The 71,804-nt window shown below is 41.5% G+C and overlaps 3 protein-coding genes across 7 annotated transcripts in view; 2 read left to right on the top strand and 1 right to left on the bottom strand.

The window, feature by feature from the left end:
• INPP5A (inositol polyphosphate-5-phosphatase A) overlaps nt 1-12,765 on the top strand; it is a 246,936-nt gene extending 234,171 nt beyond the window's left edge. The window contains exons 12-15 of the mRNA XM_070752446.1: nt 727-838; nt 8,081-8,149; nt 10,218-10,305; nt 10,529-12,765. Coding sequence (XP_070608547.1) covers nt 727-838; nt 8,081-8,149; nt 10,218-10,298 — 262 coding nt within the window. The 3' untranslated portion in view covers nt 10,299-10,305; nt 10,529-12,765. The remainder of the gene's footprint in view (nt 1-726; nt 839-8,080; nt 8,150-10,217; nt 10,306-10,528) is intronic.
• A 13,643-nt stretch (nt 12,766-26,408) lies between these two features.
• NKX6-2 (NK6 homeobox 2) lies at nt 26,409-33,470 on the bottom strand. The gene is given in 5 exon segments (XM_070753981.1): nt 26,409-26,880; nt 30,965-31,137; nt 32,399-32,678; nt 32,680-32,805; nt 32,807-33,470. Coding segments are annotated over 5 exon segments (882 nt in total). The 5' UTR covers nt 32,840-33,470; the 3' UTR covers nt 26,409-26,610.
• A 4,979-nt stretch (nt 33,471-38,449) lies between these two features.
• On the top strand, nt 38,450-64,799 carry LOC139167691 (vertebrate ancient opsin-like). 5 transcript variants are annotated; one of them, XM_070752441.1, is made up of 7 exons: nt 38,450-38,605; nt 40,530-40,698; nt 55,484-55,694; nt 55,781-55,898; nt 60,038-60,277; nt 61,134-61,184; nt 63,133-64,799. In XM_070752441.1, exons 2-7 carry the CDS (start codon nt 40,545-40,547, stop codon nt 63,310-63,312), a joined length of 954 nt encoding a protein of 317 aa, XP_070608542.1. In that variant the 5' UTR covers nt 38,450-38,605; nt 40,530-40,544; the 3' UTR covers nt 63,313-64,799. The 5 variants fall into 5 exon arrangements, with proteins under 5 accessions (XP_070608542.1, XP_070608544.1, XP_070608541.1 ...); XM_070752443.1 differs by having other exon boundaries at nt 38,450-38,618; nt 40,534-40,698; XM_070752440.1 differs by having other exon boundaries at nt 38,450-38,618.
• Nucleotides 64,800-71,804: the final 7,005 nt, after the last annotated feature.

The following is a 71,804-nucleotide window of genomic DNA, read 5'->3' as shown; positions in this document are numbered from 1 at the left end:
ACATCCTGCTTTGTGTGCATCCACCCCATCCACACACATATAATCTTTGTGACCCAACAGCTAAAACTCAGCAGTATTGTTTATTGATGATGGAAGTACATGAAATGGTAACATTAGAATTAATGCTTAAAAACTGGCTTAACATTAAAAAAAAAAAAACCTACCTGACTACCCCTAATAAAGAAAATTAGCACTTCTGCAGATAATGAATGAAGGAACTTGTGGAAGGCCCTCTTTGGCAAGCTTTGAGGGATTGAAAGTTGCTATAATTCAGCAAATGTTCACACTGTTAAAATTAACTTTCTGATGTTAAGCACTAGTTTCAAGTCCCTAGTCTCAAATCCATGATAAGAACCTCCCTCTAGTAACATGCTTGAGTGCACTTTTCTATAGAGGGGTAAGCAATACCGCCAGAAAGAAAGGAAAATGCATGGTATCCAATGGCCCAGATTCAGCAAGTACATCCTGTCTGGCATGTTAAGATACCCCTTTCTCTCTTGTATGGATTATATTGGTATGTTATATTTCCATAGCAACAGACCCTTTGTTTATATAAATAAGCCCAAATAGCAGTGAACATTAAAAGAGTTTAAGATTGGAAACTGAATAGTAAATACACTTGGAAACATTTGCATATTGGCTTGGTTTGGAAGGCTTATAAAGATGTCTTGCAATTAAAAGGATGTAAATTGCTAACAGATCATTTGTTTTCTCCCTCTTTCCCAGCTATCCATATAGTGAAGATTATAGCCAGGGAATGCAATATATGAACACTAGATGTCCAGCTTGGTGTGACAGAATCCTTATGTCACATTCTGCCAAAGAACTCGTTTTGAAGGTAAAAATTTCCTTGAAACTGTATATATATATGTGTGTTCTTATACAATTAGTTGTATTAGTTGTATAAACAATGGAAACGGAGAATTAAAAAAAAGAATATGTACCAAGGCAGCATAGCTCCATCATACACATCAAAAGCACGTCAACACAATACTTTTTACAGCCTTCCAAAAACAAGAACAAGATTTTCATATAATGAGTGCTGTGACCAAGAAAAGACAGTTCTGGGCTCCTTTTGAAATTAATCCCCTTTGCATCCTACTTTTTTTTACCAACTGAGTGCTCAAAATAACTAACAAATAAAAAGGTTTGACTCATTCCCTTAGCACAATATGTATAAACTAAGCCTATGAGGATGAAGTAGAAGTTCCTACTGATGAGAAAATAATGGCCTGCATGCTGATTAGTGGAAGCTGCTACAACTATATTTCTGTTGCAGATTGTGCAGTAGCTTTCAGTAAGCTTCTGAGTGAAATTCAAAGTGTTGGTTTTAACCTTTAAGGCATCATATGGCTGGACACCTAAATATCTTCTTGATCCCTTTCTTCAAGAGAATATGTTCATCCGTGGTGTGGAAATTTAGGATATTCAAATAGTTGTTAGGCAGTGCTTTTCTGTGGTGGCCCCCAACCTCTGCAACAGCTTGCTTTCAGAGGTTTGGATACACTGCCTTTACAGAAGCCTTAAAAACAGCTCTTCCACAAGGCATTAGGAAGCTCATAATGCAGTACAATAGCTTTTACATTGTGTTTTCTGCTGTTTGGCTGCCAATTTTAATATAATTGTCAACTACATCTTGGATGGAGAGAAGCAGATAGTCAAGTGAAAAATCTGGTTTAAAAAGTTATGGAACATCAAATTGTACTCTAAAGGTCTGATTGAAGAAAGCATTAACTCCAATCCTAGAAGTGAACATAGCACCATTTGATTTCAAATGCATATCTCAAATCCTAAGCATTTGGAAATAATAACGGAGGATCTTAATAACTAGAGAACAAATGAATGAAGTAATTGTGTGTTCAGGCCTGAACATCGTAAGCACCATATAGTGCAGGACACATTTGAGTGCAGCTCTGTGACAAAGAATCTAGTACACTGAAGATCAAGAAGTGGCAAGTATGACTTCTTGTCAAAATGAGTCATTAAGACACCAATTGCTATTTATTAAGTATGATTCATCCAAGACTTTTATAAGAAATGTACAGGCATCTGACGGGGGTAGCTGTATTTCTTTCCTTTTCCAACTTCACTTGTTACAGTCCCTATGATAACAAACACTTCATTTGATTAGGGGATTGTTCTTTTTTCAGTCTTAAACAAAACCAGGAATTCAAGCTTCTGTGTGTACCTGAAAACAGAGTTGATTTAAAGCACCTACTTTCAGAACTCCATTGTTTAGAAATGATCTTGAGTTATACTGTATATCATTTCTTGTATATAAATTCTGTTGAACTCTACATCAGCAGTTTCATGTAAATAATGTATCTATATTTTTCCAGATAGTCCTAACATTTATTCAAGTAATTAAAAACTGAACTGAACTTTCCCTTCCTGTTCTCCTTCACCTAATACTGTATATCTGTTACACTTACACATATACACATAGATATTTTTTTCTTTGCTGTAACCACATGGACATGCAATTATAGAATTCTGATGACCAACTCTTGCCTTTATCATGACAAATATGTTTTCTTATTCTATTTAAAATATTCCTATACAACCTTTAAATAAAAATATCAAGTAGATCTACAGATCTCCAAAATTAAATATTAATAAATCAATAATAAACAAGTCAAAAAAGTAAAGAGCACCATCCCAAAATGTTAAAGTAACTCTAGGCTCAGTTGGACCATAGAATTTACTGAAAGGAATATTGTTTAAATAAATAAATGTTTTCTGTATTTTTTATTTTAAAAGTTAGCAGTGACAAACATTGCTGAACAACTTTAGATGGCAAAGTGTTTTAAAACCAGGTAACATTTGGGGGGAAAGGTCACCATTTTTGGTCTTGCAGTGTTGGAACATTTGATACAGGTGAAGGCAGTTTGACCCATACAGGTAACCACTGCAACCGGTGTCTCAAAGCTGCTTTTTCAAAAGGCAACTGGATTTTCTTCGTTTTTCCTTGAAGACATTTCACTTTTCATCCAAGAAGTTGCTTGGGTGAGAAGCAAAACATCCTCAAGGAAAAACAAAAGAAAATCCAGTTGCCTTTTGAATAAGCAGTTTGGGGACTACCATGACTTGGAGATACTGCAGGTGATAGCGTTATAAGGAGTGCCACCTTACTTCACCAATATGCAGCTATATTCTGCACCAGCTGAATTTCTAATTCATTCATATTTGCATTGTATTTCTATCCTTCATTCTGAAAATTTAACAGCTCTCTTTTTACTGAAATATCTTTCTGTTTTTAATTTCTTCTTGCAGTAGTATTTAATATAGCACCAATATATGATTCAGATGCTGGAATGGTTCAGGATGTATCTGGAGCTGGCAATTTGGTCCAGGGCAGATCTGTTTCTATTGAGATAGCTGAAGTTTTTCTTTTCTGGGGAACTAAGGCACAGAATGGATTTTTTTTTTCTAGAACCATTGGGGCCAGATAAAAAATTATCTTAGATAATTTTCTCAGACCTCTACAGATAATCCTCAATTTATGACTGCAGTTTAACCCAGATTTCTGTTACTAAGAAAGACAGTTGAGTATTTTTCCCCATTTTACCACCTTTCTTTCACAGTTGCTAAGTGAATATCTATTGTTGTTAGTAGCAATGTTTGTTAAGTTAACCTGGCTCTCCCATTGACTCTGATTGTCAGAAGATCACAAAAGATGATTACTTGATCCCTGCAACCTTCCTAAATAAAAGTCAATTGCTTAGCATATGAATTTTGGTCACATGGACCATGGGGATGCTGCAATGGTTATAAGTAGGAAAACAGTCACAAGTCACTTTTTTCAGTGATGGTGTAACTTTACCATGAATTGCTGTAAGTTGAGGACTACTGTATTTGTACTGGTCAAAAGTTTCACTTGCTAAATTTCTCATATGTAGAGACTTCTACTATTAAAACCATACCATATGAATGCTGACTCTAAAATGTAATAGGGAAAGTCACTGTTCTCAATCTGAATTTCCCATTTTTAAATTGAGAAAAATTGGGGTCTGGTATTTATGAATAAAGAAGCTTTAAAGGAACCTCTGCTCACAGTCACCCATGCCCTTATCACCTCACGTCCCGACTATTACAATGCGCTCTACATGGGGCTATCCTTGAAAAGTGTTCAGAGACTACAGTTGGTCCAAAACACAGCTACACAAGCTGCTGTGGGTATATCTAGATACACCCACATTACATCAATGCTTTGCACGCTGCATTGGCTCCCAATTGGTCTCCGGACACAATTCAAGGTGTTGGTTATCACTTTTAAAGCCCTATATGACTTAGGACCAGATAATGTATGGGACTGCATTCTGCCACATACCTCCCAGTGGCCAGTCAGATCCACAGAGTTGGTCTTCTCACGGTTCCTTCGAAGAAAGAAAAAAAGAAAGATAGAAAGAAGGAAGGAAGGAAGGATGAAAGAAAGAAAGAAAGAAAGAAAGAAAGAAAGAAAGAAAGAAAGAACTTTGCTAGCTTTGAGAGGCTCCCTGGGAAGTAGTGAAAATAAGATTTCACAATAGCAACGTGAGCCCTGAAGTTTTGTTTGATATTTGTTTTCTGGGGAAGAGAGTTTTTATCTGAGCCCAAATTAGCAAGCAGCCATAACCATCAACTCCACACAGTGGGCTTTACAGATTGTATAGACATGGGCTGTAAACAGCTTTAGCACAGCCTCATTTATCATGCCATGGTCCGTTACCTCCCTAGCATGTTATTTTATGCTTGCTGAGCCCTAACACACCAAAGGTTGCCCGCTGTTTGGGAGTCACAGAACTGCCTGAGAGCATAGCGTAATGAATGCTCAGCTGAGTGGAATGTGTTTCTGTTCATGCGCTAGTGTAATTTGTTTATCTGTCTAAAGATTATGCACTTGAAAATCTACAATTTGATGCTGCCTTTGTAAATTATCAAGTCGTTTTTGATGAATGTATCTCCACTTCCGATAGCAGTGGCATTATGAGCTTGAAATATTAGAAAGTGTTCATGCATGCAATGCAGAAGGTTAAGGTTGTGTATTTGTGCGCGCACGCGCGGGTAGGTAGATAAAGATACAGATTTCTAGGCAAGCACGCTAGGAAACAAATGTGACCTTAAGCTTCCCTAATGCATTAAAAATAATTCAGTTTTAACTTTATAGTCTAAAATGTGGCTGTTTATATATAAAGTTCTTACCCAGTCAAACTTGACTTGATTATAGATGAGGGAAAGCTTGACCATTTTTCATTTGAAATAAATTAGGATAGTAAACCAATTGCAAGCACAGCTGTGCATGTATGTATGTATGAAAGAGCTGGGAAGAGACTATGGGTTTCAGATTTAATTATCTTCCAGTTTAACCAGCCTGAGAAATTGCGAGGCGGTCTCCCTCTTAAGCCATTGCTTTAGCAAGGTCATTATGCTGGATAAACAAAGCAGACGTTGGAGTGGTCGATGCAGTAGCAAAAGCTGTCTCAATGTAATTATTTGTTTGAAGGGAAGAAGGGAATAAAATGCCAATGCCGGACAGAAATAAAACTGGATAGTTTTAATAATGTTCGGCTGCTGTTCATTTTAAGATAAATACATGTATATAAACATTTAAAAATCTACTAAAGTCAATGGCACAATTGTCCTTGATGTTACTGTTTTCACTCTTTGAAGCTTGGAGTTGTGTTAACATCTAATTGAAAGTCAGACCCACAGAAATCAAAACTGAATTCCAAATAACTTTATTTAGAAATAGGTCTCGATGAGAAAAGTCTGACTCTACACACACACACACATATATACATCACTCCTTTTCCCCTGCTTCTATGTTATTTCCATTTTGTTTATCAATAGAGATTTAACTAAGGTTACATTTAAATTTAACCAAGATTCATATCTATTCTGGCAAAAAGTTTAGACTGGAAGCATAAATCAATTTTATGAATGTCCTAATAAATTAAGACCATTTGTTAGTTTGTTTATTTGTTTGTTTGTTTGTTTGTTCATTTATTTATTTCTTTATTGACATTTCTACACCATCCATATCACCTAACTTGCTGCATTCGTGTCAGAAGCTTCCTGGTTAAAAGCATTAGCTGGTGACATGTCTCTTGCCCTGGGGGACCCCCAGTTGGGGGCTCCTCTCATGTCCTCGGCCTGAGCTGGGACCCATGAAAGGATCTCGCTGCATGGCAGCTCTCAGGTTTTGAACACTGCTCCTATCTCCTCTATCTAAGTGACTATTTTACTAATGAATGGATAATTGGGAGCTTAAAAATCTAAAATTGACAAGTGTTTCAGATAAAGACAACAGGCTTGAAAACACTTTAAATGAGTGGTTCTGCAGACTGGCAGTGGTGGCAGTGACGGGAAAGGGGGAGGGTTTCATGCATGCGCCACTTGCACACATGCAGCTTCAAGCACACACTTGTCACTTGCTTGGCCCAATTCCTGGGCATGTGCAAAAAAACATGCCGAAACTCGGGCGCATCTGCATCTCCATGCGCGATTCTGCTACCTGCCCTGGTGCTGTAGCAAAATTGCACTGGACTCCACTAGCACTCAGAGCCATGGGGTGAGCGCACGCCACCATTCCACCTTAGCAGGCAAAACTCTGGATCCAGCCGTAGATGACCGTATCAATTTAAATATTATGTTAAAATTTATCTATTCAGTAGGATTTTCTACTACACCAACAAGATGAGAATGGAAGAGAATTCAGTTTATTGTGTATGAAGTTTCATCCTTCATTCACATACTGAACAGAGTCATTTGGATTAAGATTCAGGCTTATTTATTTTAATCAATTGGCCAGTAAAGATCTCATAAGATAATTGACTAATAGCTTTGATCTTTTGACAGTGTTTTACAGAGTATATGTATTAATGAGTGCATCCTCAGAGACCTGAGCATTTCCAATTAAGCTTTCAGTGTTGTTAATTTTAACAGTTTTAAGTCCTGCGATTTTTAAAACTCACAATGAAATAACATAGAAATGGGCTGTGAGCCGCTCCAGGTCCTTGGAGAGGGGTGGCATACAAGTCTAATAAATTGAATTGAATTAAATTCTGACTGGATGCTCCAATAATGTTTGCTTACCTTTGAGAAAGCATGCAATGCAGGAAGAGTTGCTGAAATCCCCAGTTCTATGCCTTCTCATTGTCTGTATTTGCTGACTTAAGTCAAATACAGATAAGTAGAAATTGTTTGCAGTGCAGTAACAGAATTGAAGGTACTGTATTTAAGTCTGTGCTTTGTAGACTTTGGAAAAAATGAGTGCATTGAGAAACTTCTTTGAATGTAGCAAGCTGCTTGGTTTCGTTTTGGAATGTGGGAGTCTATCATTTTTAACATTAGCAATCAAAAGTTATGTGTACCTCTTTAGAAGTAAATATCATTCAGTTCTATAGTCAAATTTCCAGAATTCTAGTTAAAATATGACCCACCCTCTTAAGTTGTTATATGGTTGTAAATTACGGTAATATGCAGACCCAGATCTTGAAAGCAAACTGTTTTTGATATCTATATCAGTTGTTCTCAACCTGGGGGGTCAGGACTCCTTTGGGGGATCAAATGACTGTTTCACAGTGGTCGCCTAAGACCATGGAAAAAGACAAATTTCCCATGGTGTTAGGAACTAAAGCTTCTATTCTGGCACCTTGGAACATATCTTTACAATCTGACCAATCAGGCGTTTGCATTGGGGGTGTCCATCTGACCTTCCTGACAATCATCTTAAAGCTCTGTTGGGAGAATTGACACCAGACTTATGGTTGGGGGTCACCACAACGTGAGGAACTGTACTAAGGGGTCACGGCATTAGAAAGGTTGAGAACCCCTGATCTATAGCTAAAGTAATATTTAAGTCCAATAATAGTATCAGAGTATTGCATTCTAATGATGCTATTAATTTTAATTACCCTTATTTGCAAACATATATGTATGGTAAATAATTTAAAAAAGTATTTTTCAGTTAATTTAGTTTACTGATTTATGTAACTATGTTTCGGAATCCTGGGCAAATGCTTTCCACGATAGAATTCTTTATATTATAGATCAGGAAATATCAATACTGACTAGAAGCTTCTTTTATGTTTTCACTCAGTCTGAAAATGATGAGCGGCAAGTGGTTTATGACCATATAGGACCAAATGTCTGCATGGGGGACCACAAGGTAATCTTATCTATTTCTATTATGGACATCTTGGTGCATGTATGGCAGTTCGGGTAGGGTGGGCAGCTGCAGATAAATTGGATCTGGAAAGACGCTTGCAGTAACTGGAATACTGGTTATTCTGGCAGAACATGGACCTAATGCAACAAGGAGGAGTGAGCATTAGCATTTAGTATTTAGATTTATATACTGCTGCACGGTGATTTATAGCCCTCTCTAAGTGGTTTATAGAGAGTAAGCATATTGCCCTCAACAATCTGGGTCCTCATTTTATCCACCTTGGAAGGTTAGAAGGCTGAGTCAACCTACTAAGGTTCGATCTGCAAACTGCTGTCTGCCAGTGATCAGCAGAAGTAGCTTGCAGTACTGCACTTTAACCAGTGCACTACCGAGCAAGATTCTCAGAAGGCCTTGGTGCAGTTGCCCATCCTTACTCATAAGTTACCTGCAGACACATTTATTTTTATAAGAATTCATCTGCATTAACTATTCACATAGCTTTTATGAAAAAATACAGGTAATATTGTCCTAACTATGCAAACAACTTTTTTATTTTATTTTTTTGAAAATAGGAGGGGGATGACGACACATTATAGCTACGCTATGGCTTTTTTATTGTTGTTGTTAATACAGTATTAGAAACTAATTCATGGAATTTTACAGACAGTGAAAATTTTGTAGAAGACCCAAGGATCTCTTCCTCCCTTTTTTCTTCTATTAAACATTCATTCATGTGAAATACAAGTTCTAGACTGCCATTTGATCAGAACTGTCACTGTGGAAGCAGTCTAGGGCTGTCGTAAAGAGCGTACCCTCATATAAAACCCAGGGAACAAATTAGGACTTATTTGAGGATATATTTCAGTACGATCTTGAAGGAATCCATAGGATGAAAGAAGAGTACTGAGATAAAAAGACTGTTTTATGGAACAGACTAGAGAGATAAAGTTGGAAAGGGTGAAAGAAGAGGGTGAAGGAACATGATTAAAAACAGCGGACTGGAAACTATTCAACCAGATCTGAAAAGCATCTACATGTATTTGAAAGAGAATCCTAGGTAGGTAAGGCTAGACTAGGAAGGCAGAGAACAGAATCCCCAAAGAAGGCAGCGGTAAACCACGAGGTCACCAATAAGTGGTCCTTAATTCAAAGGAAGACTTCCATTATTTTAAAATCCTGGTTTAAACTAATAACAGAATGAGGTCTCCTCTGGAGAAGTTAATCAGTCTGGGAATTTCTTTCCTTCACCTCCAAGGTTGAAGGCAAACCAGAACTGGATGCAGACTCAGTAATGTCTAGAGCAGTGATGGCAACCTATGGCACAGATGCCACAGGTGGCACGTGTAGCCATATCTGCTGGCACGCGAGCTGCTCCCCTAGCTCAGCTCCAAAGTGCATGTGTGTGCCGGCCAACTGATTTTTAGCTTGCACAAAGCCTCCGATTTTGGCTTCTAGAGAGTCTCCAGGAGGAAGGGGGAGGGCATTTTTACCCTCCCCTGGCTCTAGGGAAGCCCTTGGAGTCTGGGAAGGGCAAAACACGAGCCTACTGGGCCCACCAGAAGTTGGAGAACAGGCCATTTTCACCCTCCAGAGGGTCTTGGGGGGGGCCTGTTTCGCCAACCCCAGGCATTGAATTATGGATGTGGGCACTCGCACAAGTGCGATGGTGCGCACACACGCTCTTTCAGCACACAAGGCAAAAAAGGTTTGCCATCACTGGTCTAGAGCAGTGTTTCCCAACCTTGGCAACTTGAAGATATCTGGACTTCAACTCCCAGAATTCCCCAGCCAGCATTTGCTGGCTGGGGAATTCTGTGAGTTGAAGTCCAAATACCTTCAAGTTGCTAAGGTTGGGAAACACTGCTCTAGAGTGAACCCACTGTAATCCTTGATTTCAGAGGGTCTGAGCTGCAGCCCCTTCCCCTGAATCCTGACCCCACTAAGCATGGCTGCAGACCCCAACTCCCTCCCGTGGTCCAGCTTGGGGGGAGAGCCATCTCTTTGGAAGCATTCAAGTGTGCAGCCGATGGCAGTGTTACCTTTTAACTTCCTTCCTTTTCCTCCACAGCCTGTGTTCCTGTCCTTTCGAATAGCCGCTGGGGCAGGTAAACCTATTGCCAATATGCACAAGTGTTGTGTCGTGCAGTGACGTGGTGGTAAATATCACGTTAGATTTTTTCTTATCTGCTCTTTCCTCTCTCCCTTCCCTCCCTTTTTGACGGTCTGGTTTTCCATTCAGTGCTGCCTCTTCCCTCTTTCTCAGCCACCCCTCTTTGTGTGGGGCTTGTTTGCTTTCCTTCTTGGCTTTCGTTTTTTTTTTCTTTGAAATCTTTTTGGTTTTGAAAAGAAAGCAATAGCTCTTCATCAATTCTACAACAGGAAAAAGATGCCTCCGACATGAGAAGATATTTCGGGAAAGTTCATTATAGCGAGGAGGAAGAGGAGGAGGAGGAAGCTTCAAACTCCCGCCCATCGCTTAAATCGTGACAGCTCTAGCCATCCATCCGAGTCCTGCGTGCCCTGTTCTTCTTTTATTATTACTGTTCTTGTTATTTTAGGCTGTTTATGCTCCACTCGCTTATTTCTGGCGTGGACACAAGTCCCCCCCCCAAAAAAAACCTCTTATACCTCACTGTCTTGTATATTCTCGTGTCATCAAAAGTGGACTTTTTATTTTTATATGGCAATGCCTCTAAGATGCTACAGTCTGGTTGCCAAAACATACCTTAAAAAAATTCCTCTTATTAGAAAAATCCTCATTTTGGCATCTTGGATTTCACTGTGAGGTTTGTGTTTTTAGTTGGTCAATGTGGAATGAGTGTGTGTCTACGTGTGTGTGTGTGTATATATATATATATGTAGACACATTTCCACATTAAGACCATTTTTATCACCCTTGCCTAGCTTAAAGCCAGGTTGGGATTTTATATATTGCCTTGTATAGAAGTCCTGCTGTGTTATTGTTGTTGTTTGATCCTGTGATGTTTGGGGGTGGGAAAGAGGATCCAAGTTCGTTTTGTGTTTTTTTTGTTTTGTTTTGTTTCCTTGTCCCTTTTATAACTTGTTTTCTCATGTTATTTACTATACTGCCATGTTCCATGGTTTCCGAATCACACAACAGCAGCTGCTTTCTATACGTGTATATATTTATATATATATTGTATGTGAGTGTGTATAGAAACATATATATATACACAGATAGAGAAATAATTTATAATTACAAAGGGTCTGTCTTTCCTGATACAAATCAGACTTGGCCAACAAGCCCCAAACAACACCCAGGAAATTCTGCCACCTGGTTATTCAACTGGGAGGATTCAACTTGCTCAACCGAGTAAAAGGGAGGCAGAGTGGGAAGGAGGCCACTGGGATGCTTTCACACACACCCTTCTGAAACACTTTCTTGTGCGTGGGAAGCTTTCCAAGGAGACACAGAGATGTCAGCCCCATCCCCATGGCTCTGAGTGCTAGTGGAGTCCAGGGCAATTTTGCTACTGCATCTGGGCAGGGAGCAAAATCACGCATTTCTCTTTCTCTTTCTCCTTTCATCTTTTCCTTTCTCCCAATCTATCTTCCTTCTTCCTTTCTCTATATTTCTCTCTCTCTCTCCATCTCTCCCTCTCTGTCTTTTTCTCTTCCCCCTCTCTGTCTCCCTTTCATTCTCTCTCTCCTTCCATCTCTCCCTCTCCCAATCTATCTCTCCTTTCTTTCTTTCTTTCTCTTTCTCTCTCTCCCTCCATCTCTCCTTCCCTCCTCTGTCTATCCCCCTCTGTCTCCTTTCCTCCCATTCGATCTTTCTCCCTGTCTCCCAATCTATCTTTCTCTCCCTTTCTCTCTCTTTCACTCTCTCTGTCTCCCTTCCATTCTTTCTCTCTGTCTCCCTCCATCTCTTCGTCTCTGTCTCACCTGCGTCTCCGCGGGGCCATTTCACTGCCCAGGTGCAGTAGCAGAACTACGCTGGACTCCGCCAGCACTCAGAGCCACGGGGGCGAGCACACGTCACCTTAGCAGCCCACCTCTGCGTGGGTGGGGGCTTCTCCCGTGGGAGGTGCGTCGAGGGCGTTCCGAAGTCCAGGGCTGCAATCGCCCAGCTCAGCCAGAGCAGCTCAGGTGCCGAACGAAGCGCAGGCGTGAAGAGCAGATCGGGGGGGTGGCGGAAGGGGGGGGAGACACCAGTCTCTCGTCGGGGATCGCTTGTTGATTCGGATTAGAGGAGGATCGGGCAAGCCGGAGCTTCGTGGAGAGCCCCCCCCCTTCCGTGACACAGCATTAAAAGGCGATTAGCGAGCCTGTCGAAGTCCAACACACTATTGGAGAGCACGATCGATTTCATCGAGAGAACACTACCGAGCTCAGGGAAACGGGCGGGGGGGAGTCGGAAGATGCCTTTGGGGAGGAACAACTCCAGCTTTGCGGTGGGTGGGAAAGGGGGAGGAGAAGGAGGGAGAACGAGAGGGGAGGGGAAGAAGGCTCCCAAGGGGAGGGGGAGCCATCGGACGCTGGGGGGAAGGACGCACGGAGCCGTCCAAGACTCGGAGGGTGGGTGCGTGTGGCGGGTTCGCTGTGAAACGAGCGTTCTGGTTCTCAAGCAATAAAAAAAAGTGATCATGATTCAATAGGCGTCTGGCTTTTTTTCTGCGCGTCCCTTGCCTTTTTTCTCGGTTTGAACGGAAAAAAAATAGCGATTGGGGAAAAGGACGTAGAAGCCTTCGTTTGAAACTAGTGGTTCCCAACGCCCCACGAGGGGGGGGGGATTTGATTTTTTAATGGGGGCAATTGGAGCCTTCCTTAAACCAAGTTCGTGGCCTTTTAAAGGCTCCCCCTGCATGTGTAGATGTCACTTTTGGAATAGTAAAGATTGTATGTCATGGGGGGGCATCGGGATTTTAGAGATGCTTGGGTGGGGCATGGCTCAAAAAAAAAGGTTTGGGGGGACCACTTTTAAACCCTTCTCTCCCCACCTTTCCCTATGCACCGATAAGAGAAATGTTGCAAGAGTTCAAGACCCAAATTCAACTGGGTGGCCAGTGGCAATAGCGCAGAGGTCTTCAAACTTGGCAACTCTTAAGACTTGTGGACTTCAATTCCCAAAATTCTCCAGCCAGCTATGATGGCTGGAGAATTCTGCGAGTTGAAGTCCACAAGTCTTAAAGTTGCCAAGTTTGAAGACCTCTGCACTAATCCAAGGAAACCAGCTTCCTATAAGATCGCGTGGGTGGTTTTTAAAGGCGATGCGTGCCCCCCCCTTTTTTTTTTACACAATCCACAAACTGATCAGCGTTACCCGGTAGTCTGGCTGGGATGAAAAAATATCCAGCTGTTTTATTCCCAAAGCTGAAGTTGACGATTGCCCCCATGTTCTTCCTGCCAGGCAGCCTCAACAGAACCTCGCTTTCAGCGGGTTGCCTTTGCGTTAAGAGTTCGTCCAGACCTTAACCCCGATCTGAACGAAAGCAGGGCCCAATTTAATTATTTATCTCAAGGTTGTCCACCGGGGGAGAAGGACTACAGCCCTAAAAGTCTTCACCCTGCGGATTTCCCATTGAAGCTAGAGAAAAATTAAGAAAGGCTCATATTAACTCCCCTATATGGATTACCAGCGGTACCTTCACACAATATGCTGATTAGCTCAAGTTTAGCAAACTTTAGCATGTGTGAATCCTCTGCTGGGTCTTTACCAGATTTTGTGTGTCAAACTTTCAACGCAAAACTAACGAGGAAATCTCGTTCTGCCTTTTTTATTCTGCTGTGGGCTGGCTTCGTGTAGTTACTGAAGGCGAATGAAAGCCGCTGAACGACAGGAAGCCAACGAGGACTTGCAGGCTGTGATAGAAGAAAACACGTTGAAGCCAAACAGCTTCGGGAATATAATAAGCGAGTCAGATCACTTTAGACCGCCGGAGCAGGCTGACACACACACACACACACACACCAAGTTATACCGAAACGCCCTTTTCCATGATCTTAGATGCGCTGCTTCTTTTATCTCTGGTTCCCCCTGCAAGGAGAGTCCTGTTTAAATCTGTTTATAGCCATTGAATTGGTCACCGGCCAGTTCAATTGGTCAACAACGAATGCCACCCAGCATAGCGTGGAGGAAACATCAGTGAAGTCGATGGGATAAGTGCACAAATGCCGTCTTCATTATCCGGGACCAAGGAGAAGTTGCTGCTTCAATTGATTAAGAATGTTTTACCTTTTAACTTGCACTCAATTTCATTTCTCCCCCCCCCTTTCTCTTTCCCCTCCCTCCCTCCTCCCTTCCTTTCTTCTCTACAAATTGTCTCTAAGAACCAAAACCAGAGAAAAGGGGGAAGGGGAGAGGACCTACATAACCCTCAGTGACCTCCCTGCTAATCTGACACTCCGACTATTACACCAGATTCCGTAATTGCGCACTGATGGCCCTGCAAGTTTCTTTTCTGGAGTCCACCAAGAATTTGTTTTGATGGAACTCATTATCTTACAGGAGAACACAGAACACTAGTGAACAATCTCCGGCAAACGTGGGAGTTCAGCTTATACAGTACTTATTATGCCTTATATTCAGCGCCTAAAGCGAACTCGAAAAATTAACTCGGCGTCCAGCCCACTTTCCCTTGAGTTGCATGTGGGAGCTATTGCCTAGAATTAGAATGCATCCCGGGCGGAAGAGAAAGCCGTAGCAAAACGTGTCTTGTAAATAGGCGCCTATCTTATTGTAATTTATAACCCCGTGCCATGCAGTTTATATGCCGCCCCGAGTTTGCGGAGAGGGGCGGCATATAAATCCAATAAATCTAATCTAATCTAATCTAATCAGTTCCCAAAGTTTGCATTGGATTGAAAGGGCAGGTCTGGCGGACATTTCACCCAAAGGAAGCCTAGGGCTTGATGCTCACTCTAATTGCACCGATATAAAATTGCCAACCGCATTTGTCGCACTAGGTTGGGCGAATTGCGCTTTCGGTCTTTCAGAAGAGGAGAACCTGGGCCCCGAGTGTCCTGGAATTGACAGCCCCTTCGGCTACCAAGTATGAGCGAAGGGGCAAACGCTTTATGCCCAACCGCCTTTAGATCCCGAAATTAGCCCTCACGTGTGATAGAATAGGGTTAGAAAAGAATAGAATTCTTTATTGGTTGCACATACAAGGAATTTGTCTTTGGTGCATTTTCTCTCAGTGTAGATAAAAGAAAAAGATACATTTGTCAAGAATCATGATGCTTGTCATAGGGGTCAAATAAGCAATGAGGAAATAATATTAATAAAAATCTTAAGGATGCAAGCAACAAGTTACAGTTATACAGTCATAAGTAGGAGGAAATGGGTGATAGGAATGATGAGAAAAAACTAGTAGTAATAGTAGTGCACACTTAGTAAATACTTTGACAGTGTTGATGGAATTATTTGTTTATCAGAGTGATGGCCTGCGGGGAAAAACTGTTCTTGTGTCTCGTTGTCTTGGTGTGCAGTGCTCAGTAGCGACGTTTGAGGGTAGGAGTTGAAACAGTTTATGTCCAGGATGCGAGGGGTCAGTAAATATTTTCACAGCCCTCTTTTTGATTCGTGCAGTATACAGGTCCTCAATGGAAGGCAGGTTGGCTGCAATTGTTTTTTCTGCAGTGTGGGTTAATTAATATCTTGGTGAGCCCAAGTACGCTGCTCAAAAAAATAAAGGGGACACTGAAACAACACTATATAATTCCAAGTAAATCAAACTTCTGTGAAATCAAACTGTCCACTTAGGAAGCAACACTGGTTGACAATCAATTTCACATGCTGTTGTGCACGTCCAATTTTGTACAGAACAAAGTATTCAATGAGAATATTTCATTCATTCAGATCTAGGATGTGCTATTTGAGTGTTCCCTTTAATTTTTTGAGCAGTTTAGTTGAGAGTGAAAGGGATTTTCCTTCCAAGTCGGTTTTTGGGAAGAAGCAGTCGCACTTTCTGCCAAAAGGAAAGCGATTAAGTACGACCATCGTTGTGAAGGGGAGAGCCATCAAAACCTCTCTCTCGGATTCTAGTCGGGGAATAAACCAAACTGGCTCCCAGCCCTTTGGGAAACGCGGAAAAAATAAAAGCTAACGATAAGATGCCGACGGACAACGACGACTTAATGAGGACTACTAACTTGCCGTTTATCAAGGCAAACCAGGCCAAAGGCCGGATCTGTCCAGGTTTCAAAAGGTGCCGAGTGTGGATTTGTGCGGCCGGACTCTGACTTGCTGGTGATCCGAATTAACCCAGCGACGGGACGCGGCTGGCTTAAAAATCATGCGTTTAATTTTAGCTTGTGTGTATCTTACACGGGTGTTCGGGGTTAAGGTCAAAACAGTTCAGATCGGGGGTCACCATTAGGACCTCAGGGACCACCAAATTCATATTTTTAAATCCCGTGGGTCACTAAAATGATTTTTTTAAAAAAAGATAAAATAGTATTTAGTGCAGAGGTCTTCAAACTTAGTAACTTTGAGACTTGTGGGCCTCAATTTCCAGAATTCTCCAGCCAGCTATTCTGGAAGTTGATTAATTCTGGAAGTTGACGTCCACAAGTCTTAAATGTTGCCAAGTTTGCAAAGTCTCTTAAAGTTCCCCGGTTTAGCGCAATATAAAAATACAAATCATTTTTCTGCGGACCACCAAAATGTTCTCCCCTCCAGTTGGTAACCACTGGTTAAAGATTATCCCCGCTGCATCCCGCTGTTTTTAAGAGCTTTGCTCACGCCGTCACGACCGTCTTTTTTGTTTTTTGTTTTAACCATGCTGTAAAGCCATCCATTGATTTAGCGATAATCGTTACATGCGAGTCGGGCCATTACGGCCTATGACACAAGATCTTGGCTAAAAGCGACCGCACCATTGGCTTAACAGGGGTCTCTGAACCCAGGCACGGATTGCCTTATTAGAGAAGCAAAACTCCCGCCCGTCCGCCTTTTTCAATGCTTTGCTCGGGAGGTCCCCTGTTTAAGGGAAGATGGGCCTCTCCTGGTACCTCTCCTTGGGATGAATGGCCTGAGCCCGAGGAAGGCGCCCCCGGGCTGGCAAGGGAGGAATGGGAGGGGAGCGTGTGAGCACCGCTCTTCGCTAAAGCTAGGGCCGAGCGAGCCAATGTTGCAAAAATCCAAAGTCCCATCAATGAGAGATTATACAGAAGCAGCCTGCCCGCCCCGCGCAGCTCCCAGCATCAACAGCGAAGTGACCGGTAAAGAGGGGAGTTGTCAGTCCAACAGCCCCGACAGACGAGGGGATCCCCAAACACCCAAAACTTTAACCTTAGACTTCTACAATCGACCTCTCCCCCGTTTTTAAGAGGTCTGTAAGGGGCGTGCATAAGTGCACCATTGTGCCTACCGTCCCTGTCCTACTATCCTATTGTCCTCTTTTATCCCTAATTTTTACTTATGGTTTTTTTTTAAAAATTCTTTTATGTACACTGAGAGCAGATGCACCAAAGACAAATTCTTTGTGTGTCCAATCATACCTGGCCAATAAAGGATTCTATTCTATTCTATTCTATTCCATGTTTTTACAAACTACTACTATCCTATACGTGTTTGACAAATAAATAAAATAAATAAATAACATAAATAGGCACCCGCGCCGTTTCAGCTGATGTGAACACGGGCCAAGCCACTCATCGACCCTGCGTCTTCGGGGAATGACTGCCGCTGGAGATTTGGTGCCGAGGACGGGGAGTGGCTGATCCTTGGTGCAAGTAGTCCCAAAGGTGCTTTTTTCAAGAGGCAACTGGACTTTCTGGGTTTTTTTCCCCTTTGAAGTCGTTTCGCTTCTCATCCTGGAAGCTTAAGAGCCGGGGTGGCGCAGTGGTCGGAGTGCAGAACTGCAGGCTGCTTCAGCTAACTGCTAGCTGTAGTTCAGCAGTTCAAATCTCACCACCGGCTCGAAGTTGACTTAGCCTTCCAGCCTTTCGAGGTGGTTAAGATTGTTATCAAGATTGTTGGGAGGCCATAGGCTGATTCTGCAAACCGTTTAGAGAGGGCTGTAAAAGCACTGTGAAGTGCTATATAAGTCTACTGTATATGCTAATGCTAAGCTTCGGGGGGGGGGTCACCTTTAGGACGACCATGATCTGGATGACTGCGATTCTCCATCGAGACTTTGCACAACTGGGTTTGCATCTCAGGCCCTGCTCGACTTCTGCAAAGAGGTCTGTCCAGATGCTTCCCGCCCTCATTTGCTGCTTGCCAGGTCTTCCTTCTTCCCCGCCCGCCCACCCCTATAAGCCCCCCCCCGCCCCGGAGTCTTAGGAGAGGGGCGGCATACTAGTCCAATCACCCAATCAATCAATCAATCAATCATCGCTGTCCTAGCTCGGAGTTATTTGAGCGAGAGGAGGCAGCTGGGTATCTGATTCCCTCCCTTCCGTCCCGCGTAAGTCCAGGCAGGAGCGGGGGATGGACCAGAATATCTCCGGGACCGCCTTCTGCCACATGAATCCCAGCGACCAGTTAGGTCCCACAGAGTTGGCCTTCTCCGGGTCCCGTCAACTAATTCTTTCTGGAATAGAGAGGGTTAAAAGCACCGCTGACCCTTAAGGCTGCCTGGCCAGCCTTACTCATCGGGAGGTGAGTAAGGGAGATAAGTAAGAGTACTCTCGGCTCCTTTCCTTTTGCACCTTTCCACTCAGGAAGCAGCTTGGGGTGAAGTCTTGGGTCTGCCCGCACCTCTATTGGCCTACTGTGCTGCTTCCCGGGTGTGTTGGGCTTCATCTCCCTGGGATGAAGGAAAGCTAGCTGAGAGTTCCAGGAGCTGTAGCCTAACACAGCAGAAATACTCAAAGGTTGGAGTACATCTACATTGCCTTACCCATAGTAATAGCGTTTAGGCTTATATACCGCTTCACAGTGCTTTACATCCAGGGGGTGGGCTACTGCCTGGAGGGGGGGATGCAGTGGGGTAGTGAAAATGGAGCTCCACCCCAGAGCACCCAATTTGCACTGAAAGATGTTGAAAGAAAATGCAGGGCGTCCTGCATAAGCCACAGCCACAGTGTGGTAGTAAAAATTTTGGTAGCCCTTCACTGTTTAAAACCCTCTCTAAGTGGTTTATGGAGAGTAAGCATATTGCCCCCAACAATCTGGGTCCTTATTTTACTCATCTCAGAAGGATGGAAGGCTGAGTCAACCTTGAGCCTACTGAGGTTCCATCTGTCAAACTGCTGGTCAGCAGAAGTAGCTTGCAGTACTGCACTCTAACCACTGCACCACCGAGGCTCCAAAACCATGCCAGGTTGTTGCCCTTCCATCTTCCTCTGCAGTGGCTAAAATCCAAGTTAGTAGGTCTGGCCAAGGTGCCCCTGACCAAAGGGGTAATCTTATTGCTGGAGGACAAAACCCCCACATATTCCCCAAGAGGTTTCCTTTGCCTCTGAGGTTCAGATTCGCTCCAGTTCACCATCAAGAGTGCCAGACCCCACATCCCCAGGCCTTAAGAAAAGTGCTTAGCCCAGAGACGCCCATTTTCTCCCACCTCTTAAGTCAGTGTTTCCCAACCTTGGCCACTTGAAGATATTTGGACTTCAACTCCCAAAATTCCCCAGCCAACATTCTGGGAGTTGAAGTCCAAATATCTTCAAGTGGCCAAGGTTGGGAAGCACTGCCTTAAGTCACAACCTCTCTCTGCTCAAGCAGCATCTTGCCCTCACCCAGGAGAGGCCAACTAGTGGCAAAGTACAGGTAATCCTTAATTTACAATTTATTTAGGGACCATTCAAAATTACAAATTTGAAAAAAAAAACTGACATGTTTTTCAGGTAGGAATTTGGCAGCATTCCTGTGATCATGTGATCAAAATTCAGATGCTTGGCCACTGGTTCATATTTGTGACCGTTGCTGTGTCCCATCCCAAGGTCCTGTTATCACCTTTTGCAACCTTCTAATGAGCAAAGTCAATGGGGAAGCCAGATTTATTTAACAACTGGGTTACTAATTGCAGTGATTCATTTAACAAGGGTGACAAGAAAGATCCTAAAATGAGGCAATATTCACTTAACTGTCTCACTTAACAGAAATGTTGGGCTCAATTGTGGTCATAACCCCGGGACTACAGTATATCAGCAAGTCCCTAAAAGTGGAGCAATCTATCACTTTCCCAGATGACCTGTAGCACATCAAATGTCAGGTTTCTCAGAAGGGGTGGGCTCTCAGCATTTTAGAAAGGCTCAGAGAGGCTGGAAGGAATTTGCCCTGCTTAACAAACTTTAAAGTTCACCAAATGTAGGTTAACTAATGTTGAGAGTAATGCTTGCAGCTTGCCTCAGACCTAGTTGACTTTGGGAATAGGAGTGGTAATCATTGCAAAATTGCATTTTAAATTAGGAAGATAAGCATGGGCTTGGCCAAGGAGTTCTGCCTATCCAAGTGTAAAGTTTGATCTAAAAACAAGTTTCCATTGCTTAAACCAACAGAGGTATTTCCTGTAATTGCAGTAATCCTCTGGACTGGAATATTGAGCTACAAAACCAAACAATGTGTACTGTACAGCATAATCAGAGCTGAATAATTGAAACCTAGTAACTTCTAGAAAGTCACAGAAACAAATTCTAGTTTTAGGATGACACAAAATTGGGCTTTGATGCAGGACAGCGACTGTATTGTTTTTAGATCTTCCAAGACATCCTTAATGGCTGAGCAACTAAATGCCAATTTAGTTCCATGTTTTAATTTCAAAATGTAACAATATATAAGTTCAAATTTGCACATTAAAGAGAAGGTAGCCTAAGTTAGCTTCCATTACCTGTTCGTGTAATATGCTGTTGATTCAAATCTATGAGTAATATTGTTACAAGTCCCAGCATTGCACATTATAGGAGCAACTTTGGGTATCCTAGCGTTAAACAGACATTTAGATACAATCTGTTTGCATAGATACCTTGAAAAAACCCCAACCTATACAGAACTATGAAGGTGTATCAGGCTGTAGATTCACCTAGTGCAGAACATATTGTACTACTGTAATTGGAAGAAGTTCTGCTTGTTTTTAGACAGGGATGGAAAAGATTCTTATCTACAGAAAATGGGGATTTCCACCTGTGAGTGTTGTGCCACACTACCAAAGTGCCATCCTGCCAATCAGTCCCAATGGGATCTAATACCAAAAGAATAGGTGGCTGAATTTTGGCTCTGTGAATTGGAGAAACAAAGGAAACCTTCTACACCTGTAATGTTCAGTCTAAGAATTTATTTCTTACAAAATATTTTTTCTCTTTCAAAGGGAGGGAGGGGCTTTTTAAAATATGTGTGTGATGTAGTGCCAAGTGTTTGGGTACAGTTGGGGAGGTCCAGGTTTTTGTCCACACTCAGGCAAGAAACCTATGGGCTATGTCAGCATAGTTACTGCTTTGCAACTTAATTAGATTCATAGGTTTGTTGATAAAACTGGAGCTCACGGAGAAAACATTAGGATGAGTTCCTGGAAGAAAAGTAGCACACAGAATTACCAATGAAATGCGATTTCCCCCCCCTTCAGACGTGAAAAAAATATTGTGCAGAAATAATGAATAATAATAATAATAATAATGGGCTGTCTCCTTCTGTTTAATTCAGTGCTTCTACACAATTCAGGTAGTATTACATCTTTGTCCTTTCATCTAAAACAATTACCCCTCCCAAGGGCCATATTCGTATTCATTACTAGAAATGCAGCACAAAAGAAACAAAAAACCTAAGTGATTAGATAACATAAGGCAATTATGAAGCTTAAAGAGAGCCCCATTAAGGACAAGAAATTTTTAACTCATTTGACCAGCAAGTACTTAAAATATAGCTTTCTCATCAACAAACAGCACTTTCAGCATAAAATAATTTAGCATTATTCCTGAACTAAATACTAGCCATTATGGGATAATGTAGCTTCTTTCTCTTTCTTTCTTTCTTTCTTTCTTTCTTTCTTTCTCTTTCTTTCTTCTTTCCCTTCCTTCCTTTTTTGCCTGAAAAATACAGTGTTTTCCAGGATGAGATAATCCAAAAGATTGACTATGTAAGGACGTTTTACTCCAGATGTTTTAGCCTTTTTCATCACATGATGCAACTCAGCCTAAGCATCATTTTAGAGTCCATGAGGAAGGGGGCAGCAGTTGGCTGAAGTTGTGCCCTGTGTGTAGGTGACGGACTAGAAAGATTCCTGGCCTTTTTGCAGGTTTCTGTAACAGTTGCAACTCACATTACTTTGATGTAATTAGTTTGATGAAGACATCAATAATTAGTATGACGAAGACAACAGTATATCTAGAAAGCCTGCATATTTTGCAACACATGAGGAAGCTTAAGGTAAGTACTTCCTATTGTAGATGGGTGGATATTTTTTCCTTAAATAAAATTACATATCACAATTAGGAGAAAGCTCATTGTATTCCTATTTATTCAGGTAAAAATGATATTCTACTTTTATAATAGGTATTATTCAGAGTTGGACAGAGATTTTTATATAAATAAAAATATATCATTTTTGTAGAATGCATTTTCAATAACTTAAAAATAACATTTTAATCTTGCACCTCACTTCACATAGGCTTTGTGATACTTTTGCATTTTTTTAATTTATTAAATTATATTTAAATCATTTCATCCAAATTGTTCAGGGAATATGTTTCACTACTGCTATAAACCTTCAAGCAAACAAATTGCTTTCTTCAGAAAGGTATCTATTCAGGTTAGTGGTATATATTAAAAATCTTGTGAAGTAAATAATTAAAACCACAATCCCTATACATTTACCTCAAAGTTTCATTTAAGGCTGTTGATCTTTCTTTTTAATAAGCATGAATAGGTTCAGTTTAAACAACCCTCTATGTTAGAAATTCATAAACATGAGTGCTGTTGTAAAAATAAAGAAAATAAACATTATCTATTGCTGATAGCATTATTAGAAATTATGAAACTAAAAATGGAATTACAGGAAATATTAATATTTTCATATAAAATCTTAAATTAATTAAAACCAGACCTGAATTGAAAAAAATGTTCATTTTTTGCCACACTTTTCCACCAAGAAAGGTGAAATGGCTACCTTAAGCAGCAGTTCTTGGGAAAAATAGTTTTATTATCGGTTTCACCTCTCTTATTGGAATTACCACTTGGATCTTGTCCTGTAACATCAAGCTGTTTTTGACAGCTGTGTTGGCTATGATTTGTTATTTTGGTTATGTATTGTATTTACATTTTGACTTTTAAAAAATAATTGATGTAACCTGCCTAAGGTCACAAGTTATGGAAAGCAGTTTATCAAATGCTCAAATAAACCAACATTGCTCCCACTGAAATCTGATGTGGCTTTTCTGCTAACATGCACCCTGTCCAGTGCCAAGTCTGAAAATATCTTCACTCATTCTGATAGGTCTTAACCCTTTTTTTTTTGGTTTGCAATTTCAGGCTTCTTTTAAATTTATGCACTTTCCACCAAAGAACTAATTATGCACCCTACACATAATTTATTCAGAAGTTAATCTTTCACACTTTAAGGGGACATATTACCAAATAAGCGTGCAGAGCACTGAAACCGAAAGCCTCAAAATCATTTCTTTTATATTACTGGTATTGCAGACATAAAATCCTGTAGCAATATGTTTGAAACTATGCCTCTAAAGTAGCTTAAAGTCAGAAAATGTATTCACATTTCATTCAATTTCTATTCATGCTTTGTTGTCTAATAAAACAGCAGGAATAGTTCTACATTATGACTAAAGGGTTATATTATTTTGGAACTATGCACATGAAATGGCATATTTCTCATGGAAGCTGATGTAGTATCTTCAAGTACAAAATTCATATTACAGCAATATTGCAATCTAAGATGACTGAATCATACAGCAGTATTCACCTCTTTGAAACACGCATTGTTTGACTTGTTGATCCCATTAAAATATTCCAACTCCTAGTGGACCTCAAGCCGGAATGAGGATGATAGTTAGCCTGAATTACACCAAGTTATTAACACTGACTTTATGTGTTCTGTATGTTTCTCCTGAAAACTCCGGGTGTAGATCCCAGCACCCATTCAAAAGTTACCACCACTGTTTAATTAATAATACAATAGAAGGGGAACTTATGAAACATATGACAAGCAAACATATAAAATGTATAAATTTAATTTAAAATAAAATTAATTTGAGTTAATCCAATTTCGGGTTTTGTCTTGATTCTGCTCACTCACTCCTCCACTGATTTTATGTAAAGTGGCTAGCCAAAGACCAGATCATACTATGAGATCGAAAATAGTTCTGTCTGGCCACAAATAGTTGAACCTGTCCTAATAATTATGGAATAAGTGAGAGATTCAGTGGGATGTTTTCTAATAGTTGGATATTATAATGGAAACAGCATCACTCATTAGGATAATCCCATTTAGCCATTCTGAACCCTGAAAAAAAATGTTTCCTTTAGCAATACTTTTGGACAACAACCTACAGATTCAATAAGGATGATAGTGATGGTGATATTATATTACCACTGGGAAGGAATGTTTTTATTACGCCTTAAGGTTTCCTTCTTTTGTATGGCTGTATTCTGTATTTTCAAATATTTATAACTTATTCTTCATAAGTAAAGCAATTTTCTAAAGTGAAGTTTTATTTAATCTAGCATCTAATCAGGAGGAAATCATCCAGAAAAGTTTTCTTTTACAGCAAATAAGCTTCCAGAATTACCTGATGCTCTAATATATCCAAGTTTGTAGTTTTATCTTGAACTATCCACTGAAATGGAAGTTAAGGCTTTAAAACTGTCCGGTACTGTATTCTTTATTTCTATTCCTAACATATAAAGTGTTCTGCCCATTAACAAGACCAGTTCTTTGCTATTTGTTCTATAGAAAATAATCCAAGTCAAAAATATTTCCACTAAAACAGCAAAACTCCAGTGAAATAATAAGCCCAAGACAGTCATCACACTCCAAAGGCAGATATTTTCCAAAGGAAAAGCTTGTTAAATAATTTATTGATTTATACAAAGTCTTTCCAACTGTACAAGTCAGAAAGCAACTGAAAATCAAGTGAAGCACTTCTCTCTCCCTTGACATCCTTAGAACAACCAAAAAAAAAAAAAAACCAAAGGAAGCCAAGCCATCCAAACCCAAAAACTTTTTTTTAAAAGGGAAAGAAACCTTTTTTGGTTTTTTTTTTACAACTAGAAATATACATGACAAAAATCTGTAATTTTCTATATACACAGCTGAGCTGGTATCCTCTCCACTCATATACAAAACAGTAACAACAGCTTGATTGTTAGGAGCAGAAAAAGGGGGTGGGGGTTGGAAATCACAATTTCAAAGGCAGCAGCTACTCCATCCTCAGCCCATTGACATCCCAGCAGCATTTACAACTCCCGGTCCTTTCCCCCCCCCCCCATCCTCCCCCCCCAAATGACTAGAATCCAATGGGATGAAAGTTCTAGGCTAGCAGTTGACATTTAAAGCTGTTATTTTGCACAGAGCATCCCAGGGATTAGAACAGCTTCAGCTAAATGGACAGGCCTCGGAGTAGATAGACCAAAAGTTATGCAGCCTGAGGATCTCCTGGGAAAGAGGAAGCCCAAACTGCTACCTATTTACTCAGCCCCCAATGCATAAACAGCTGCAATCAAGTTTAGGCCCAAATCAATTATCTGTTCATCATCATTCCTTTTGACCCGGAGACAAGTTCCTTTAAAAGCAGGGTCTCCAACCTTGGCAACTTTAAGACTTGTGGACCTCAACTCCCAGAATCCCTGGCTGAGGGATTCTGGGAGTTGAAGTCCACAAGTCTTAAAGTTGCCAAGGTTGGAGACCCTGCTATTAAATGGAGGAGGGTTGGCTCCCTAATTAGAGGCCTAGGATTACACTCCTAGAGCAGCGGCCTCCGGCCATTGACCGATACCACGCCGCGCAAACAAGCGAAGCAGGCAGCGCACAAAACCTCGCGCTGTTCTCCACAGAACCGGTCCCTGGAGCCCAAAAGACTGGGTACGTGTCGCTGTTTTAGAGAACCGGACCCGAAGAAGCAAATCCCGGATATAAGAAGGGCTGCCCTCCACCGAACCTCTTGTTTACCACACGCTGCCGGGCCCTCGCGAAAGCCCGCTGAAAGAGCCCGCGCACGTCCCGGCCGCAGCCGCCTTGCTTTTAGCGCTCGCTCTCTTTCGAGTCGCAGCGGCGGCGGCGGCCTCCATTTGCGAAGTCAGAAGCGGGGGAGCGTGAGGACGGGGTGTATGAGGCGAAAGGCGGGAAGGCCAAGAAACCCGGCCGTTACCCGACGAAGGCCGGGAATAACTTTTCTCCTTTCATTCCCGCGCAACGGGACGGCGGTTCCTCGCCATAATTTATTCGGTAAAAATATATATATTTACAGAAAGGACTTTTCCCGACACGCGGGCTATACACGACATGGCGTGGCGGCGGCCAGTCGCGAGGCCGGCGTCGACTACCCTGCTTGGCCGGCGGAGAGGAGGGGAGGGCGGGAAGGTCAGGGCCCGGGCCCGACCACAGTCACGAGGGCTCCGAGGTGTTGCTACAGGGGCTGAGTAGGGCTAATGGGGGGGCGACCACCGCTGCTGCCGCCGCTTTGTGCTTCTTGAGGAGCCGCGTGATCTTCTCGTCGTCCGAATTGGGATCCAGCGGCTTGTTGTACTCGTCGTCGTCCTCATTCTCCGAGCTCTCCTTCAGCTTCTCCGTCTCCGAGTCGTGCTTCTTCTTGGCCGAGGCCATTTCGGCGGCGTGCCGCTTCCGCCATTTGGTCCGCCGGTTCTGGAACCAGACCTGGGTCGGCCAGAGAGAGAGCGAGAGAGACGGTCAAAGTCAGACGTCTGGGTTGCCTCCAGAGCAGGGGCCTCCAACCCACATTTATTTATTTATATGCCGCCCCACTACCGGAGCAGTCTGGGCGGTTTACAACCAAATACAAACATACATACATCTTAAATATTATATATACATATATACAAACAAACAATATATACTGCTCAAAAAAATAAAGGGAACACTCAGATCCTAGATCTGAATGAATGAAATATTCTCATTTAATACTTTGTTCTGTACAAAGTTGAATGTGCTGACAACAAATTGAAATCAGTGTTGCTTCCTAAGTGGACAGTTTGATTTCACAGAAGTTTGATTTACTTGCAGTTATATTGTGTTGTTTAACTGTTTCCTTTTTGGGTGTTTTTTTTTTTGAACAATGTATAAGACACCCACCCACCCCTAAAAATAGTGCAATATAAAAGCTCTTAAAATCAGCACAGGACAATTTAAAACCCACAATGAACACTGAACATTAAGCCTGGCGGACTTCAACTCCCAGAATTCCCCAGCCAGCTTTGCTGACTGGGGGAATACTGGGAGTTGAAGTCTGCCAGGCTTAAAAGTTGCCAAGCTTGGGGATTCCCTGCAGCAGAGGATGGGGAGGATCCGGATCTGCTTTCGCCTAGGAACTCAAACCCGGTCGAGGCCCTATTTCCCCCGCCCCGCATTTTCTGGCAGTGCTGAGGAGCCGTCGATGCGGCCTCTCCCCCGACTGGCCTTCCTGCTTTATCGCGCACCAAGCTGGACGGCGGCGCTTAAAAGCGAGCCAGACCACCACGGGATTCCAGTGGGCGACCCCTCCCTCCCTCCAACCTCTGAAATAGCAAAGGAGGCCGGGACACCTGAGACGAGGGGCCGCGCCAAAGGAAAGGTTGCAGTTCCGAGCTCCTCCGTCTTTCGGGGAGACATTTAAGCCCCGAAGTCGGTTTTGCAGCTAAACTGGCCTTTGCTTGAAGTACTGGCGGGAGTGGGGAAAGGAATCCCTAAAGGAAAGAGCGATGCTTAGAGATGTCGCTCTTCCCTAGTCGCCGTCACCTGCTAGTGTTTGCAAACGGGATCTTGCGAATTGAGAATAATCCTTCGAATACGGTTAATTGGAGGAAACTCCTCCAATTGTGGTGTTCGGGTTTCCCCAGATTTAACAGCAACACAGATATTTTGGTGGAAAAACTGGCCAATGGAAATCGCTAAATAACTAAAAATGAACGAACTTCCAAAAATGTAAATTATGAAAAATGAAATTTTAAATTTTAGTGAGGAAGGGAGGTTAGAGAAAAACTCAAGACATTACTTTAAATAAACATTTATTAAAAGTAGTGGGGTTTTTTAAAGTTTATAAACCTTTTTAAAACTTTTTTTTAAAAGCTCTTCCCCCAGCCAAGAATGGGGGGGGGGGGGGGAGAGAAGGAAGAAAAGGGAGTGCATTCTCAAAGTAGAATGGCACAATCCTCTATTCCCCCTGAATTATTATTATTTGCCCTTTTATGAATTGTGGTTTTGTTTGTTTTAAAGAATGCATGCTGTTTTAAAAATTCTAATGTGAGCTTAGTTAGGAATTTGGATTTTCAGTCTGTAAAATGTCAGTTCCCCAAAACTGTAAATAGGGCACAACTAGAAGTACCAGAATCGGAGTGGGATTTAGATATAAGAGCAACAGTGCTTGTTTTGAATAAATAAATTTGAATACATTATATTCCTAAATAGATTTCAGATATTCAACATGAACATAAAGCAGATAATGCCACTTAATAATATACTGACTGCTAATGCTAAAGATAATATGCCATTTAAATCCCCCATCATTATGATCAGCTGCAATCCAGAGCCACAAAAATTTGTATATTTCCATGCAAATATACAAATACCAGGAAGTATTGTCCTGGAAATTTATTTACAATAATTCCTTATACTGTATACCGCTTTGAGTCCCCTAACATTAACTATCCCGTTAAAATAGTGCAGCAGTCTGGATTTGAAGATCAAAACAATTCAGGGCATATGTGGATACCCCCCAAATCCTTGTCAATATCACTTTTGTGCAACTACATCTTTTTTCTGAGTTCCTGCACAATTCCAAGAAAATTTAGTTTAGGGTGCTATGATTAGATGGAAACTCAACATGTATACATTTTGCCCTTCAAACTGGAACTTGGTATAATTATTCAACTGACTGCCTTGCAATCCTACAAAACAATTTGTGATGTGCAGGTTCAGAGGCCTTTAAACTATGTCACACCATTCACACATCCCACCATCAATTCCAAAGTTAGTAATTAGTAGGAAGGAAATTTGTAAGAACCCTGCTTTCAAATAGGAGGGCTTTCAATTATGCTGTAAGCAGATTTACTCCAAGGTAAAGTCCCCTTTGATTTAAAGAGAACTCCCAGCAAGCCTCTTTGAAATACAGATGAATCACTTTCACCAGAAACAAAAACCAGCTGAACTCAATAGAGCTTACTTTCCAAGAAGCCCCTTTGGAATTAATTGCTAACTTTGCAGGGGGAGGGGTGGGGTTGAAATTATTTGGATATCTTAGTATTAATTACTGGATTGGCGCTAATACTATCTATTTCTAATTGAAACCTTAAAAGTTTATTTCAACTTAGCTTTCCCTTTTTTTCTAAATTAATCAAATAAGAAAAAACTTGCTCAGAATATGGATTAAATCTCAATAGTGAGGTCCATCTCAAATGTTCATCAGGCTGTTAGCCACACATTAAGCTAGTCACTCCCTTGGCCTCTTAAAGGCATGACATCTTAGCTCGTATTAATATTTCCTTTTGGCCTTCTGTAACATTAGAAAATAAGGTAAACTATTATTTCTTTTGTTTTTGGGACAATTAATTCTAAGAATGACCATAGTACAGAATTGTGAGAGAAATTCCAGGCTTTCTATATTCAGGAAGAGATAATTTTTGAATTTGTAAAGAAAGCATATGGTTCCAATCCGCATTTTAGTTTTGGCATAAAAGAAGTATTTTATTTTCAGTTCAACAGGTTGTTATTGCAAAATCCCTCATTGTAAAATACTTCTGAATTGCTTCCTGGTTCCTGAGAAAATGGTGGAATTGCCTTTCTGAACACTCTAGAGAAAAGCTCTTTCAGAGGATTTGTAATGCAAAGGTTGTCTCAAACTTGGCTACAGGGAGACATTCAATTAATTAGTTTAGCTTTTATTAGCAAAAAGGTTCTCTCATTTTTAAAAATAATTTGCATCTTGCCAAGAATGTAAGATCTGTTTTCTTTCCAGACCTTAAACATTTCAGTTTATCTCCGAGTCCTCGGAAAGGGGCCGCATACAAATCTAAGAAATTATTTATTATTATTATTATTATTATTATTATTATTATTATTATTATTATTATCCTTGCTAGAAGTAAAAATGGGTGAAAAGGTGAAACAGGCAGGGATGGGGGAGCAGCAGTAAGTATGGAGCCAGGGAGAAAGGCTGAGAAGACAGCCTCTGCATTTAACCTCTTCATAACACTTTTAATAGTAGCAATGGAAAATTTGTTTTATTTTAGTAAACTTTGCAATGAAGAATGTGATCTATGATAAATATCAGTTTCCCAAAGTTCAAGATTTGCTGTTTCTGTTTTGTTTCGGTTTTTGACCTTCAGAATGAAGTGAAGTGATAGGATAGGAAACCTAAGGTTTTGACAGTAAACCTAATTTTGTTCCAAGAAACCTATAGCTTCATCCGACATTAATTCATTAAGCAAGCAAGCAACACAAAGTGTCCGACTAAGAAAAGTGGCACGACCCGCATTAAATCCAGGCAAGCTGTGAATCCCAACCAGGGCCCCTTTGGGAAGACTTTCTCTGGAATCTAACAAGACTTTAACTTCTTAAGCGTCCACTGGCTTCCTCGGAGACAGTCGGCTTTAGTTCACCGGGGCTGACACCGGTGGCTCCGGAGACGTTAGGATTTGGCAACAGGAGCTAGTAAGCCCTCCCTCCCTCCCCATCTGCGTTGGAGTTGCTACACCGGGGAAAAGCCGAGCCGGGCGCCACCCTGGCCGAGCGCGCCGTATCTACCCACCTTGACTTGACTTTCCGTCATGCCCAGCGAGTAGGCGAGGCGAGCTCTCTCCGGCCCGGCCAGGTATTTGGTCTGCTCGAAGGTCTTCTCCAGCGCAAAGATCTGCTGGCCCGAGAAGGTGGGCCGCGAGTGTTTCTTCTTGCCGTCCTTGTCCAAAACCATCCCGGCCTGGGCTGAAAGCGAGGGAGAGGAAGAGGCCCAGAGGAGGGCTGTTAAGGTGGAAGGGTGACGTGTGCTCGCCCCCGTGGCTCTGAGTGCTGGCGGAGTTCAGCGCAATTCTACTACTGCACCTGGGCAGGGAGCGAAATTGCCCGCGGACACGCAGGAGTCTTTCTCTTTCCCCATCTCTCTGCCCCCCTTCCTCCTATTCTGTCTTTCTCTTTCTCTCTCTCCCTGTCTCCCAATCTATCTTTCTCTCCTTTCTTTCTCTTTCTCCCCCATCTCTCCATCTCTCTCTTCCTTTCTCCCTGTCTCCCTTCCATTCTTCCTCTTTCCATCTCTCCCTCTCTTTCTCTTTCCCACTCTGTCTCCTTTCCTCCCAATTCGATCTTTCGCTCTCTCCCTCCACCTCTCCATGTCTCCCAATCTATCTTTCTCTCCCTCTCTTTCTCTCTCTCTCCATCCATCTGTCCCTTCCTCCTTCTTTCCCCCTCTGTCTCCTTTCCTCCCATTCGATCTTTCTCTTTCCTCCATCTCTCCCTGTCTTCAAATTATCTTTCTCTCCCTCTTTCTTTCTCTATCTTTTTCTCTCAGTCTCCCTTCCATTCTTTCTCTCTCTCCCTCCATCTCTCACCTGCGTGTCCGCGCGCGATTTCGCTCCCTGCCCAGGTGCAGTAGCAGAATTGCGCTGGACTCCGCCAGCATTCAGAGCCACGGGGGAGAGCCCACCCCACCGTTCCATCTTAGCAGCCCATCTCTGGGAAGAGACCCCATCAGCGCAGAAAAGGCAGCGTCTAAGCCCCCCGAATCTCGGCGGCGCTCCACCGGGATCCTGAGCCTGCAGCCCAGGACAGCCCCTGCGCCGGGGAAAGCCAAGGAAACGGATCCAAGGGCGGGCGGAAGCCGAGAGGCTCGAAAGAAGCCTTCGCCCGCACCGCGCAGCCTCGGGAAAGGCCGCCTCGCCCCGACCCCCCCCCCCCTCCTCCTCTTCCTCCCCGCCGCCACCCGCTTGGCTTTCCCGCCTGGCTCCACGGACACGGGACCCCTCGGCCGCTCCTTTGCAAGCTCGCCGACTTTGGCGTCCCAGAGCCGCCGCCTGTTCCTATGGCGAGCAGAGAGCTGGGATTTCCCTGTTTGGGAATCTCCCGAATCGATGGGTGGTTTAAAAAACGGGAAAGGATCCAAAGGATCCCCTGGGATCTCTCCCGGCCGCCTCCGCTCCTTTGGGGCCCTCCCCCTCCCTCCCGGCCAACCTCTCCCCCAAAGCCGCCTTACCGGGACAGGCGAGCCGGGGATCCCTCCAGGGCGATCCCTGCACGACTCCGGGCCAGAAGATGGGCGGCCTGCCGGGCAGCTCGGCCAAGGGCTTGGGGTACCTGGAGACGGCGGCCGGGTTGAAATACATCCCCGCGGCGGCCAGTCCGTTCAGGCGGGGCAGGCCGGAGAGGAGGTTGCCGGCGGCGGCTGCCGCGGCTGCAGCGGCTGCAGCCCCCACGGGCCTGCCCAGGATGTCGCTGATGCCGTGCGGCGTGCCCAGCGGGATCTGGGCGTTGAGGGCCGCCCAGGGCGGGCGCTTTGAAGCCGGCGGGGCTCTGCAAGGCGTAGGGGAAGAGCGAGGTCTTCATCTCGGCCATATTGTGCAGCGCGGCCAGCGGCTGACTGCTGAACACGAAGGCGCCCGGGGCGGTTAGCCTCCATCGGCCCCACGGCTAACATTGGGGAGCATCAAGGGGGCGGCGGGCGGGGGCAGGAGGAGAGAAGGAGAGCGGGGGAGAGGAGAGAGAGAGGAGGGGAGAAAAGGGACCCGCCGCCGCTTCCCGTCTTCCAACTCGGAGCAGGCGAAGGCGGAAACCGTGCTCGGCCGGGGGAAAAGTCAGCAGCCGAGCCAACGGAGCCGAGTTCGTGGCACCCACGTGGGCGGCGCCGAGCGAAGGGCGGCGATCGTCCCGAAGTCCCGCTTGCGGGCCAGCCCAGCCGCGATCGCTCGGGAGTGGGACGTTCTCAGGCCAGCGGCGGAGGCGGAAGCGATCACCCGGGAAACAAGGAGGCGCGGGAGAAACCCGGCCGGCCCGCTCCAGTCTTCTGGCGCCTTTGCTTTGCTTCAAACCAAAAGGGGGAGAGGGTGAAAGCCCCGATTGGAAATCCTGCAAGGGGGGAAGCCGGAGCTTTTTCTCCTCCACCGGTTCTGGCCGCGCGATCCCTCCTTTTTTGTGTGGCTTCCCGGCCTCCGCGGAGCTTCCCCGTCCGCGAAATCCCCGCCCGGGCGCAGAAGGACTCTCGGCTCGGACTCTCCGCTCGGGACAAGATGCGCTGATAACCTCGCGCCCACCTGCCGGCCGCGCTCCTCCCATTGGCCGCGCTCTCTTCCGAGCCCGACGTTCTCAGCCAATGGCCGGGCGGCCTCCTCTCCCGCTTTTGCGGGCCGGGCGGAGGCGGAGCCAAGAGGGGGCGGAGCCAGGGAGGGGGGCGGAGTCGGAGCGAGGCCGCTCGAAGCTGCAGCGATAAAAGTCGGTCCAGGGTCCTTTTAAACGGCTGTAAATTTGCCGGCTGATTTATCTTTCCGGCGATTAAATAAATCCCGCGGAATGGGAGTTTAGTTAGGCGTGAGCTTCTTTTTTCTTCTCCTTCTCCTTCTTCCCCCTTCTGGGTTTGAGCAATAAATTAAAGGGAAAAAATTAATAAGTACGGCGTGGATGTCAACCGAAGTCCTCCAGACCTTTTGCACCATTATTCAAAGTCACTTTTACAAATGAAAGCTCTTTTTTTTCCTCCCCCCCCCCCCTCATTCCGCTTTTTCTGAGACCGCTAAAAACATTAACGCGGCTTTTCCCACGGCAGAAGAATAAACCGAGCGACATAAAACGGAATACTGTATGTGAATTTGCCGTTTCCATATATACATATGGAATGGAATTATATACAGTATATAATATATAATAATATATATATATGTGTGTGTGTGTTTTCTGTTGGATTCAGCAAAAAAACATGTGATATATATATATATATATATATATATATATATATATATATATATATATATATACTGTATATAAAATCAAGAAAATAAAAAAACATGTATATGTGGGTGTGTATATACACACACACTGCTCAAAAAAAATAAAGGGAACATTCAAAGAACACATCCTAGAGCTGAATGAATGAAATATTCTCATTGAACACTTTGTCCTGTACAAAGTTGAATGTGCTGACAACAAAATGAAATTGATTGTCAATCAGTGTTGCTTCCTAAGTGGACAGTTTGATTTCACAGAAGTTTGATTTACTTGGAGTTATATTGTGTTGTTTAAGTGCTCCCTTTATTTATTTTTTTTGAGCAGTATATTTGCTTGATTCCCCCACTCTCCTTTCCAGACGTGGAGAAAGACATTTGTCCTTTGCTTATCCGGATGGATTTTGAAGTCTCTCTCTCTCTAGCTTCCGAGGGGGCTTAATCTCATACCTTTAATAGCAGATTTCGTGTCCCTATTGATTACATTAGAACTGCCGCTTCCCGCGCTCGATTTCTCAGCCTGGCTTTCCAAATACAAGCAAGGGATGGCGCGAGGAAGATCTTTTCTGAAGCTCCTCTTGGTCGATCCTTTCAGTCAAAGATTTATTTTGCACCTTAGGTATGTGTGTGTCTCCTTGGCCGTTACTTTTTTATTTGGAAAAATAGGGTCCCATAATGCACAGGTTGGGAGAATTTCCCGATCCGGCTTTATTATTTTCATGTCATTTTATTATTTTATTTTATTATTTATTGTTTTATCTGGCTCGAATTACTGCACTCCACGACGCCTGATCTTTGAGTTTTTAAAAGAATTGTGTTTTGTGCTTCGTGGGCGAAGGGTAGTTTCTCAGGTCACCTTTTAAAACTAACTACGGGTAACGTTTCCTCGTTTACTCAGAAGTAATTCTTGCTGGGTTCGTGGACGTTTTCTGCCAGAATTTTATAACCATCTACATTCAGCACTCCTTAGTTATAGGCTGGTTCCGGAATGGGTCCGGACATAAAACCAGACCTATTTGGAGATCTAATCCTCCTGGGTCGGTCGCCGGTTCAGTCTTCCGAGCTTTCGGATTCGTGGAGGAGCCCATCCTTGGGGAACTTCTCTATAAAACACCTCTTTGGATTTCCTCGTGGTCTTCAGTGCAAGGGGAACCCCCCCCCCCCAATAGCTGTATCCAATTACAGTATTGTGAGCGAGTAGGAACCTGTTGCCTTCCACGAGCCGGTCTCGGAAGCAATATTGCACCCATGAAAGGGAGCATTCAATTGCTACCAATTTGGGATAGTAAATATGCGCAAGGGTGGGATTTTTTTCCCTGGATGGAAAAGAGCATTTTCTAGACCAGTGTTTCCCAACCTTGGCAACTTGAAGATATCTGGACTCCAACTCCCAGAATTCCCCAGCCAGCATCAGAATTCTGGGAGTTGAAGTCCAGATATCTTCAAGTTGCCAAGGTTGGGAAACACTGGTCTAGACTCTAGACACACAATAGAGAACTATTTTTTTGCTATGTCTTCCGCAGAATTGTTGGCTCTAAGTGCCATTAAACTCGCTGGCTCCTACCTCTCCTTCTCCTAACGGCACTTTCTTTAGATCAGATCAATAGGTGACTATTGTCGATTGTCGCTATAGTACTTGGGCCGATGTTTCAGTTGGTTCTTTTTCTTCTCTGTTTCTTCCACGGCATTTCAACTATTCCAACTCAGAAAATATGCATTTGTACCCTTCCTATCGTCTCCAAAATCTGCATTCCCCACCACCACCCCCATCCAGACGCTGCTGCCTGCATAGAGTGAGTGCTCGCAAGAAGCAGCATTACTAAGGAAGTCAGAGTCAGTGTGGCCTTAGGTTATACGTTTTCTTGGAGTTTTTTAATCCTGGAGAGGGGGGTGAGGGGAGAGAAAGAGAAAGAACAAGCTATCTGGTAGACAGAGAGGGGGATAGAGAGAGAGAGAGAGAGAGAGAGAAAGAGGAGGGAGGAAGGAAGGAGGGAGGGAGGGAAGAAGGAAGGAGAAAGGAAGGGAGGGAGGGAGGGGGAAGGAAAGAGGAAGGAAGGGAGGAAAGAAGAAGGAAGGGAGGAAAGAAGGAAAGAGGAAGGAAGAAAAGAGGAAGGAAGGGAGGAGAAAGGAAGGAGGGATGGAGGAAGAAAGGAAGGAAGGAGAAAGGGAGGGAGGGAGGAAAGAGGAAGGGAGGGAGGAAAGAAGTAGGACGGAGGAGGAAGGAAGGAAGGAGGGTGGGAGGGGGAAGGAAAGAGGAAGGGAGGGAGGGAGGAAAGAAGAAGGAAGGAAGAAAAGAGGAAGGAAGGGAGGAGAAAGGAAGGAGGGATGGAGGAAGAAAGGAAGGAAGGAGAAAGGGAGGGAGGGAGGAAAGAAGTAGGACGGAGGAGGAAGGAAGGAAGGAGGGTGGGAGGGGGAAGGAAAGAGAAAGGGAGGGAGGGAGGAAAGAAGAAGGAAGGAAGAAAAGAGGAAGGAAGGGAGGAGAAAGGAACGAGGGAGGGAGGAAGAAAGGAAGGAAGGAGAAAGGAAGGAAGGAGAAAAGGAGGAAGGAAGGAAGGAAGGAAGGAAGGAAGGAAGGAAGGAAGGAAGGAAGGAAGGAAGGAAGGGCTTCTGTTCTAGAAATTGCCCGTATTTCCCTTTACTTATAACTCCCTTCCAACGCACATTCCCGCTTCCAATGAAATGCTATGGACCGGCGTCTTGGGATAAACTTCAGCGGAGCTGGATTTTCTGCCAGCTACCGAACGCTTCCTTTAACTGGAGTAGTTTACCGCAATTTGGGGTGGCAGATTTGACGAGTTCCTGTGGCCCGAGCCAAAGTCCGAATCAGAGAAAGTGCAGCGACTGCACCCAACTCCGCCGGCCGAGAATGATCACTTTGGGGGTGGGGGATGTCGAAAGGGGGATCCCGATGGCTTCCACAGGCTTTTCAACCAACAAAATCGACGGGACTCAAAATCAGGGAAAAGTTTCAAAGGAAACGCCACTGTAGGTTTTCCTAATTACTTAACGTCTTCCCAGTGGCAGATTCACAGTCACAACGCCATGCTATGGGCGCGCGTGGAACAGAGGATCGATTGTTCAAACGAAGAACTTCGCATCTTTAAGCCAAAGCTTGCTTGGAAGTGAGTTCTTCTCTTTTTTTCTTTTTTTTTAAAAAGGGTCCCAGTTTCCTTTCCCCTTCTCTCCCCCCCCCCTTTTCCTATTCTTTCCTTTTACAGAACCAGGTAACTGCAGCGAGCGACGCCTCTGCTATTTGCAATAAGGGAGAAAGAGCAAGAATAAGAGTAAGAAAAAATACACACATATGCGAAGTTCTAAAACGCACGCAACAGGTCCACCCCAACAGGCACAAAGCAGCCATAAACAAGAGATTCCTAGATTGCTTTTATCAGGCAAATCTTGGTAAAATCAAGCTAAAAGAAGACACCTCTGCTTCGGGATAGGTTAAATCAGATTATTGTATTTATATGTGTATGTGTATTTTATTTGTATGTGTATGTGTATTTGTATTGTATTTGTATTATATTTGTATTGAATTTGTATTATATTGTATTTGAGTTGTATTTGTAATTGTATTGTAATTGTATTTGTATTTGTATGCCGCTCATTCCAAAACGGACTCAGGGCGGCTTAAACAGAGTTGGAAGGGACCTCGCAGATCATCTACTCCAGGGGTAGGCAAATTTGGCTCTTTTATGACTTATGGACTTCAACTCCCAGAATTCCTGATCCAATCATACTAGCTCAGGAATTCTGGGAGTTGAAGTCCACATGTCATAGAAGAGCCAAATTTGCCTACGCCTGATCTAGTCCAACCCCCTTGCCTAAATTGGAGACCCTTACATCTGCCTCTATCTAGGATCGAACTCACAACCCTCCTGATTCTGAGGCAAGAAAGTATTTGGGGGTGGGGAGAGGGGGGATTTAAACGCGGCTTTCACGTTGGTATGCGGGATTCGTGCCCCAGCCTCCGTCTCCCCTCCAACCTTCTGCCCTTGCGTACGTGCTAAGACTGCAATTCCCATCATCCCCCCAAAACGGAACCGAGGAACGACTGGGATAGACGTCGTGGGTAATAGTAGCCAATTCGTCTAAAAATTCGTCGATCCTGCCCGTAGCAGCCTCGTTTGTTAGGCAGTGCTTTACAGGAGGGTGATCTCCAACCTTGGCAACTTTAAGACTTGATGACTTCAACTCCCAGAATCCCTCAGCCAGCAAAGCGGGTGGGAGGAAAGGCGGAGTCAAGTCTACAGCCACGCCCACCCGGTGCAGACCCCCGCCCCTCGCGATTGCTCCTAAGGGACCGAAGGGAGAGGGAGGCTGACGCGCGCCCCCCCCCCCCAAGAAAGAGGGTGGAGGAGGAAGAATTGCTGGAGAATCCAACTTCTTGGACCGGTCAGGACCGGGAGAGCCAACTAAGCAAGGATTCAAATTTGGGAGATCCGTACTTGCCTCTCCGCCCACCAGAGGTTGGAGTGGGGGGTAAAATTGTAGCCTTATTCTGTATTTATATTATTGTAAATTTATATTGACTGGTTCCTAATATGATTTCATTGCTTATTTGTACCCGGATATGTACACTGAGAACATATGCACCGAAGAGAAATTCCTTGTATGTTCAATCACACCTGGCCAATAAAAAGTTCTATTCTATTCTATTCTATTCTATTCTATTGTATTCTATTCTATTCTGCTCAAAAAATAAAGGTAACACTCAAAGAACACATCCTAGATCTGAATGAATGAAATCTTCTCATTGAGTACTTCGTTCTGTACAAAGTTGGATGTGCACAACAGCATGTGAAATTGATTGTTACTCAGTGTTGCTTCCTAAGTGGACAGTTTGATTTCACAGAAGTTTGATTTACTTGGAGTTATATTGTGTTGTTTAAGTGTTCCCTTTATTTTTTTGAGCAGTGTATATTCTATATCAGTGATGGCGAATCTTTTTTTCCTCGGTGCCGAAAGCGCACGTGCGTGTGCTACTGTGCATGCATGAATCCCAACACCTATAATTCAATGCCTGGGGATGGCAAAAATGGCCTCCCCCGCCCCCCCAGGTCCCGAAACAACCCATTTCCCAAACTCTGGTGGGCCCAGTAGGGCCGTTTTTCGCCATCCCCAGGCTCCGCTCCAAGGGCAAAAATATCCTCCCCATCTCCCCAGTGACTCTCTGGAAGCCGGAGTCTCCAGGTGAGCTGAAAATCAGCTGGCCGGCACACGTATGCACATTGGAGTTGAGTTAGGGAAGCAGCTCACATGCCAGCAGATATGGCTCCGTGTGCCACCTGTGGCACCTGTGCCATAGGTTCGCCATCTATTATACAGTGTTCCCTCGATTTTCGCGGGGGATACATTCCGAGACTGCCCGTGAAAGTCGAATTTCTGTGATGTAGAGATGCAGAAGTAAATACATTATTTTTGGCTATGAACAGTGTCACAAGCCTTCCCTTAACACTTTAAACCCCTAAATTACAATTTCCCATTCCCTTAGCAACCATTTAGATTATTACTCACTATGTTTATTTATTAAAGTTTATTTTTTAAAAAATTTATTAAAGGCGGATGAAAGTTTGGCAATGACATATGATGTCATCGGGCAGGAAAAATCGTGGCATAGGGGGGGGGGAAACCGCAAAGTATTTTTTAATTAATATTTTTGAAAAATCGTGGTACAGTGGTACCTCGAGATACGAGTTTAATTCGTTCCGGACCTGCGCTCTTAAGTCGAGCAGCTCTTATCTCGAACGACTTTTCCCCATAGGAATTAATGTAAATAATTTTAATTGGTTCCAGCCCTCAAAAAACTCACAAAGTTAGTCTAAATTATGCAAAAAGACATTGCAAGAATAAATGTAACTTTACTTATTAATAAGATGATAAGCTGAGAGCTTTCCTTCCCTTCCTCTTTTTACCCAAAACAATCAACATGGCAAACTTTTATTTTTATTCATTAAACTGTAGTTATTTATTCAACTTCACTGCCACCCAATCCTGTAGAAGGAGGAAAGGAAGGAAGGAAAGAAAGAAAGGAAGGAAGAAAGAAAGAAAGGAAGAGTGGCTCTGCATCAGCGCGGGAAGGAAGGAAAGTAAGCCAGCCCGGCTCTTCTCGGCTCGTATCGCGGATTTGAGCTCGGGAGACGAACAAAAATGTCTCTCCTCTCCCAGCTCTTATCTCGAGTAGCTCTTAAGTCGAGCAGCTCTTATGTCGGGGTTCCACTGTATAGGCTTTTCTCGAAGTTCAAACCTGCGAAAATCGAGGGAACACTGTATTCTATATTCTATATTCTATTCCGTATTCTGTATTCCATATTCCATTCTGTCCCGTTCCATTCCATGTTCTATGTTCCATGTTCTATTCTATTCTAATTTTGAGGAATCCTTATCTCCCAGAAAGACAGCCAAGACATGAGTTTGAAGAAGGAAGACACCACTTATCCGCTTCCTGGGAAATCTAACCATATCACCCAACAAGCAGAACTGAGAATGAGGGAGGCTGAAGTTCAACCCATGTGGAGAACACTTACTGGAGAAGGTGAAGAAGTCCTCACTTGTGACCCAGGTAAAAGATGGCTTCTCCTTCGGCCTTTCTCCAAGGAGTGTTGGAGAGTGGGGTTGGGAGGGGAGAATGGCCACTTTATTGTGAGAGTTGGAAGGTGAGAAAACAGCAGGCCATAGGATGGTTTCCCAAGTTTTGAGCCGCTAGAAAGCTGTGTAATCCACAGCCATGGTCAGGTAGGCAATTTCTGAGAGGCCGTTCTGGAATTTAAAGCTGAAAAAGTGTCCAAGAAGGACTGCAGAACTTTTCAGACATTGCAAATACTAAGTTTTATTACATATTTATACAGTCTCCAGGAAAATTATTTTCTTCCTTCTCTAAGAATCTCTCTAATGTTTCTTAGAAAACCTTGGTCCTGCTTTGTTGGAATAAAATTGAAGTTTAACTGTTAGCAGTGGTACAGCTAAGTAAATGTAATGGAAAATCTTTGTTCAAATGGCTTTGTGTATTAGCTGAAAAGCATGTAACACAATCAGAATTCCCCTTTCCCTCATAAATTCCACAATTCTATGTTCTTAAGGATATTACTTACCTGGTAATTCAATTTCTCTAAAAGTCAAGAAATAAGAAAAAAACAGCACAAAGAAAAACATTTCCACATCAGTGGGTTTTTAAAAAAAAAAACGTATAATTTTTTAAAAAATCACCTACAACATTATGCTAACACTATTAATACAGGGTTAATACATAGTTTATGAAAGTAAGTGCCATTTTCTTGTAGGAAATGATACAAAAGGTTATATGTACATAATGAGATTATTTTATGGAAGAAAGGATAGTTATGTACTGAACTGAATTAAAGCAAGTCCTTGTTTAGCAACTGCAATTGGGACAGGCATCTCAGTTGTTAAACAAAGCTGTTATTAAGTTAAAATCTAATGATTTTATCTCAGTATTTCTTTGCTTCTTATTACTTCCTTATGTTCCTTCTTTTTCTCTTTTTGGTGTGAAATAAATAAGCAAGAGAAAATAAGAGCCAAAAGACAAAGGTGACATTATACTGTAATTGTGAAGACTGGTTGCTACATTTTTTGATGGCCACTAAATGAGACAGTAAGTGAGGCCTACCTGTAACTTCCAGGCACTCTGGTCTGTCTTCTTGGACCATAGTTTGATTTAGTTTGCTATCTAGCTTAGTTTATCTCATCATTCTGTAATGGAGAGGCCTCATCTTGGCCAAGGCCTTTGGCCCTGAAAACCTTTCTCCATCTCTCTCCGTCTTCCTCTCTTGTTTTCTCTTCCTCTCCAGTATTCACCCTGATGGCCCATTCCTAGGTAATACAATTCTTTTTTATCAGGTCATTTTGAATGCCATTTTCCCAGTTATACCTGCAAAAAGTGTTACACAACCAGAGCACTTTTAAGTCATGCTTCCTAGACTTCCTTTTCTGCAGGAATGGTTTTTGTCAAGCAGGAATTTTCTTCACTATTTAACATCAAGTCATAAGGATTTGTTGGCAAATTTTATAGAGTTGCTACCACAAGATATCCAGACACCCAACATTTTTAAAATATGCTGTATCGATGAATAGGCCAGAATGTATTAAGGCAATAAGAGAAGTGGTTCAGGAGAAAGAGTTTTGTCTGGGAAAGATGCATTTTATTAAAATTTTAAAATTATAAGATGTTAATATTAAAATATTTAATTTGTTCTTTGTAAAAGTACTTTTAACTGCTCGCCACTTGAGCAGTTTATGTGTTCAAAAACATAATACAGCAATACAAGACTTGCAGTGAATAAAAATAGATGTTGATAATAAATAAAAATCCACTTTATGGAATTTATTTATTTATTATTTGGATTTGTATGCCGCCCCTCTCCGAAGACTATTATTATACCTAAGATTCACCAAGATAACATTTGTGACAATACAGACATATCCAGGGCATTTTCAGAGAGGAAGGTACTTCTGGATGGGCCACAGACGGGGTGGGCTCCTAGCCGTAACGCTAAATTGGGCTTGCCGCCACGGCTCATGAATGCTAGTGGGGTCAGTGTGCTTTTGCTTCTGCACCTGTGGAGGTAGCAAAATAGCACATGGAGCCGCAGGTGCGCCTGTGTTTTGGCATGCGTGGAAGCAAAAAAACGCACGATTTTGCTACCTCCACAGGTGCAGAAACAAAATCACGCTCATTCCGCTAGCAGTCACGAGCTGCCGCGGCGAGCCCAATTTAGCATTACGGCTAGCAGCCCACCCCTGGCTACAAATAACAACTCATTACAGAGAAGTTAAAATATACATTTAATAATAATATTAATATAATAATAGCAACAGAGTTGGAAGGGACCTTGGCGGTCTTCTAGTCCAACCCCCTGCTTGGGCAAGGAACCCTACACCATTTCAGACAAATGGTTATCCAACATCTTCTTAAAAACTTCCAGTGTTGGAGTATTCACAACTTCTGGAGGCAGACTATTCCACTGATTAATGTTCTAACTAACTAATTTAGTTCATGTGGGTTTCATTTACACTGAGTTACAGAGTGATTTTAAGGATACAGTATCAAATGTAACTATATCTGTGACATTCTGCTCTAGTTCTCTTTTAATAACATCAATTAAAAATGCACAGACATGCATATAATAATTTTAGTAGATCTACCATCTTACAAACCTAGTGAAGGTACCTTTTGGAAGGTCTTGAGATTATTTTCTGCTGTGGAACACCCCACACCCCCCCAATATACAGTAGGTCACTAAATTAGTTCTCCCTTTCTAGAAATACAGGCCATATTGAAAAATCATGGTGCTTCCTCTACATGCCTTATCTTACATATTCAATTTTACAATCCTACCTAGAAAGCTTCTGTAGCTGTTGCATTTGAATACAGAATAGTTCTGACAAAGCAGCACCTTGTAGACTTCAAAATAAAACAAACTTCTAAGGAACAGGTAACTTGAATTCTTTTTTTACTGTTCATCTGGCCACAGTACTACTGTTAGCAACTACTGTTAGCAACAAGAAGTAATCTGATAATTTTCAAAAGGCAGAATGCTAGAGAAACACACTAGAGAAAATTTCTGTCATTTATATGATGACAACATCATGGTTTGTACCAGAATTGGCATATTGCCTCTTTCTCCACTTCACTAAAATAAAATAAACTTACCACAAGAGATCCTAGTTATATTTTTAAAGAAGCCATAAAATCCATGTTGTGGAGACTGGAAGACTGGAAGAAGCATTTTGTTACCTACTTTTCTGGGCCTCTAAACTGTTTGTAAGTGTAGCACTACTTGAATCTTGGAGAGCTGCATTGATAGACAATTTTCTCCTGGTACAACTCAAGATGCTGTTTGCCACCTTCATGATCAGGGGCTGGCACTATTTGCAGGATTGTCTTCTTCCATTCCCACTGCTTGCCTGATCCAGATAGGTGGGGTCAGCGGTGAGCTACAAGCCGGAAAAATCGCGCATATGTGGAAGCAAAAAAACTTGCCGAAACACAGGAGCACCTGTGGCTCCGTGCGTGATTTTGCTGCCTCCACAGGTGCAGCAGCAAAATTGTGCTGGCCCCGCAGGAACTTACGAGCTGCGAGCTGCGGTAGTGAGCGCAATTTAGCATTCCAGCTCGTAGCCCATCATTGGCGGTGTTCCAATATTTCAGGGGTTGCCACAAAAGAGAGGACTCAGGCTAATCAAGAACTAAGGAGAAATTTCCTGACAGTTAGAACCAGTAGAGCCCCTTGCCTCCAGAAGTTGTGACTGCTCCAATACTGGAAGTTTTAAAGAAGAGATTGGGCAACCATTTGTCTGAAGTGGTGTAGGGCAGTATTTCCCAACCTTGGCATTCGCTGGCTGGGGAATTCTGGGAGTTGAAGTCCAAATATCTTCAAATTGCCAATGTTGGGAAACACTGGTATAGGGTTTCTTGCCTGAACAGGGGGTTGGACTAGAAGACCTCCAAGATCTCTTCCAACTCTGTTATTATATTTCTATTCTTATTCTAATACTATTCTGTTCCACTCTACTCTACTCTATGCATACAACAAGAGCAGCATATAACTATTCTAATTATCCCTTGTATCTACACAAGATATGGAATAGTAGCATCTAATGTACTCTACTGAGCAGGTGTGGCTCAGCTGGTGGGGGATTCAAGGTTTTTGCTCAGTGAAAGTGCTGAAGGAGAGATGCTGAGTCTATATCTTCTCCCAATGCTTTTTTCCCTTTTTCCTTAGAAAAGGTAAGCTGGCTAAATTTTTAGTCGATTCCCAAGTATGCTTTGCAGCACATGTTGCATTGATAATGCTTATATATACAGTATCATCTTCAATTTGAGGGTTGCAAAAAGGCTTGAAAATAAAGGCTTTTTATAGCCTTTATAAATTATACATGTGAAATATAATTATGTAAAACAAATGCAAAGTTTGAATTAAGTGGATTAATTATTCAGTGTTGGATCACTTTTTATCCCCAAGGTGCTTTTTTTCAAGAGGCAACTGGAGTTTCTGGTTTTTCTTTCTCAGAGCCAAAGAAGCTTCTGGGATGAGAAGCAAAACATTTCCAAAGAAAAATCAGAAACTCCAGTTGCCTCTTGAAGAAGCCCCTTTGGGACAACCAGGGCCTGGATGACTGAGAATCTCCATAGACATTTTCACTTTTTAATACAAGGCAATGAGAAGAGGCACCATGGTTGTAGTTATCCTTTTTACAAACTTTTTGCTCATAGCATTTTCTTGGGATTTTGACAGAGAAGGGAAAATGTTTCTCTGCATCCTGCTAATCTAATGAAGATTAACCCTACACCAAATATTAAACAAAAAATAAATAAAACCTTTACTGCACGTAATACATTTAAAGTACCTAGTAGTTGGGTCCTTAATCTGTCTTTTTGATTAATGGTTTTATTCCAGATTGCTGTTATTTGCAATTCTGTTGATTACCCACAAACTTCTGGAACTAGAAAACTTCCAGTTAAGAGAATTCTGATCACTGAATTTTTGGGGGAAAGTGGAATCAATATAAGAGACAAGTACTGCCACCTGCTGATTATCATCCTGAATTGCAGACACCTCACAAAAAACCTAGTAATTTAACCTTCCTTTTGTGGGATTGCCTGCTGTGTGTCATATCCATACATCAGGTATCTCAAACCTCCCACATAACAGAATTTCTATTCTATCACTATTGTTATGCAGCTTTTAGCCAGTGGTTTATTTCCACTAAATTAAAGGGGAACAAAAGAGTTGGTTATGTTCTATTCCTTTTATATAGTAAATTATTTTTATGGATAAAAGAAAAAGAGGTCTGCCACCTTTTCCTATGAAATAATACTATAATATTAATCTCTGGAAGGGAGAAATTAAGCAGGTTTCTAGACAGTAATTAATTAAGCTTGTTTTTAATATTTAACCTAAAACAAATAATTACTTCTTCCGTCCTTTATGTATAATTCCATGTGTTGGTTAACAGTTTGTTTATTTCTAAATATCAAAACAGTTTAATTTTGGAGGTCTCCATGCTGAAGGGTGAAATACAACAATAACTAAACACCTGGCTGGTGCACTGAGGTCATCTACTCTAGGATATTCCCTATTTAGGAAGTCCTCAACAATTCATGCTGATGAGAAATAAAGATTGCTTAACCATCATTAAAAGCTGCCACAACAGCACCCAATTTTTTTAAAAAAGTCAAAAATCAAACATCAGGTAGCTGAACCAGTCAGATGCTATCTTTGAGGATTCAAGACCAGTTAAAATCTCACCATGTTGCTTATCCATCTTAACTGGATGAACATTTCCAAATGTAGGAACTAATTAGCTTATTTGCCCTCTGCTTAGGTTTGACAGCAGCCTCCTCATTAGTGATTTGTATGACTGTAATTTGTTGCTTGTATCCTTGCAATTAATATTGATTGTTTCCCGATTGCTTATTTGAACTCTATGACAAATGTTAAGTGTTGTACCTTATCATTGCTGACAAATGTACTTTTTCTTTTATGTGCACTGAGAGCATATGCATCAAAGACAAATTCCTTGTGTGTCCAATCACACTTGGCCAAAAAAGAATTCTATTCTATTCTATTATTTCTATTTCTATTCTATTCGTATCATTTTAGAGTATGAAGCATAGTTTTGTAAGTATTATAATAATGCTGTTTCCCCAATGGCTGGACAATGTTAGAAGAGTGTAGATGTTACTAGTGAAGAAATGGCCAAAATTTTATTTTAGAAGTAGCTGTCTTTTGAAAGTAGCTGTAAGTTCAAGTCTGTGACAGTAAATTCTTTAGCACCCCGTGACCTACAGTACTAGCCACAAAGAGGCCATAGGATATCGATGGAGAGTTAGGGAGTTACCCAGTCTCTTCCCTGTCTATCTACCTGGAAGCTCTTTATCTAATAGATTGCTAATCTGAGCTCACTTCCTTCCGTCTTCCTTCCGAGGTCTATATGCATGAATTCCATGCAGTTGGATTCTGTGTAGGAGGTAACTAGCTTGGGATCAGGCTTAGCCCATCTCTATAAACCTGTGGCCCCAACCTTTTGGGCACTAGGGATTGGTTCCATGGAAACAGGTTTTTCCACGGACCGTCCGGAGGCCAAAGGGGCATGGTTTAGCATGCTGCCTGCATCCTCAGATGGGCTTTGCTTGTTTATGTGACATGCCACAGACCGGTGCTGGTCCATGGATTGGGGGTTGGGGACCCCTGCTATAAACTACTTCCTGTAAATACTTCTCCATCGAGGCTATGATTAGAAAATCTGATTCATTAATCATTGCTCAAGTCAAACTCCTGGTCTCATGTCTTGTCTTACATAGAGAATGCTTCAGTCTCCAATAAAGGTATATGAGCTGCAGAAGAAATCTTGATAGAGATGGAAACAGAGGCAGCAGGAGGATTGTGGAGGAGAAAGAAGCTGGGATGGCAGGGAAGAAGTAGCCAGTGGATGGCCTTCCAAGCTTGTTTGAATACATGACGTATATTCATCATCTGGTCTTTTGCCTACTGACTTTGTAAATTGATTTTACGTAATACCCTGGAATCAACAGAGTCTGACACGTATTAAGACAGAGCTGTAATAGTCACAGATGTTGACCAATATGTGATCCTAGAGAGCACCCTAAAATTATAAACATTCAGGAAACACAAAAAGAATAGGATGCTTTTGTTTTACAATGTTCCATTAAGTCAATATATCCATGCTTTAAAAAAAAAATCACACAGGCAAGACATTCTGTAGCAATTTGGAAACTGTCCAGACAAGAAATGCTGTTCATTTAGTTTGCTTTAGAGATTTGTGAATTTTGAAGAGCAGATCAGAGAAGAATTAGATGTGAGCTTTCTACAGAATTGCTTTTAACATTCTATAATTTAATTCTTTAATTCTGTAATTGTCCACTAGAGGGCTCTCTGTCACTATCAAGAGATATAAATACTGTATAGTCAATGTTGAAATGAAACTTATTGACATGAATTTTTGGCCAACAATCCACTTGATCAAATGGGACTCAGTAACCTATATGAGTTTATGAAGTGGGTTGTTGCCAGATTCCTAAGAGGTCAGTAAGGGGCGTGCATAAGTGCACTAGCGTGCCTTCTGTCCCCTGTCCTATTGTCTCTCCTATGTCTCATATATGGTATCTTCTATCCCTATATTTTTTCTTCTATTCTCTCATTGATATATTTTATTCCTATATTTTCTATTCTATTCTTTCTCTAATATATTTTATTCGAGTGTATCCTCTAGTCCAGTGTTTTTCAACCAGTGTGCCGTGGCACACTAGTGTGCTGCCAGACATGGTCAGGTGTGCCGCGAAGCTCAGAGAGAGAGAAAGCAAGAGAGAGAGAAAGCAAGAGAGAAAGAAAGCAAGAGAGAGAGAGAAAGAAAGCAAGAGAGAGAAAGAGCGAGCGAGTGAGAAAAAGAACTAGAGAGAAAGAAAGCAAGAGAGAGAGAAAGAACAAGAGAAAGAAAGAGAGAGAGAAAGAGAGAGAGAGAAAAAGAGAGAGAAAGAAAGCAAGAGAGAGAGAGAAAGAGAGGGAGGGAAGGAGAGAGAGAGAAAGACATAGAGGGACGTAGGAAGGGAGAGAGAAAGAGAGCAAAAAAGAGAGGAAGGAAGAGAAAGAAAGAGGGATGGAGAGAGAGAGAAAGAAAGAGGAAGGATGGGAGAGAAAGAAGGAGGGAGAAAGAAATAGAGCGAACGGGAGGAAGAGAGAGAATTTGTTTGTCCAAACTTTTTTTAGCCGCCCCCCTCCCCTCCCTCCCGCTCAATGTGCCCCAGGGTTTCGTTAATGTAAAAAATGTGCCGCGGCTCAAAAAAGGTTGAAAATCACTGCTCTAGTCTATAACCTTCATGCTGTATTATTGTCCTTTGGACAAAATAAATAAAATAAATAAAAAGTTTATTGGTTAAATTAATTCCAACCAGGTTCTACTGTTTTTTTAACATACATACAGACATACAATGTATTTTCTCTAAACAGAGTATCACTTGAGTCAAAACTTTTATACAGCTTATAACATCACAAATTTTACATATTTGCCATTTCTGCCATAATGTTATTTCTCTGTTTTTAATTCTATTTACATCCTACTTCTTTTCTAACATTTTTTCTTACAATATTATCATTTGCCCTTACTCCAAAACTTTCTTGTGTCCTTATCTAATTAACACCCTTTAAAAGCAGTCCTTTCCATATTGATCCCTAATGTCTAATTTGTTCTAATAAAATAAAATTCCATTTACTTTTCAATACCTTTTCCATTTAACTTCATAAATAATAAGTTTCTTTAAACTTAATTTTTACGTCTCCCCTTTCACCTACCCAGCATCATCTTATAATACATTCATCCAAATATTGCTCCCACATACAGTATATATACTGTATATCTCAAGCATTTTCCCCGTTTTCATTTCATTCATTATATCATCTTCTTATTCCAACATTACAGTTACATGTTAATCGTAATACATTTCACTTCATCATAATTCCCATTCTTCTTTCCTTTAATTACATCATTAATTAAATTTCACAAACACACCACTTCTTAAAATTTTATTGTCATATTTTCTTATAGACCTTTCCTTCTTCAATTATCCAACATCAAATAAACAATCAGCCACCTATTCCATTCATCGATATTAATCTAAATACAGTATATACTGCTCAAAAAAATGAAGGGAACACTCAAATAACACATTCTAGATCTGAATGAATGAAATATTCTCATTAAATATTTCATTTGTATAACTATTCCATTTGCGCAACAGCATGTGAAATTGACTGTTGCTTCCTAGTGGATAGTTTGATTTCACATAAGTTTGATTTACTTGAAATTATATTCTATTTTTTAAGTGTTCCCTTTATTTTTTTGAGCAGTATATATCAATTTCCAATATCAAAGTCAGTATTTTTTCTTCAATGCTGAGTCTTTGCTTCTTTTTCGTGGTTTCTTTATTCACTTGGATGTATTCTAGTATGCTTTTTGATTCATCAAGCTTAAAGAGTCTATGTGTCATTTTAATCATTTCTTTCAGTTCATTGATCATTTCAATTATTTCCTGGGACATTTTGTTATTTCCACGATATTCTAACTTCAGTTTAAAGTTTTGTAAGTCCACCATCTGTTGCTGGGATCAAAGCTCTAAAAACAAACAAGTCCTCCTTAAAGTATCTCACCGCTTGTAATCCACTATGCGAAAAGCAAAAGTATTCTTACAGCTCCCAAGTTATTTGTTGTAACTTTTTTCCTGCCAGTAGGTGTGTCCACCCCACACCTCCAATCAACAGAATACCAAAGATAAAAACTTTCAATATAAATCCATTTTTGAAATCTTATTTTTACATTTTTTTGCTCTTCTTTCAATACTCCACATTTAATATTACTTCTTGTCTTCTTAAACAACTGCTTTCTTTCGTCTTCCTTCTCGAAATGTTTTGATAATCTCACCCTCCATTTTAGGTTCATGTTTAAACCTTCACTTCTTTCACTTTTACCCCATGTCAAATTAGCTGCTAATTCTTCACTGGGATAACTTCAAAGTTCTTTATACAAAATTTTCCTTGAATATATGTTGCCCAATCACTCACGCGGTGTCGATACTCTGCTCAATTCACCGCTCCTGCGCAAAACTTACTGTGGTTGCCCCAGCTTTTAATGGCTGCCATGTCCACCACCCCCACTACCGGTTCAAAGAGCTTTTACTCTGACCTCCAAGGGGTTTGCTTACGCCTCTTGGTCTTCCGAGGTGCCTCTCCTTCTTCTCTGTCTCTACAGGGCAGATCTGGTTCGAAAATCCCCCAACAGTAGCTTGCCAGCCTGGAATTTTGTTGGTCCATCAGAGCCCGCTATTTCCAGACTTTATCGCTGCAATGCTTCCCGTTTCCTCCCAGTTTTTACTTGTTCTTATTTAGTTGTTTCATTTATAACACTCTCAAATATTTTCTTATGTCTAATTTCTCTTCCTCCTTCATTCCTAAGTCTTTTTTAGTCACTCAGGATTTTGCACATTTTTTTCCTGGAAAACTCATTTTTCTTCTTTGAGAAGAAAGCAAGATAGGACACCTGGTATGTGTAAATCAATGCTGGAACTCACCTTGCTGCACAAAGCTAAGATTTTAATAGCCTCTCTTCACTGTGTAGCCTAACAGCCAATAGAAAAAATGTTGCTTCTGGACCCAATACTGGCCATATTTGAATATGCAACCCAGCAAGACCAACACAGAGTTCAGGGGATAATCAGAACTGCAGAAAAATCAATTGCTGCCAATCTGCCTTCCATTGAGGACCTGTATACTGCACGAGTCAAAAAGAGGGCTGTGAAATTATTTACTGACCCCTCGCATCCTGGACACAAACTGTTTCAACTTCTACCCTCAAAATGTCACTACAGAGCACTGCACACCAAGACAACTAGACACAGGAACAGTTTTTCCCCGAACGTCATCACTCTGCTAAACAAATAATTCCTTCAAAACTGTCAAACTATTTACGAAGTCTGCACTATTACTACTAGTTTTCCCCCTCATTCCTATCAGCCATTTCCTCTCATTTATGTATGACAGTAACTTGTTGCTTGTATCCTTAAGATTTTTATTAATATTGATTGTTTCTTCATTGATTATTTGACCCCGATGACGATCATTAAGTGTTGGACCTCATTATTCTTGACAAATGTATCTTTTCTTTTATGTACACTGAGAGCATATGCACCAAAGACAAATTCTTTGTGGGTCCAATCACACTTGGCCAATAAATAATTCTATTGTATTCTATTCTATTCACTAGCAAGTGCTTGGTTAATGTGGGAACAAGGAGCATCTTCTGTTTCAGCCATGTGACAAATGTTCTAGCATTATTGAGCATCGTAGAAAGGTGTGTACAAATCTAAAGTAAATAAATTTAAAATTTGTTTCAAAGAAAGTATCATTGCAACTGGGAATTGTTTAACCTCTAATTTTTTTTATGGAGAAGGTATAGAAGCACCATCTTTTTTGCCCTCATTAACTCTGTGGCTACACTGCAGTAATTGTATTAAAAAACTGCAAAGTTACCTCTGATTTTTTAAAAGGATGTGTATCCTTCCTGAATAATTTCATTAGAACTACTTGCTTACAGGACTGGAGAAAGAGAAGACAGGATAAAAAGGGAAATGCATCCATTTCTACTGTGATGCTCCGTTAAAAACTACAGCTGCAGTTCAGCTGTGAGAATTTGGTGCTCATGTATTAACTGTGCCTGAGTTTGAAACTAGAAAAGCAAACAAATCTTTGAGATTTGGAGGAGAAGCAGAATGAGAGACCCCCAGGAAGGATCAATGCCCCCTTCTGTCTGTCTCCATTGGATTAAATGCTGGTGAAGCCACCCCTACACTGCTATGCCTGGCATGAAAGAGCCAGAGGCAGGAACCCCACTGATCATTCAGTCTTCACTGGTCCAGAGCACAGTCGAAAGAGAGAAAGCAAAGGAGAACCGGGCTTTTTTCTTCCCCTTTTTTGTTTTGAGTCGAAGCCCCTGGAACTAATCATCTTTTCACGTGGAACTTTGTTTTGCTAATGTACTGGATGCAATTTCTTTTTTAAAAAGAAGCAAGCGTCTAGAGAAATTATTCCTTTTAGGAATAAAATATGAATGGACTTACTAGTTTCCTAATATTATTTGCTCTTCTGTGGTAAAAAGATAGTAATGGATGGTGCGAGGAGAGAGTCTGAAAATGGGTCTTGGCTGATAGATGCCTCCTCACGTTTGCCACCGGTGGATCCCTTCTCACAACCGTTGCCTTCCATTGAATCCTGGAATTTCCATCTACTCTCTGCTCTGATGTTCTTGGTGACCTCCTTGTCCCTGTTTGAAAACTTTATTGTCATCTTCATCACCGTGAAATTCAAACAGCTGAGGCAACCTCTCAACTACGTCATTGTGAACCTCTCCGTGGCTGACTTCCTTGTATCTCTGGTTGGGGGAACAATCAGCTTCCTAACTAACCTGAAGGGCTATTTTTATATGGGTCACTGGGCATGCATCCTGGAAGGCTTTGCAGTCACATTCTTTGGTAAGTGGAAAGTTTGTGTTTTTTTCCACAATCCTTAGAACAAGCAGCATTTGGACTTTTAACTTCTATAAGTTTGTATGGTTATGGACCAGGAGAAAGGAATGGCTGTGCACAATCTACAAACTTCACAATGTGTACACAGTTGGCATTGGCTAATACTGCCAAGCTGGCATTTGCTAATGCTGATGTTGATGATTGAATTGTACACAAAGATGATTTCTTAGTAACTGCTTTCAAGTCAGAGAAAAATGCATAACTGCAAGGCAGCCCTTTTCAATATATGCATGTATTTATAGAGACTTTAGCAACAGAGTGGTTAATGCCTGGAACTCACTATCTGACTCTGTGGTTTCGTTACCAAACCCCAAAAACGTTACCCTTAGACTGTCCACTGTTGACCTCACCCAATTCCTAAGAGGTCAATAAGGGGCATACATAAGCACACCAGCGTGCCTCCTGTACCTGTCCTAATGTTTCCTTATTAGTACCCATGTTATGTATATAAACAATGTATCTGTATACTGTAATACAAATACATACTTGACAAATAAATAAAATAATATCTAAATAAATAAAATAATGTCTCTCTTAAAAGACTGCAGAAATTTTTTTTTTTTTAAAGAAGTGGGAATAAAACCCACTTTCATAATAATATAATTTGAAGCAATTGTGATAAAGTGTCTCCTTGTCAAATAATGACATTGTATCCCAAGGTAACAATAATGTTCATAGTTGATCAAGTACTGGTAAATTAATTTGCATCTAAAGTGACTATGTAGGATCCATTTCATAACAAAGAAGCTTTGTTATCAAATGGATCCTACATATTTCCAAACAGCTTAGTATATTTTTTAGCAACTACAGTTACTCCGTAGGTTAAATTTAGTAACCTGTTCTACTTCATTCTCCATAGTACTGTTTTAATAAAATTATATTTGATTAAGATTAAGCATTGGGCTACCCTGTGTTATAAATTAAGTCTTCTTGGAGGAAAGCTTAATTCTTGGTGACTTAATGTGTCTAAATATTAGGGAGGTGGGGAAAGAAAATTCAAAATAAAAATTCCGTTTTCGGTGTCAGTCCTTACAATCATTATTGTATTACTATCCTCAATCCTTGATGTAAAGTAGTGATGGCGAACCTGTTTTGGTTCACATGCCAAAAGAGTGTGTGGGTGGTGTGCTAGCAGGCATGTACGTGCCCACACCCCTTTCCCCCCACCCGTGCACACCTTCCACACCACCCCTATGCATGTACACAATCCTCCCCTCACCCCCACGCATGTACACAGGCTACACTGAAGCCTGGGACGGTGAAAAAATGGCCAAATGGGCAAATCAGAAGTTTGGAAAAATGCACTTCCGGTTTGCCTGTTGTGCTGTTTTTTGCACTCCGGAGGGTTCAGGGAAGCTTCCTGCGGCCCTGGAGAGCGAAAAAGCAGCAACATTTTCTAATTCTAATGTCCTAATTTTCCCTTTTGTTTGTATTCATTTCATGTATTCAAATCATGCTTATACTTATATATATTACCTAATACATGCTTGACAAAATAAAAATGAATAAATATATATGCATTTGCATTATTACTGGATGAAAGAAAAATACAACAAATGTATTGCTACATCATGAAGAGAACTTTAAAATAGATGGTCCTATAAATGGAATTCTTGACTTTTGGTTTCCTTGCTGGAAAGCTGGCCCTTATTAAGTAAACAATGGTCTATTCCTTTGATGGTGATGGTGGCATGCAGAGCCATATCTGAGGCATTGCCCTATGTCAGCTCCAGTGCTCATGTGTGTCTGGGTCAGCTGATTTTCAGCCTTCCAAAGGGCTGTGGGGAGGTCATTTTTGCGTTCCCCAGGCTTCAGGAAAGCCTCCGGATCCTACAAATGACAGAAAATGGACCCAACAGGCTGACTGGAAGTTCAGAAACAAACTTCTGGTTTGACCATTCGGCCATTTTTCACCATCCACAGATTCCAGAGGCTTTTCCGAAGCCTGGAGAAGTCAAAAATAATCTCCCTCGCCCTCCGGAAACCAAAAAATCAGCTGGAATCCGTTTTTCACCATCGAGAGGCTCCAGTGGCTTCAGTGAGCCCTGTGCACATGCATGGGGAGGCAGTGCAGGGTGTTGTGCGTGTATGTGTGGGAGAAGAGCACTGCATTATGGGTTTGGGCACATGCGCACATACTATCGCACACGAGTGCCCTTTTGGCATCCAAGCCAAAAAGGTTTTGCCATCACTGATCTATTCTCTTGCTCTGTAATATCTCTTATTCTCATTACAGGAATCGTTGCTCTCTGGTCGCTTGCTCTGCTTGCGTTTGAGCGCTATGTTGTAATTTGCCGTCCCCTGGGGAATGGGCACTTCAAAGGGAAACAAGCTGCTCTAGGAATAGCCTTTGTGTGGGTTTTCTCCTTGATATGGACCATCCCTCCAACCATGGGTTGGAGCAGCTACACTCCCAGCAAGATTGGGACCACTTGTGAACCCAATTGGTAAGGCAATTCAGAGAAGTAGCCTCGATCTAAGCACTTTTCATCTAACAGAACCTAACAGGTTTGCATGCATCTGCCTTTTATAGGTATTCTGGAGAATATAACGATCATACTTTCATTATTACCTTCTTCATCACTTGTTTCATAATGCCCTTACTGGTTATTTTGGGATCCTATGGAAAACTGATGCGGAAACTTAGAAAGGTGGGTGCAAATGTTTATTGCTGTAGAAATATACAGTGTAATATAATTTACTTGATTTATATTAAATTTCCATGCCACCCATCTCATTATTGAAGTGACTCTGGGCAGCTTACAAAATAATGATGAACTTAAAGGCATGGCATTTTGTGTTAAGGGTAAATAGTTTAACAATAATAAATATGGAGTCTTTAATATGTCATCCTTCGAAAGTAGGACATCTACGGTGCCCTGGATAGCATTAACCTGCCTCCAAGTGAAATGTAGGCTTCAGATCAGTATTGGGCTACCCCCAATATGCCTGGGATTGCCGATCCAGTAGCAGTAATAGAGATGTGTGCACATCTAGACATCTCTGCCATGCGCATGTGCACCCCCAATGCAAAAATTTGCTTTTGCACATGCACAGAAGCAAAGAAACCAGCCATTTACGCCAAAATCTCGCATGAGGATGCTTGCACAAATGAGACTTTGGTGATTTTAGGCCTTTCTTTGCTTCTGCACATGCGTGGAAGCAAAGAAATTGATTTTTGCTGAAATCTCTTGCATGCAAGCACATGCATGCAAGCAAAATCTCAAACGGGAATGCGTGCGCCTGCCATCGCTCGTGCCAACCTCTGGGACCAATCCGGTAGGAAAAGGTAAGCATGGCCCTTCACTGCTTTAGATGTCATAGTCCCTACCCAAATGGCTTGGTAAAACATAGACACACACATATACATACATACATACATACATACATACATACATACATACATACATACATACATACCATCAACTCAATTTCATGAGGGCTGCATCAAGGTTGTGTTTGATTTTGAGGAGCCCAGAGGACATGGCCAGCTTGACATCACTTGTGTTGGGGCCTGGGGGCGTTTCTTGCCTAAGCCTCTGCCCAATGAATGTATTTTGTGCGATAGTATGTGTGTGACTTTTTGATTTTAAGTTTAGTTTTAAGAAAAAAATCTTAAAGTCATTATTTTTTATTTATTTATTTATTTATTTATTTATTTACTTACTTACTTACTTACTTACTTACTTACTTACTTACTTACTTACTTACTTACTTACTTACTTATTCATTTGATTTTTATGCCGCCCTTCTCCTTAGACTCGGGGCGGCTTACAACACATTAGCAATAGCACTTTTTAACAAAGCCAGCATATTGCCCCCACAATCCCGGTCCTCATTTTACCCACCTCAGAAGGATGGAAGGCTAAGTCAAACTTGAGCCGGTGATGAGATTTGAACTGCTGACCTACAGATCTACAGTCAGCTTCAGTGGCCTGCAGTACAGCACTCTACCTGCTGCGCCACCCCAGCTAGAATGTTTTATTTATTGTATTTTTTACTAAAATGTTGTAAGCTGCCCCGAGTCCACGGAGAGGGGTGGCATATAAGTAATAATAATAATAATAATAATAATAATAATAATAATAATAATAATAATAGCCCTGCCAGTAAAAACAGGCTCCCGAGCTCCATTTCAACTGGCAGAGGCACCATGCGCTGGCCCTTCACTGTTTCCGGGGTAGCCCAGCAGGTCAGATTTAAGCACCCCGTTGGCCAGATCTGACCCATAGGCCTTGAGTTTTGACATCCCTGCTGTATATGTATATGTTTATGTACAAATGTACACAGACAACAAAACAGCTAATACTAGTGTGCTATTGTATCGAAGGATAAGGGACATTTTCTCTAGAGCAATAATTGAAGGTCTAGATATTATTCCTTTTATGCTCCACTTTGCTCAGCCTAGTAATTTTGTGAGTTCATACAATCCTATCTGATACTAACAAAACACAAATTTTGGTGCTGCCCTGGACAATGCATATTTGTACGGAAATTACAACTAAATCACAGAAGTTCAGTTTCTCTGGGGGGAGATGGACAAGTGGATTCTTGCCCTTCTCCCCAGTAGCATGAAGAAATGCCCTTTATTCATTTAAACTACACCTACATGCTCCTTTAATTATGAACCAGCCTTTCAAGTCAATTCACAAAGAGTATCAGACAAAAGCAAAATATAAATGGGATAGGAAACGATACCGATGGAAGTAGTGAAACAATTCTTCAACCAGCTAAAACCATAATATATTAAATTAAATGGCCAGGTTAAAAGAATTTATCTGCCTTTACCAACAGAAGCATCCTTTTTCATAATCCTCAGAGGAATAGAAGAAGAGATGGACTTTATGCCCCCAGAAACGTTTATGTAACAATTTATGTTGCAGGATATTACTGTTTAGAGTAAAAGCACTGGGAAGCAATATCAATATCTCATAATGCTTCTGGGAATCTGTCAAGAGTGACTAAAATTTAGGGAGGACAATTCTTGTTCTCATGTGATCTAATTTGTTTTTCTTCTGTTTTGTTGTTTTGAGCGCATTCCTACGCACTAGCAAATGTTGGTTTCCTGCTGCTTCAGTCCTGTCTTCTTCCTTCCCAGTTTCTCTGGAGTTTTCAGCTACTCTTTGAAAAGTCAAATTTCAAGTCTGAAAAATGATTATTAAAAGAAAATATCTGATTGTAATTTCCATTTCAAATGCACAGTAAAGCAATGGTTTTAAATTAAAAGTAACAGAACGCTGTGGCTGTGTGTGTGTGTGTGTGTGTGTGTGTGTGTGTGAGAGAGAGAGAGAGAGAGAGAGAGAGATAATCAATGTAATATAGTCCTCAACTTACGACCACAATTGAGCCCAAAATTCATGTTGCTAAGTGAAACAGTTATGTGAATTTTGTCCCATTTTACAACCTTTCTTCCAATAGTTGTTAAGTGAATCATTAAAATTCATAATATGGTTGTTATGAGAATTTGGTTTCCCCATTGTTTGTGCTTGTCAGAAGGTCACAATAGGTGGTCATGTGACCTGGGACACCGGAGTCGGTTGCCAAGTGTCTGAGTTTTGATCATGTGACCAGAAAGATGCTGCAGCAGACAGAAATGTGAAAAATGGTCCTAAGTCACTTTTTTCAGTGCTGTTGTAACTTTGAACGGTCACTAATGAGCTTCCTGTGCATATATTTTACCTCCATGGACTTAAGTGGCTGTCAATGATCCAAATAGCATCTGAGAAATACATCACATTCCACTCCTGTGCTCTCACACAAAGTTCGATTTATTAGCTTCGCCATGTTGGATTTGATGCTCCATCATTCCAATACTAAATTCTCTTCAGTTCCCCATCTAGGTTAAGGTTCATCTCACAGCCCCCACACCCACAAGTACAATCACATGGACCAATCCGGTGCAGGGATTCACTGGCTTCTTCATTAGTCCAGTTGACCTTGGACTCTGTGTAAGGAATTGGTGATGGTATCAATCTCTCTCTCTCTCTCTCACCCCTCCCGTTTCTCTATCGCTGCTAACTGGGCCTCTAACGTCACATAATGGCTTTGGGCCTGGCAGTGGCTTTTATTGTCCATATTAATATCTTGTTAATATGCTTAACAGATGAGAAATCACTTACCATCCAAATCTTGCTGAATTGCAGCCCTAGCATGCATTACCATTGACCAAGCTACTTAAGGTACCTGGCTATTGCAGTTGAACAAAGCTAGAGCTAACTGCATCCTTAATTGCTGGTAAAATGGAAGGCCAGAAGATGGAAATAAAATGTTTTGGGTGCATTTGAAACAACAAGGAAAGGGTCTTGCATTTCCTTCCTTTGTTCCTTTGTTCCTTTGTTCTTTCCTTCCTTCCTTCCTTCCTTCCTTCCTTCCTTCCTTCCTTCCTTCCTTCCTTCCTTCCTTCTGTTGTGGTTGGCTCTGGCCCAGCTCCTGCCCCAAGGAATGTGGATGTGATGGAAACATCCACATGCCACAGGCCTGTTTTGCTCCCGATAGAATCTCCCAATGAAGGCTCCTCTGACGAAGGAAGCATGAGTAGGAGGGAAGGGGGGAGTTTGGCAGACAGCCCAGGAGGAAATCAATCATCCTTATTATCCCTAGATTCTGAACAAGAACTTATGACAGATCCACGCATGCGTAGAGTGATGCATAGAAGAGAACAACTGAAGGATTATTACAGGAGATAAATGAGGCCACCTGTAGTTGGGTGTAAAAATTTTGGTAGCCCTTCACTGCCCACGGGCCTTCAGTTTGACACCCCTGCAACTAGATGTTTCTCTTTTCTTTCAAGGTTTCAGATGCTCAAGGCCGATTAGGGTCCGTCCACAAGCCAGAAAGACAAGTTGCCAGAATGGTGGTGATTATGATCCTTGCTTTTTTAATCTGCTGGACTCCGTATGCGGCCTTTTCCATCTTGGTCACCAGCCGTCCCTCGATTGAACTGGATCCTCGCCTTGCTGCAATCCCAGCCTTTTTTTCCAAAACAGCCACAGTTTATAATCCAGTTATCTATGTCTTTATGAACAACCAGGTACCAGTGGTTAAAAACACAAACCCTTATGAATCCATGAAGGAAGTTCCTACTTGGTTTTCCTATGTATTCTTTAAGTTAGTCATATTAACTCTGAACTCTAAAGGAAACAACTGTCATTTAAAGGGGCTTATAAATGGACCCAGGAGGCTGGTGACCCCAGTATTGGTGACCTAGATTACAAACACTGGGCCTCGTTCAGTTTCACCCATTGGTATTTTCTTAAAATGTTTAGTTGCATCCATTTATATTCTGAACAATCAAACCTGTGCAATTTCAAAACAGGTGGTCCTCAATTTACGAACATAATTGATCTCAAAATTTATATTGTTGTGAGCTACTGTGGCTCTTTTATGACTTGTGGACTTCAACTCCCATAATTCCCGAGCTAACCATGTTGGCTCAGGAATTCTGGGATTTGAAGTCCACAAGTCATAAAGGGGCCATAGTTCCCCTCCCCTAAATTACATGACGTGTATCTGCAGCTTTACAATTTTTCACGCTCTCATAATTTCCCTCTTGAACATTCTCATGCAATTTCAACAATATTTTTCCCTAGTCTCTTCCTATACACCATGTTTTAGCTTTTAATTCCATTTTTTTTGCTGGCATATCCTTGCTTAACCTTTCTCACCCATTTCCATTTTTTAAAAAATCCATCAAAATACTATTTTTTTATTAATATCCTTTCTTAATCTTGATTAAAATCTTTTACAAGTATGTTGTTTTCTATATACACATTATACACATTCTTATATTTTTTTCAGCATTCTCATATAAGAATTTTTTTTCACCCATAACCTTTTCATTGTCATTTCAATCTTCCTTTGAAATGTAACTCTAAATGTAACTTTAGGTGCCTGAGTCAACAGAGAAGGGCGGCAGAGAAATCCAAATAAGTAAGAAAGTAAGTAAGTAAGTAAGTAAGTAAGAAAGAAAGAAAGAAAGAAAGAAAGAAAGAAAGAAAGAAAGAAAGACAGACCAAATGTAACTCTATGGCAGTTTGTAATATAATTATTTCAACTCTCTTCCAAGTAGATTTCACTTCCTTTTTCTTCTTTGAGAGATTAATCTCATAATTCTCATAGTTTCTTTTCTTTAGTCATTCTAATTTCACGCTAGATTCTTTCATTTACCTTTTCCCCATGTCCACAAGATGGAGTACAGATGCAGCAGTATAACCTGAAATCAGGGAAATAACTTTCTAGCCAAGAGTTTCCTAATCTGAGGGAAGCAGTAGCCTTACCTGGTTGAAGATGCTCCATGCTGTGGGAATCCCCTAACTTCCAGAGATGACTTTGGTTCCATAAGCATCTAGACATTATAGATCATTTTGGCAGTCTTGGGCTACACTTTAGAAAGCTAACTTCTCTTTAGAATAAGCCAGTGTTTCTCAACCTTGCTAGCTTTAAAATTTTGTTGATTTCAAAACTTTTCCAACTTTACAAGCATGAAGTCCACGCTTGTAAATTTGGAAAGATTGGGAAATAATGGAATAGAGTAGACTGTTGAGGCTGCATGGCCTTTGAAGCTTAAATCATGTAGTGTAACGAATCATCACATACAGTGGTACCTCTACTTATGAACATAATTCGTTCTGTGACCAGGTTCATAAGTAGAAAAGTTTGTAAGTAGAAGCAATTTTCCCATAGGAATCAATGTAAAAGCGAATAATGCATGCAAACCCATTAGGAAAATCCAAACTTTAAAGCTTAAAAAAAGAGCAGCGGGTAGATAAAGCGAAGGCTAACAGAATGGAGACAGACAGCGAGGAGAAGTGAGCAATGGAGGTCCTAACGAAGGCTAATGCCACCCCAAATCGCTCCCAAAATCACCCCTTCAGACACTTCCTATAATACCTCAAATTGCCTCCAAAATCACCCCTCCAAAAGTTTCCTATGCTGGCCCAAATCACTCCCAAAATTACCCCTCCAGACACTTCCTACGCCGCCCCAAATCGCTCCCAAAATCACCCCTCCAGCTGCTTTCTATGCCACTCCAAATCGCCTCCAAAATTACCCCTCCAGACACTTCCTATGCCGCCCCAAATTGCTTCCAAAATCAACCTTCCAGATGCTTCCTATGCCACCCCAAATCGAGGTCCTAACAAAGGCAAATGGATTGAAGAAAGGCAGCAATGAGAATCAAGGCATTTTGAAAGGAGAAGTGATTTTGGAAGACTTTGGAAGCGATTTGGGGTGGCATAGGAAGCTTTTGGAGGGATGATTTTGGAGATGATTTGGGGCGGCATAGGAAATGTTTGGAGGGGAGATTTTGGAGGTGATTTGGGATGGCATTGGAAGTGTTTGGAGGGGCAGCGAGATGGGGCGAAGGAAGCGATAGGTGAGAGGGGATTTTGACTGCACAGAGCAGAGGTAGAGGGCTAGAGGGGAAAGTGGCAGCGAAATGGGGAGGCTGCGGAGAGCTCCGATGCGCACCATTTTGGCTGCTGCTCACAGCAGCAGCTGCAGCAGCCGAAAGAGAAGCGAGGGTTCGTAAGTAGAAAATGGTTTCTGAGTAGAGGCAAAAAAATCTTGAACACATGGTTCGTACCTTGAAAAGTTCATAGGTAGAGGCGTTCGTAAGTAGAGGTACCACTGTATTTCCTCTTTCTGATTTCCCTTTCTTTTTTTTCACCCTCCCCCTTCTCTCTTTTTCTCTCTTTATCCCTGCTAAACATGGTACTACAAGTCACTGTTTATCCCTGCTAAACAAAGGCACAAGTCACTGTTTCAGTCTATATCAATTCTAATAAAGGGCTTCTGAAACAAGGCTGTGGACTTTTTAAAAGGTATCATAAACATTGATTTGTTGATAAAATATCAATTGTAACCATTTGTTATTTCATTTTTAAGTTCCGGAAATGTCTAATCCAGCTGTTCCGGTGCAGTGGACAAGAAACCGCAGACACCAACATGAATCAGATTGCAAAGAGAAAAGTGCCAATGCGTACCAAAATGTGTAACAAGGTCTCCACAGTCACAGCCAATGTGACTGTCTTCAACCAGAGACATGAAGAGGAGAGAAGTAACTGACAATCTTTCGTTCAGCTCCCCATTGTGGAAAGCGAAATCTGTCCAATGTGGCTATCTCACTTTTTGAGTGGATGGAGTCAGAACTCTACCTTCCTTCATCATTTCCATTCAAAAATGGCAGGCAAGATGAAAACAGATGAGAAGTAATCTTCCAACAGCATTTAACTGACATCCATTTGAGCTGTTAATAGTGAAGGACTGCTTGTCTTCGGTGATATGGAGTGCCCACCGAGGCCGTTGCAGCTGCACATGCATCCACTGGGGGCGTGCGCAGCTATTGGTGCAAGATTCGGCTTCTGCGCATGCACTCAAGCAAAATCTCACATGAGGATGTGTGCGCGAGCGAGCGAGATTTCGGCGATTTTCATCGATGTTTGCTTCCGCGCATGCGCAGAAGCAAAACATCAGCAAAAAATGCTGAAATCTTGCTTACACGGGTGTCCTCCCACCAGATTTTGCTTACTGCATATGCGCAGAAGCCAAATCTTGTGCACTGGTCCACGTAACCAGTAGCTCATTACTGACTGTTATATATTCCCAGCTTGTTACAATCAGACTAATTCCAGCTATTCAGAGCCAGCTTTCTGTAGTGGTTAAGGTGCTGGTCTGGAAGCCAGGAGGGTATGAGTTCTACTCCCATTTAAGGCCTGAGTTTGTGCTCATGACTGTCTCTCACTCCATCCCACCTCAAAGGGTCGTTGTGGGAAAAATAGGAGGCGGAAAGAGTATTATGTATGTTCACTATCTTGAGTTACTTCTAAGTAACAAAGGTGGGATAAAAATCTAGTAAGTAAATAAATACTGAGCTTTGGCACCCAGAAGAAAATCCTGTGTCTAAAGAGTAGTGATTGGAAAAGACTGCAGATACACAGAATTGAATAATTGCCATTTCTGAAGGTAGCATAAGGTGCTTGTTCTTGTAATAGTTTAACCTGTCCTTGGCATTTAGAAAATGTTACCAGAGTTAGAACACTTGAGAATATATCTCAGATGCTTCTGTCCTTATCTGGCTGAAGCTGAACTGGTAGTCATTTCAAAGCAGAGAAAACTCCAAAAGAATCTACTGGAGGAAAGTAGAAGAAGAAGAAGAAAGATATTTATCAATTATTATCAAGGAAAACAGATCAGATGTTCTCAAACATCTTTTTTCAGCCATTTGGGTGCCTGTTTCTATCTCCCTCAATTCTTTAATCTAATTCAAAGTTATAATTTCATCCAATCAGCCCGTGTCTTCAGCCATGTCATTTCCCAGTAGATTAATGTCATCAAATTTTGAAATTGTGATATCTATTTATGTAAATTACTGTGCTGCCAGAGTATTTGTGTATCTATCTGTACATTTATGTTTGTGATCAATAATTTGTGTGGCTTTGATCATACGCACCCTCTATATTTATAAAGGTGGAATAATTTCTGGGAAGTTCATCCATAAAGTTGATTGAAATCCAACATCGCAAATGTAAATTGTAATATAGCCATTCACTGTGTTTGTTTGTGTTTCTTTTTTTCTGCATGATTATAGCTTTAGTTTAGAAAATACAAAATAGAAAGAAAAATGGGAGAATTTATTCCAATGCTAAGAATTTCAATCATGTAAGATACCTTTCTTATTAGAGGCCCACAAAATTGCTTCTTAACCAGTGGTGGGATTCAACATTTTTTTCTACAGTTCTGTGGGCATGGTTTGATGGGCATGGCAGAAGGATACTGTAAAATCTCCATTCTCTTCCTAGTCCAGGAAAATGTTATTGCGAAATCCCCATTTCTTCCCAATCAGCTGGGATTGAGGAATTTGCAACCCCTCCCAAATTTAATTTATGGCTTTTACACAGACTAATTCAGCTCCCATTTACAAAGTACCAAGAAGCTACCACAAAGCTTTTCTCACCATTATGCTTCATAGTATTCTTCTTCAGGAAAAGATGCAAAAAAAGGACAAGAATGATCAAGGAAATGGAGCACCTCCCTTATGAAACCAGGTTGCAACGCCTTGGTCGCTACAGCCTTGAAAGATGGCGTTTAAGAGGTGACTTGATTAATGTGTATAAAATCATGCATGGGATAGAAAAGGTGGATAGAGAAAAAATATTTTCTCTATCACACAATACTCCCTAAAGCTCCTAGGTAAGAAAGTGAGGACAAATAAAGGGAAATATTTATTTACCGAGAGGGTCATTGGTTTATGGAATTCACTTCCAGAAGAGGTCGTGACAGCTGTCAGCCAGGATAGCTTCAAGGCAGGATTAGACAGCCAAGTGTATCGGTGGTTATTGAAATGGATGTCCAAGCGTCACCTCTATGTTGGTTGAGGCAGACAGGATTCTCTTGGGTACCATTTGTTGGGGGTCAAAGGAAAGGGAGGGTTTTGCTTTCTCTTTCTGCTCAAGATCCCCATGGACAATTGGTGGGCTACTCTGTGACACAGAATGCTGGACTTGATAGCCTGATTCAGCATGGCTCTTATTATGTCCTTATATCACACAAGGAATGACGATCTTTAAAAAGTACTACAATTAAAACAGAAGTCCTCTTGTGACCACTTCATTATGTATTTGTGTACACAATATGTTATGTAATATTATTTGACTCACTGCTTTACCAGCTTAATAAATCAGCCATTATAGGAATCTATGTATGATATGTGATAAAAAACTAACAACCATCTAGATTCCTTATGTGAACATGTTTTAACTATTTGGGAAGCGACAGCTGGATTTTTAGCATCCTAGGAATAAAGCCAGCTGAGTTGCCTTGAGCCAGTTGCTTTTTTTCAACCTTAGGAAGGAGGAAATGGCAAATGACTTCCAAAAAACCTTAGCAAGAAAATTCAGAGAATTTTCCAGGCAAGGCTGGAAATAAATACTATATATACTTGTGTATAAGACCAAAATTCTTTTTTTGAAAATACACCACCAAAATTGGGTTTAACATATACACAGGAGCAGAAGTCAGCATTTTAAAAAAAGTATTTAAATGATACTATAAAGGTTTGCATATCTAAGAATTGTCAACAGGTATCAGATAATGCAGCCTTTAAGTTAAACGTTACCAGCTGAGCAGAGGAGTCGAACAATTCCATTGCTGCCAGAGAAGATATATGGACAAAAAATAACCTCATAAACTTTATTTTCCAAAACAGATTTCATTTTCATGATATTTTGGCTGCAATTTTGGAAGTTGGCTTATCCATTTCTTTTCATGCAAATATATTCCAAATAAATTCCAAAAATCATTTTGTATTATGTATATTTTCTTTGAAGCCAATCATTACATTATATCCACATAGGTTAGTTTACAGTTGCTTTCTTCCAAGATATTTTAGAAAATGTCTTAATCATGCTTTCGGCTCTGGTTGGTGTTTCCTGTATCCTAATCAAGTATTAACCAAATCCAACCTGACTTAGTTTTCTGGTTCAGACAAAGTTGGCCAGGGGCTGCCATCTACAATTTGCTAAATTGGACTTGTGGAACTACAGCCTTTCTTTCAATTTCTCAGTCAGTTATTTAATTTTAATGATGCAGCTCAGACAAACCAACTGACCTCTTATAAATCTTCCATGACATTGGAGGATAATTATTTTGTGTTTGTCTTTAAAGAACATGCCAGGGGTAATCCATCACACTGATGGTTTATAAGAAAAATACAAAACTCATTCTATACAAACAAGCAGTGAAGGACTGCCGTCTCTGGCGCTACTGGTGCATCCTCCCTGGTTGTTGCAGGCGGGCGTTTGTCTGGCATGCGTACACTCATCAGTGTGAGATTTGGGGAGGCTGTGAGGATTCACAGCTGCCTTAATTGCTCTTTTGTTTTTGTTTTTGGCTACATTCCAGGACTGTTATCTGGGTGAGAGAAATTTGGCTCTTCTTAAAATGTCTGCTTTCAAAACTGTATCTGATAAACTATTTCCATTTTTCTCCTGTGCTGGTGTGCGTGTGTTTGAATTTGCATTCCTAACTCACTGGGGGGCTATTAGTGAAGAGCCCAGCATTACACCGGCTAGCAGCCCACCACTGTCCTAATCACTCCTGACTACTGATCACAATCAGGAGGCTGTGAGTTTGATCCTAGGTAGAGGCAGATATTTTTCTCTCTGGGCACACTGAGAATATATCTGCTTATATACACCTTGCAGACAATGCAACTCCTTTCAACAGTTCCAAGAAGGCTGCATGCCCATTTGCACCACTCAGGTAACCCTCACAACACAGATATTCTCCAGGTTATCTCAACAACGTGCTAAAAGAAATGACTAGCTGTCTGAAAAGAGTCTAAATTCTTCAATTCCCCACCATCCAGTCAGAGCTGAAGAAGCTTCTTGAATGAGAAGTGAAACATCTTCAAAGAAAAAACAAGAAAGTCCAAGAAAGCACCTTTGAGACAATTATGACTGAGAATCTCCACAGACATTCCTAAAAGTGCATTCTTTTAATTTATATCTGAACTGGCCATGGAAAAAAGTCTTGCCTAAATCATCCTTTTGTCAGAATATGGACTTTTGCACCAGTGCAGCATGGAAACACTCAAAGTTATATTCTTCAAATCTTACTTGCTCTTCCAGCCTTCCAGTTCAAGCATTGGCATTTTGCAACCTATTCTGGGAAGACCACTTCTCACACAAATGACAAATAATGGTCTTCTCCCTTAATATTATTAATAAAATTCAATCATGAATCCCTTTGTTCACTTTTTTTAAAAAGGTTACATAGGTTTAAGCAGAGTAATTTTTTCTCTTATTGAAATGTATTAGGCAAATGTCATTCCTGTCAGAAAAGCTAATTGATAATGTGATTTGTTATGTTGCTAATACATAATCCAGAAAGCTTTTTTAAAGGCTTTAATACATGAATAGTATTGTTTAATATTTATTGTGTTAACAGAGAAAGCATCAGGTTTAAAAAAACAGAGCTGTATAAATGAAATATTTCTGGAAGCTTTTATTCTCGTTTTGGGATTTTGCCAATGGTTTTCTGGTGGAAAGGTCATTATTTCCTAAGTAATTTTTTACCAGAACGTATTTCTTTAATATGTTCGTGTGTGTGTTTTTATTAAGAAAGAACAAGGATTATATACATTTCAGAAAAAAGTAGTTTCTCTAGTAAATCAAAAGTAGTTTAAAGCTCAAGTAAAATTTGTTAATTATATACACTAGGAGATATATTTTTTCTATGTAAGGTACTTGATTTTTAAAATGCATATTATTCATTCACCTATTTTTTTAAAAAAAGTGTTACTATCAAATAGCTATTGTGATCATTTAAAGTGAAGAGTCAGATATTTTAATCCTTTGGAGCACTTCTAGGAGTTTTCATTTCTGCAGCTTCAAAATACTTTGGGTAATCAGATATTAAAGATAATTTGAGGAGACTACTGTGCAGTCCACTGAGCTTCACTAATCTTTATAGTGATAACTACTGTTCTGCCCACGTGTCTCCACCACCCGTAATTACAGGGTAATTAGTCCAGGAAGACACACACCACATGATAAAAGGAAAACCCAAAAGTTTTTTATAAACAGAAAACAGAAACAGCTCCCTTTTTAAATGTCAAAGGGATTTTCTGGTACACACAAGGCACAGGTTAAATACAGTCCAATTGCTCACCCAATAACTGGGAAATTGAGTCCAATTCTAAAGTCCAGAGAGTCCACACACACAATCCTGAACAGCAAAAACCATGATCTTGACGAAACAATGAATCAGATAAACTGCCATGAGGCTAAAACACCAGGCTGCGCTTTTATCTGTAGCACTAATTACAGCAGCCCCACCCAACCACAGGTGGCCTCATTTTCTCTTGTAATAATCCTTCAGTTGTTGTCTCCTATGCATCACTCTACGCATGCGTGGATGTCTCATTAATTCTTGTTCAGAATCCAAGGATGATACAGATGACTGATCTCCTCCTGGGCTGTCTGCCAAACTCCCCTCTTCCCTGTCACTCACGCTTCCTTGGTCAGAGGAGACTTCGTCGGCAGATTCCACTGGGAGCAAAACAGGTCTGCGGCATGTGGATGTCTCCCCCACATCCACCTTCACATTCCTTGGGGCAGGAACTGGGCCAGAGCTAACCACAACAACTACATAGGTAAGTTTCCTAGTATTTCCTGTCCCTATTCATTTGTAAAAGCTGCTGTCTTTATCTGTATTTTTCTGTTCAGGTACATGATTTTCCCCACTACCTTTTTATCTGCATCTGTGTATACTTGTTTGTCTAAACTATACTTCTCAATTGTTTATGACTTCAAGTGTTTACTGAATTGTTCTTATTTTTTATCATTTCTAAATTCAGAAGGCACTCATTCCAAATGAATGCTTTAGAAAAGCTATTGTTTTGAAGAGCAAAGCCAAAGTACATAAGCATATATGTGTACAAGCAACAGACATGTTTGTATGCACATATTCATGCGAGTTTACATAGACATAAGATCTTCATACCCTTCATGTTAATACCATTTTCTATGCACATATTCATGCAAGTTTACATAGACATGTTCTGTTTCGAGCCCACCGGATCGGAACCAAGAAGCCACTACGAACTAAGGATTTAATTCAAACATTATTTATATATTTAAAGATACTTTTTACAGACAAAATCAAACTGTTCAATTCATGTTGGCAGATAACATACATCTGGCAGCCAAGAGGTAGCCAATTAACACATTCTTTCTTTTAGATAAGGTCCATAAATCACTCATATAACCTCACAGATCTCCAGATTTTGTTTCATTCTATTTATCTGTAATCCTACATAACTTTTAAAGGAGCCATGGCAATTTCTCAGCACAGCATTTCTAGAACTCTGGATCTGTATGTTGTTTCATGACAAACGTTGCAGGACCATACCTCATTACTCAGAAGCCCTCCCTTATATACAGACCAGGCATGGTTAACTGTTTCCTAGAGCTATGACTGACTAGACTTTTCCCCATAGACTACTTTCTAAACCTTTCCCCATAAAGCGGTTCCCTCTGCTTCTAAACCTTCTGACATGGGCATCTCATAAGGGCTCCTGCTCCTCAATGTCCTCATCCCACTCTGAGTCAAATGTTACCATCATTGGGGTTTCTACAGTCTCTGGAGGTTCTTCAGGTTCCAGTCTCCCTCACTCTCACTCACTGATTCAGCTGGCAAGAATGCTGTCCTAGGGTACCAAGACAGGCCTGGTTCATCCTCCTCAGAATCTTCACTAACAGACCCGGTCGTGGACCACTCACAGCAAGAGATAAGAATGTCATCTTCACAAGATCATCAGACCTTCCAATAACCTCCTTAGGCATGTAGTAGCTCTGGATTGGTTTCCCCAGCAAAGGAAACTCCTGCCTCCTCATCTTTGGTACACCACTGATACAACCACAGGAAAACCATACTCACAAGGTTGTCTAGAATAGAATGATGATGATAATGATGACAAAGATGTTGTTGGCATTGCTCTTACTGTTATTGTATTGTTGCTGTATCAGATCAAATTCTGCAATTTTGCAATTGTGGCAAGAATTTTAGCCCTGAGATCCATATTATTCTGATAGTACTGTACCAATAGCCTTGAGAACTATTCTATCCAGATGGTAGTGTTCCTTCTGATTCTATACACTAATAGTGATCCTCTGAATGTTGGATCTCAACATTTCCTCTAACATGCCTCAATTTATTGAGGCAAAAGCTAGAAGAAATGTTTGCTTCCTAGAGCAGGATTATCAAACTCAAAGCCCATGGGCTGGATCCAGCTGACATGATGCTTATTTCTGCCACTTGGGGCTGACCTGGAAATTGGTCTACAGTGCCTCTGCCAGTGAAAATGGAGCTTGGGAGGGCCACATCACAGCTGAAAACGGAGCTCAGAAGCACATTTTTGTTGGCAGAGTGCTCAGGCTACCATAGGTACTGTATCTCCGACACGAGTGAGATGGCCACACCCAACCTGACTAGGCCTGTTACGTACTGAATAGGGGATGGGAGGCACTCTGGTGCACTTATGCACGTCCCTTACTAACCTCTTAGAAATCAGGAGAGGTCAACAGTGGATAAGGGTAAAGTTTTGGGGGTAAGGTGATGATTCTACAGAGTCTGGTAGTGAGTTCCATGCATCAACTACTCGGCTACTAAAGTCATATTTCCTGCAGTCGAGTTTAGAGTTGTTTACTTTAAGTTTAAATCTGTTGTGTGCTCGTGTGTTGTTGTGGTTGAAGCTGAAGTAGTAGTTGATAGGAAGGACATTGTAGCAGATGATTTTATGAGCTATGCTTAGATCATGTTTAAGGCGACATAGTTCTAAGCTTTCTAAACCTAGGATTGTAAGTCTAGTTGTGTAGGATATTCTGTTGCGAGTGGAGGAGTGGAGGGCTCTTCTGGTAAAGTATCTCTGGACATTTCTAGAGCAGTGATGGTGAACCTTTTTTTTCTTGAGTGCCGAAAGAGTGTGCATGTGTGCTATTGCGCACGGGTGAATGTCCATGCCCATAATTCAATGCCTGGGAAGGCCGAAAATAACT

The sequence above is a fragment of the Erythrolamprus reginae genome, chromosome 5 (genome assembly GCF_031021105.1).
Source record: "Erythrolamprus reginae isolate rEryReg1 chromosome 5, rEryReg1.hap1, whole genome shotgun sequence".
Lineage (NCBI taxonomy): Eukaryota > Metazoa > Chordata > Lepidosauria > Squamata > Dipsadidae > Erythrolamprus > Erythrolamprus reginae.
The sequence above is the reverse complement of the archived record's forward strand: the minus strand, read 5'-3'. Positions and strand labels throughout refer to the sequence as shown.

Bases quoted from the DNA above. Each gene is read 5' to 3' on its own strand.
- LOC139167691 (XM_070752439.1), top strand. From the start codon at position 52,827: ATGGATGGTGCGAGGAGAGAGTCTGAAAATGGGTCTTGGCTGATAGAT. The intron at 53,194-55,483 runs GTAAGTGGAAAG...TTCTCATTACAG, and splicing joins CTTTGCAGTCACATTCTTTG to GAATCGTTGCTCTCTGGTCG. The intron at 55,695-55,780 runs GTAAGGCAATTC...TGCCTTTTATAG, and splicing joins ACCACTTGTGAACCCAATTG to GTATTCTGGAGAATATAACG.